General features: G+C 36.9%; 3 protein-coding genes across 3 annotated transcripts; 2 read left to right on the top strand and 1 right to left on the bottom strand.

The window, feature by feature from the left end:
• The first annotated feature begins 15,927 nt into the window (after positions 1–15,927).
• Positions 15,928–17,499, top strand: LOC148879208 (glyoxal oxidase-related protein). Its single transcript, XM_088966899.1, has one exon. It carries the CDS (start codon positions 15,982–15,984, stop codon positions 17,497–17,499), a length of 1,518 nt encoding a protein of 505 aa, XP_088823025.1. The 5' UTR covers positions 15,928–15,981.
• A 10,180-nt stretch (positions 17,500–27,679) lies between these two features.
• On the bottom strand, positions 27,680–51,151 carry LOC148879207 (uncharacterized). Its single transcript, XM_088960647.1, has 6 exons — positions 50,937–51,151; positions 50,315–50,420; positions 46,782–46,826; positions 46,072–46,180; positions 38,560–38,773; positions 27,680–28,223 (listed from the first exon to the last, which is right to left on the bottom strand). The coding sequence occupies exons 1-6, from the start codon at positions 50,982–50,984 to the stop codon at positions 28,014–28,016; spliced, it is 732 nt and encodes a 243-aa protein (XP_088816773.1). The 5' UTR covers positions 50,985–51,151; the 3' UTR covers positions 27,680–28,013.
• A 2,357-nt stretch (positions 51,152–53,508) lies between these two features.
• LOC148879206 (Pentatricopeptide repeat (PPR) superfamily protein) lies at positions 53,509–56,151 on the top strand. Its single transcript, XM_088960646.1, has 2 exons — positions 53,509–54,177; positions 54,432–56,151. Exons 1-2 carry the CDS (start codon positions 53,573–53,575, stop codon positions 56,023–56,025), a joined length of 2,199 nt encoding a protein of 732 aa, XP_088816772.1. The 5' UTR covers positions 53,509–53,572; the 3' UTR covers positions 56,026–56,151.
• Positions 56,152–72,089: the final 15,938 nt, after the last annotated feature.

Raw genomic sequence — 72,089 nt, 5'->3', positions numbered from 1 at the left:
AATATTTTATAGATTATTTAAATATTTAAATACCTAAATAATTATCATAACTATATTTTAAATAGTTAAAATAACGAAATCATCTAATAAATAATTTTATATTCTTACAAAATATATCAAGAAATTATGTACTAACAATTTAAATTATGTTTTTCTGGATCATCAATTTAAATGTTTTCAGACATTTAATAATATGTAATAGCTTTAAATAAATAAAACTCAAATAACAAAAAATTTTAAATATTTTATAAATCATTTAAATATTTAAATAATTGGATATTTATCATAACTAGATTTTGAATAGTTAAAATAACGAAGTTTTGTAATAAATATAAAAAATTTATTTAAAGCAGAAAAATAACTATAGCATCATATTGAAATTAATAATAATTTAATATATTGCAAAATTAATAATGAAATTATGTAATAATAGTATAAATTATAATTTTATTGATAATTAAATTCCATAAATAACTAATATTTTAATATTTATTCAATAAAATAACTTTAAAAAATTAATATTTATTAATAATAATTTTAAACTCTTAATCTGTATTTATTATATAATTATATATACTAAAACTAGTATTTATTGTATTTCAGTAATTATTTATTGTTTTTGTGATAAATATATTTTCAATGATTATGTATAAATTTATTTTGTTTTGTTAGTGAAATTTTTGTAATTATTGTATTAGCGAAATTTTTAAATTTAATTTATTAGTGAAATTTTTAAATTTAATTTATTGTATTTTTGTTATAAATTATTGATTAATATTTATTAGATATTAAACTATTATTTGAGATTATACTATTTATTGACTAAGTTAATATGTTTTTAGTACTTATTGTATTTTTGTAATTATTGTATTTTCATTATCAATATAATTTCAATAATTGTGTATTTTTGCTATAAATTGTCAACAATTATTGGAGATTATACTATTGTTATTTATCAAAGATGAGACTATTAGTTTAGCTAAAATTATGAGTGTTCATGAGTTCATTTGGTTTGGCCATAGGTTATTTGGCCAACCAAATTGACCTGGTTAGGTTGGGGAGTTGGTCAGCTGAAACCGATTGACCTTTTGTGAAAACTGGCCCACTCAAGTTGTATCGATTTGGGTTGATTTTTTGGTTTGGTGAGTTGGTTCAAAAGATTTAAACTTAAAAATTTAATTTAATTTTAAAAATTATAGCACAATTATTAAAAACTAAATTTAAAAATTATATTTATGATATAAAACATTTTAGACTAAGAAATATGGGAAATTTCCCACTTTTTCATATTAAAAATTATATTTAAAATATAGAATATTAATATATATCCATGGTTAGGTCATTTGATTTTGGTTGGTTTGCAAATGGCCAAATTGAAATTGATCCAACTTAGTCAAATTGGGAAATTTTTTAACCAAAGCCAACCTAAAATACTAGAAAATCGATCAACTCGGGTCGAGTTGATCGGGTTGGTTGGTTCCATCAGTTTGGTGAATAAACTTAACTGGAATTAATTATTTTTATTTTTATATAATAAAAAATTATTAAAAGTAGTATATAAAATATGAATAATTATTAATTATTTAAAAGTTGAAAATATAAAACAATTGTATAATTTTATGTGATTCTATTAGGGTTAATTACTAGAACACATCTTATTGTTTTACATATTTACTTAAACCTACCTTATATTTTTCATTTTATTAAAACATCCCATATATTTTACAACTTATTTACTTAATCAACCTTTCATTAAGGAGTGTTTGTTTTGCCATTAGGCCATGATTTTTTATCCAAAAATACTCCTAACACTTTTTTTTGTATAGAAAACAAAATTAACCAAATATAGCCAATAGAGTGGTTGTCTGTGTCTTATAAAGGGAAAAAATGGTATCTTTATTTTTATTTTCTCTTGATTAAATTTATTTAAATGAACATTAGGGTCAACACTATCATTTTCCACTATCATCTAATGGAAGATTGATTAAATCCATTGTAAATTATAAGTGGTGTTTTAGTAAAATTTTAACTATAGGGTAGATTTTAGTAAATCCATAAAACTATAAGGGGTATTTTAGTAAATGACTATTTTTATTATTTAGCTTTTGGTTAGTAATACTTATTGTATTTTTATTGTAATTATTTTATTTTTATTAGTTATTTATTTCATTTTTATTATCAATATATTTTCAATTGTTGTGCATTTTTGCTTTAAATTTTTAATAATTATTAGAGATTAAACTACTTTTATTTATTAGAGATTAAAATATTAATTTAGATGACAGTAGGAGTGTTGATCACAGTCTGGTTTAGTTCGGTTGTAGGCTATTTGGCCAACCAAATTGACAAGGTCAGGTTGGGGAGTTGGTTACCCAAAATCTACTAACCATTAGTGAAAACTAACTAAATTGGGTTATATTGGTTTTCGGTTTGCTCAATTGGTTTAAAAGATTACATTGAAAACTTAATTTTAAATTTTAAAAATTGCATTGACATTATTAAAAAATAAATTTATAATATAAAATATTTGAGACTAAGAAATATGGGAATTTCCCCACTTTCCCCTATTAAACAATTATATTTAAAATATAAAAATATTAATATATATCTATGATTGGGTAATTCAATTTTGGTCAATTTACAAATGGCCACAACGAAATTGATCCCAATTTCAACTGGAAATATTAGAAATTGAGCAATTTGGGTCGAGCTGGTCGGGTTGGTTGGTTTCATCAGTTTGATGAATAAGGTTAGATGAAATAAATTATTGTTATTTTTGTATTATAAAAAGTTATCAAAAGTATTATAAAATACAAATAATTAATCATTTTAAAAAATTAGAAATATAAAACAATTATAATCCGAATTTTATTCAAATCCGCTAAATATCCAACCGATATAATCCCGTTCGAATTCAAATATAAATAAATCAAATTTCGATCTGCCCATAATTCAATCAGATCCATTTGTAACCATATATTTTGTTTGTATTAGGGAACTCCTTCTTTGTTGTGTCCTTCTTTGCTGTGTGGGTAACATCTCGTTGGCAGCAGATTCGACCTCCTACGGTAGTCATCCTTTGGCCTCAAAATTTGAAAAGCTACCACATTTTTACCATTTTTTTGGGCCAATGACCCGTAAACATATTGGGTTTGGATGTAGTAGGCACGTTAGGTAAGCACAATGAGTGAGCACATAATAGCTATGTGACACATGTCCCAGTTAATGCGCCTTTCATCCAAACACTTTTGCTCCGTTAGACAGAAATTATCCATTACTTTATTATCTTTGTCAAAATAATTAAAAATAAAAATAATAAACAAGGAAAATCAAAACGTGTTGGGATTTGGGACTCATTTACTTTTTTCCTTTTTCATTGTTTTTTATTTTTAATTATTTTGACAAAGATAATAAAATAATGGATAATTTCTGTCTAATGGAGCAAAAACATTTGGATGAAAGGCACACTGATTGGGACATGTGTCACACAGCTATTACGTACTTACTCATTGTGCTTACCTAACGTGTCTACTACATCCGAGGGCTTGCAGGCATAGAGTTTGGCATGATCGCATTTCATGGACTTGCCACATGCTAAAATAATACTCATCAAATGCACTTTTGTGACACCTACTTTTGCAAAAAGGGAATGCAACCAATCACCAAAAGGTTCAGATCACAATGTCCCACAGCACATCCCACCTTGTATTGGGAACATCTCCCGATGATGTACCAGAAATGATGATGTCATCATCAGGAGATGTTCCCAATACATAGCGGGGATGTGTAGTGGGGCTTTCCCTTGTGGGGCGCAGATGTGAACTCCTTTGTAGCAGCATCCCCTCCTATGTGTGTGTCGGGATCTACTGGAAAAACTGGTGTGTGAAACAATCTATTATAATCAATCTTGAGTAAATACACCTGTGTTTCATTCACATGGGGCTTATTTGTGTCCTCCAATGTAGCCTCTCACAACATGCAAGTTAGGTGAAATGGGATTTGGTTCTCACAAGACCATGCTTATACCATTCACGCAGTCTCTTGCAGCCTTGTATTGGGAATATTTCCCATGAAAAAATTATACAAGTATGGAGATATTTCCAATGTATGACTGTAAAAGGTTGTGCAAACGGAATTGTGAGCACTGAACCCCACCTCTAGCTAGGTTTATGTTGCTGATGGAGTAAAGCACATATATTTATAACCTATTTGTAAAGAATATAAAAAAAATTAATTATACAGAAGCAAAATATATTATATATGTAAAAACCATAATATATATACCTTTTCTGAACTACTAAAGGTATGTTTGATTCATGGTCAAAATTAGAATTTGAAATTGAAATCTGTCATAATTGGAATTGGAATGGTATATTCCTATAGACCGTTTGGTTCAGATAGGAATCAGAATGGGAATTGGAATCGGTTGGAATGATATTTTATTTCCAAAGGAGGGGGAGGAATGGGAATGGGATTCTGATTTCACCCAACCAAACAGTTGGAATTGGAATTGACCATTCTGATTCCAATTCGAAACCCCTATTCCCGTAAACCAGATGGGCCCTAAATTGTGTTGCTCTCTTTTTCCGTAAATGAAGTAAATCTTAAATAATTGTGTTGTTGTTGTTGTTGTTGTTCTTCTTCTTCTTCTTCTTCTTCTTCTTATTATTATTATTATTATTATTATTATTATTATTTTCTGATTGTTTATCCATACATAACTCTTATTTTTAAGAGTAGAACTGTGCCAATAAAAAAACATGAAATTATAAAACCTTGTTATTTGTTAACTGTAAACAAAAATTTAATTGGTCAGGCAAAATAAAAACATATCTATACTATATAAAGTTCCATACAACTAATCAAAATTAAATCTAAATATCATATACCATATTTAATGGTTAGTACTTACTTGCACTCTTATAAAAAGAAATAAATGATAATATGCCTCATAAGTTCGTATTTTGAAGCCTGTTTGGTAAATATCATTCATAAATGTTCAAATTACAAGGCCATGAAATACAATTAGCAAGAAAACAGACTAAATTTGCTTATACATTCTACCAATGAGATCTAAGGATCCAACTTGGATGGACCCAGACTGGGGTTTTGTTAAAATTTGAATGAACCCGGCCCAGAAGCTCAGGTTCAATACAATGTAAGTTTTACGAATCAGGTAACCCAATATGCACTCCCTAACGAGGGTCACATTTTCTTGTTATGGCTCAATTTGGAAAGAGTACAGATACAAAAATGTAGAGTGCAAATGCATACAAAATAATACAAAATTCAAGGTTTTGTGCTCTACAAATTTGTATTTATACTCCTCCCATACTGAGCCTATGTAAAATTGGGCATCTTCCTTAATATTTTCCACTAGGTAATCCCTATCCTAGTTTCTTTTTGATTTCCTAGGCCCTGTTTATTTTTCGCTAAGTTATTTACCCAGGTAAGTGCATTTACCCATGTTCTTTTATTTCTCGTGTAAATAAGGCAATGACCATTTTAGCCATAAAAATCCATAATTAAAAGGGGCATGTTTATTTCATTCAAGTGTTGGCAACTTTCCCCCTAGGTGGGAAGGTTATTTACCCACCCAGGAGATGGGTATCACTTACCCGGATAAGCGATGCCCAGGAAAATAAACTTTCCTTGGTCCCCACATAAATCTGAAAAAAGAACATGAGATTCTTGGTCAATGGGAATCAAAATCCCATTGACCAACTTTCCCCCCTCTCAAAATCCGAAAAAAGAATGCCTCCTAGTCTTTCCCTAACTAAGTAATCGCTATCCCAGTTTCTTTTTTCTAGTTAATTACTTATTTTTAACATTAAAGAACAATAAAGCATTAGTTAAATAGGAATTACTTTTGTCTTTTGGATTGTTTACCTTTTTTGAGTAGGAAATTTTATACCAAATATAGGGCAGTTCACAAATAACGCCAAACTGACCCTTCATATTTAGGTCGGTTTTGCTTAATGGCAGGTCGGTTTCAATTTGCTCTTGAAGTAATCTGACCAGATCAGATCGGTTGAAAAAAATCTATTAAATCGACCAAATTCAACCCATGAACAGTCCTATCTGTCACTTTTAATTTAGGCCACTCATATTGTTTGTCTTTCCATTTTAATTTTGATAATCAATATGGGATGGAAATCATATTCTTTTGATCTCCTTCCTCCTACCCCTACAACCCACCTTTCTTTGAGCGGTGGTTCTGTTCTTACTGGATTGAATGGCCGGCCGGGAAAAATTAGAGAACCCACCTACATACCTTTTTCAGTGTTAAAAGCTAAGGATGCATCACCACCAAAATCAGAACAATCGAACCTTTTATTACAAACCACTGGACCAGGAAACTTCTTTTCCATAACTTTCATTTACAATCCAAAGGAATAAAGTACGAACATTAGATGGTAGAAATCACATATTCTTGAGTCCCTGCATATTATACATGCGTATTAAGAGGAGAAAGTGGGGTCTTCATTCCCTGTTGAGGTTTATGATGTCCATACATTTCGATCACATAAATAGCAAGTCTTTACTGATATAAACCGACCTTCAGTACGAAAATATTAAAAATTTATTTTGATTAATTTTCCTTCTATAAATAAATAGCTTTTAGCGAGGTAAGGGAACTTATTAATAAATTAGAATAAGGAGCGTTTTGATAACAGCTAAAGTGGTTGAACTGAATGATTTTTTTTTATTCTTTATTAGATATAAGAAAAGAAAAATTTTGGATTAATATCCTCTATTTTGGGCTTAATGCCACTTTAATCCCGAACTTTAAAATGTGATAAAATTTTCAAAATGTGCCAATCCAGTACCTGATGTTAATCAGCTGTTAAGTGACATTTGAAAAGACATAAATGTCCTTTGATGTCATCTAATTTTCTTTATTAATCATTCAAACGTTGACAAAAAATGAACAGTCCTAAATCTTTTTCTCTTCTATTTAAGAAAGTTGGGGTCACGTCTCAATGGGCATTCTGGTGATCCCAACTTTCTTAAATAGAAGAAGCAATGATTTGGGATTGTTCATTTTTTGTCAACGTTTGGATGATTGATAAAGAAAGTTAGATGACACTCAAAGAGCATTTGTGTATTTTCAAATGCCACTTAACGATTGGTTAACGTTGATTAACAATAGGTACTAAATTAGGACATTTTGAAAGGTCGGATACTGAACGGTCGCATTTTAAAATTTGGAGACCAAATTAACACTAAGTCTAAAGTACAGGATACTAATCGGGAATTTTCCTTATATAAAATAATCAAATAATAAAATCCAAAGATATAACAATCAACCCAATTTCAGTTTCAATCATGAAGGGCTGAGCCCAAAGAGCTTAAACCTATTAATAGTTTTTCCATTAAAACTCTCCTTGGAAGGAAATATGTAGAGCAAAAAAACCTTGTATTTTGTATTATTTTACATATATTTGTATTCTATATATCTGTATTTGTACTCCTTCCAAACTGAGCCTCATTCAACTCAGCTATATGCATTTCATTAGTTTTCAAACGGCAGTAACTTATCATAATAATAATCATATTGACAAACCAAACACCACGTGAATAAAGATATATGGTCATTGTAGTCTACATGATACATGTTTTTTTAATTTTAAGAATATATGTTATTCAAAATCTGAGTTCTGAAGCGGTCGCCTGGTCGGTCATCAAAGTGAGAAGATCTACATTAATAGACCTCTCCCCCTCTCATTAATTCTGGGGCACAATTAATATGGACCCATTTTGCTGAACAATGTGGACTTCTGACCATAATCAATTGTTCCTAATCTGCTCACAAGTGAAGTGAAAGAGGGGCGTACCAGGGAAAGAAGGGCCGGGCCACAACTTCCATGGCCCAATTGGAGTTCTTTCATAGTTCCCTATTTTAATTTTTGTGCTTCTATTTGTTTTGTGATTGTTTGCATACTATTGATAATACCATATTATTTCAATAATATAGATTTTTAGTAAGGACATAATTAGTAGATTATGGATCAGAATGTTGAACAGTAAAAAACAATATATCCAAAAAAATGTGTTAATAGATGTGTATATACTGAGATGGATGAGTGAATAAACTAGAAATGATAAAGTCAGAAATCAAGTTATTTGAAAAACCTAGGAATAACTCCAATATGTGATAAGATGAGAAAAAGTAGATTTAGATTATTAAAAGGCTACTTAGAGCAACACCCTTAAATAGAAGCAATGGTGAAAAAGGATTAGGTTCAAAAAGGACATTGTTGTAAGTCATGAAAAAGTCCCCAAGTCTCCATTATAACTAATTAGTCAGAGACGTTACCGAGTCTGTTGGCACCATAAATACCATGAAACATGTTTTTATACTGTAAAGTTGCTGAACAATTACTATATACGGGTAACTTAGTAGGGGTGATCATTTGTAGTCCAGCTCACAACTTCTAAAGCTTAGGCTTAGGTTTTGTGTATGTATATTTATATACATGGATAAAAATAATAAAAAATGATTTAATCACTAATAATTTAACAATGAATATAATTTTATACAGAAACCGATTAGTGAAATAGGATTCATGTAGCTGACCCATATGATTCGATTAAGGCATAGATGATAATGATGATGATGATGATGATGATAATCATATGTTTTATTTTATATTATATGATGATATATTACATATAAATTAATATTATAAAATGATACATACTATTATATTCATATAAATTACAACATATCACACACACACATGCCATATAATATAAATTATTAGATATATTAAATAACATGAGCCGTTTATAGTCCTTACAATACATTCTAAACCCAACCCATGTTTTACCGGGGGTATGTCCCATTCATAAAAAATTGGTCATGCCCGATTAAATGCCAAAAATACTCTTGATCTCATTTTAGCATTGAGCTTTTCAATACTTTGATAAAGTTAATCATGGTTTAAAAAATGACTCGGAAATGAAACCGTTCTGGCCACTGGTTTCTGGGTCGATGAAATGTTTGTTTCAAATAGATGGCCCATTCTGACAAAAATAATAATTAAAAAAATTAAAAATAAAAAGGGTAAAAAACCATTGAATGGGTCAACAGTTCGACTATCTGAACCAATGGATTGTTGACTTTTTCAATGGTTTTTGGCTAAGGACCGGATTTAGGGTAAAACGAAACCGATTGCCTGGATGGTTCCCAGGCTGAATAGTCTGATCGTCTGGGTCAATAGTAGTTAGAACTGTTAGACTGTTTATACCCTTAACTCGAATCAAATTGATGTACTAATACATTTATTATAAATGAGTAAAAGTATATAATTGTTTCATGTTATGATTGGTGTGTTTCTGTGTAATTACCTCTTAATCTGAACACTTATGAGACTCATTTTAGTTTAGAATGTTCTAATCCATTGGATAGACTTGGGGAGTTTATCCTGCAAAGGCTGACACTAATGTGTTGCCAAGAAGGTTGGGGCAGTTTGTCTTAACTGCTAGGGTTGGACCCAAAGCACATGTAGTGTGTGTTTGTTTGAAACACTGAAATTTGACCATTTTCTAGTTATGCCCTGGACCTTGGAGACTGGTGGGAAAAACTGAAAAGTTACACATAACCCCTAGGCTCGATTATGGTATTGGGTGTCAAATTGGGCTGTCTTTGATATGCCAACCAGTGAGATCCTTTGGGGGTCAAAACCTAGGTATGTTGGGGCAGTCTGGGAATTCACTCAAGTGGGTGATCATAATGACAAGATCAGTCCCTTTGTCAGACAAAGTGAATGATCGGGACTGCACTCTCTCTGATGGAAACCAAAACTATCGACAATCGATTTCAACCGTGTTTGAGATTTGTTTTGCAAAACATATTTATATGATTATATATATTGTGTTTTAAGAAAATGTCTGCAAAATGTTTTAATTCCCGAGATCCATCCGAGCAGAGAGTGTAACACTACACCTTGTAGCCAGGGGAGAGGTCATTTCCTATTAGGTAGTGTTTGATCATTATGGACTAAGAGGTTAAGTGTAGGAGACCATTTACGGCTATTTACCTAATGGGCTATATCTTAATTAATTCCATTATCCTCGAGCCTTTATGGGATGGTTGGACTCAATGATCATTTAATTTAAATGTTGGGCCCATTAAGAGCCCATACTGATGGACTCAAGGGTTCACTGTGCTTGATAGTGAATTCATCCAGGCCTTTTCACAAAGGTTGGGTTGAACCTGTATGAGCTTATGTAACGTCATTGTTGGGGTCCCATGCCATACAAAGTGTACCAAATGGGCCACTAACTACCTAGGAACGTGAGCCACTTGCTTAATGGGCCTAAAGCCCATGATTAATTGGATTAATCAAGTAGTCACATGATAGCTTAAGAAGCCTTGCGACTTGGGCAAATATGGGTTTGGATCAGGGTACAGAGCACCCATTAGGAAATGAGGATAAGTCTTATCCAATTAGAGAGTCCAAATCCAAATAAATATTTGGATTAGGAATCTCCTAATTCGGTTAGGAGATGTGCTCCTGAAGGCTTATTAAACCCTAGTTCGTTCTCCACCGTGTGGTTGATTTTCATCAGTCTTGATTTTTTTTTTTGCAAGAAAACATTAGAAAATTGTGCTATTGAACCAACTTCAATTTAAGTTGTGCTATCTTCAGTTGAAACTAGTTTTGGGACTCAGTTTGAGTGTGAACTATCACTTTAGGAGCTACATTTTTGGAAATCGTATCAAGTATTCTTCTCTCTTCCTTTTGGTTTAAAATCTGGTCCAATTTTGGTGCAAAAATGATCCTAGAAAAATGCAGTTTTTTAAAAACTATGAATGCGATTCCCGAAAGGTTGCAAGAAAATTTTGAAATTTTGCACAACCATCTAGCATGGTTCAGCCTTCTATATGATGGATCTAGCCTTCTTCAGTGGTATCAGAGCTAGGTTCAATCTTAGACCAAAATAAATCAGATCTAAAACAGGACTGAAATTAGTAGAACTATTGTGGTTGATTTGTGCAGTTTGCAGTTCTCTAATATGAGAAATCGGTTCTTAGATTTTGGGCGGTTTGATCTGAAATTAATTTTATTATATTATGCTATAATTATTTGGCTCTTGGGTTGTCTGTGTGGTGGAGATCGAATTGTTTATTAGCGCCAAGATTTGTGCACCCAGGAATTATTTATTTGATTATTGGTTTGTAAATATTTTTTTCTTTTTAGAAAAAAATGTATTAGGATTTATTCTAATGTAAGAAATAGAAAATTAGTTTTTTCTATTTTTTTACATTGGAAGACTTGCTGGAGCACGCAGAGAAGAAGGAAGATTTTGTAGAAAATCTGCAATCTACGATTAATAGTTTTTTCAGGTTTGTAGTTTGTTTGGATCAGATTCTGACCATCACACTTGTAGGGCTAGATTAATATTTATTTTGTTGTGATTGATTTTCAATTTCGACTGTTAAAATTTCAGATCAAATTATTGTGAATTGTTGCATGTTTTGGACACCAAACCCTAAGACGATTTGACCTATTTTGGTCCAAATTGATTGAATCAAACCAATAGTTTGATGGGGTCTGATCACAGCCCCATGGGTCACGTTTTTGGTGGCTCAAAATCAGTTATGGCACAAGGGTTTGATGGCCTATCACATGGACCAATTCGGTCCACTCTTGAAAATCCAATTTTTGTTAAGTTAAAGCAACATCAGCCCATTTCATCATAACCGCTATATGGGCCAAACTGCTTTTTGCAGTTTAGCCATATACCAAGATAAAACTATTGGATAATATATGGGCCTTTAATGGGCTGATTATGTGTTAACTTAAATTAATTATGGTTTTACAACCCTTTAGATTGATTGGACCAATTTGTGATTGTGCTTGTGCCTGTGATGTGTTGTATGTGATTTGTTCATGGGCTATAAGTGATTGGCCCATGTTTAGATGTATGTGGCTCTCTCTGAACATCATGGTTGAATGTGCATAATTGCCATGATGCCCATATGTCATTGCATGATATATGTTTTTGATGGGCCCCTTGATCATCTTCCTCCCTAAGAGGAACCTCACGGAACTCTAGCCTGATTTGGGCCCATTTGAATATGACTTTATAAAAGTCAATGGAAGCCACTTTGGTATGACCTAAATCAGACCTAGGAACTATTTTACTTATTCTCTCTGGATTAACATAAGTGCAATGAGATAGGGAATATCATATGATGGATTCTCTAAAGGCCTTCCATCATTACCATGAAAACGGGCTAAATCAGTGGGTGGAGATGCATCATAAAATTGGGTTATCTACTTTGCTGGTCCAACCGGTTGGATTGTTTCATGAGATGATAGGGACATCATAGACCGAGCTGGGAGAGCCCTATCCTAAAATAGAAGACTTTCACGGTACCTTAGCTCCACGATATGACGGGTCAATACTTACCAGACAAAAAGGTTTAACTTAAAATGGCAATGAACCTTGTCTGATGGAGGCCAAAGGGAAAGCTCATTGGATGGATGGATACTTGATCCTTCACAAAAAGTGGTGGGGTTTTGCAGCTGAAACAGTTGGCTCTAGGCACCTATGAGATTTCCCACATTTTCAGGGACAGACACCGTGTCCTTGTCATTAAGATAGGAGGGAAATCTCGAAAATGAATAAATGGAAATAGAACATAAATAAAATATTGTTCTATGTAAGATAACATGAAACAATTTTAGGTCGTGGACTAATATCTATTGCCTTTTATCAAAAATGGTGCATAGACAATTCTCCAAATTGTGGATGACAACAAACTTAAGGGGTCTAACTAGGTTGACTAGTTACGGTAACCTTAATCTAGTCCTTACGTCCGAGAGATTGGACAAGGTTGCCAAAAATCCAGCTTCAGAACGTCCGAGTGACATGTCTTTTGAAGCATTTTGAAGGGAATATCAAGAGTGGGAGGAAAAGAACTCTCTTACCTGATGTTATGCCATAGCATCTTTAGACAACTTTATCTAGAGACAATTTTATAAGATTAAAATCTACAAAGATATTATGGGTAGTCTAAAGACTATGTATGAGGAGCAGAATTGTTCTGGTAGACAGAAGGTCCTCAAGCTATTGATGACCACTAGGATGGCCGAGAGCCAGCAGGTCTATAACCACACCATGCGGATGATGGGGTATATTAACGAACTGAAGGCTCTTGGATCCTAGCTACATGATGACATCAAAATTGATGCCATCCTAAACTCTTTACCTCCATCATTCCATCAGTTTGTCATGAATTACAACATGAAAAAGCTAAATGTTAGCCTTTAAGAACTCAACAATATGTTGCAAAGGGTTGAAGAACTGATAAAAAAGGACAAACCAGTAATCATGCTTTTTGAAAGTGGCAAATTAGGAAAAAAGAAAGAGAAAGTGCACGAAAATACCTCAGAAGAAAGTGAGCAAGCCGAAAAGGCAAAAGAAAGACAAATCATCATACGAGTGTCACTTCTACAAACAGAATGGATATAGGAAGAGGAACTATCCTCAATATTTGGAATCCAAGAACAAAGAAGGTAATTTCGAATCTCTTGTCATAGAGACCAATATGTTGGTCACTTCTGCATCCTAGTGTATTGACTTTTGGGCTTCTACTCGTGCATGTAATACATTGTAGGGGTTCAAAGAAAGCAGAAGGCTGAATGACGACAATGTGGCACTTTACTTGGGGACTTCTGTAACAGTTGCATGTACAACTATAGGAACTGTAGATTTATTTTTCAAAGAAGGAATTATAACTCTTAAAGATTGTTTATATGTGTCGTTACTTAGAAGAAATTTGATTTCAGATTCCAAATTATGTAAGGATGGTTATCCTGTTTTATTCAGTGATACAATTACTATTAAATTGAATAACAAATTCCTTACCTATTGAAATCTTGAGAATGGTCTCTATGTCCTCCGTCCTTTTTTGGAAATGAACATAATCAAAACTACATAAGAAATTATCCCCAAGAAGAGATTACGTGATACGATTAATCCCTCGTGCCTTTGGCATTACCAACTTGAACATATCCATATAGATATCACAAGATTGGTGAATGATGGTCCTTTGGATATTTTCTAACTATAGAAGATCTACCAACTTGTGAATCTTGCCTTCAAGGTAAGATGACAAAACAACTATTTACGGGTAAGCCTGAAAGATCTACTGGCACACTTGACCTGATGCATACTGATGTATATGATCTCCTCTCTCTCTCTCTCTCTCTCTCTCTCTATCTATCTATCTATCTATCTATCTATATATATATATATATATATATATATATATATATATATATATATATATATATATAATGTTTCAAGAAAAAGGATTTGCGAAAGGTTTTAATTCCCGGGATCCATCCGAGCAGAGAGTCTTTCCCTGTCAAGTAGTGGTTAATCATTATGGGCTGAGAGGTTAAGTGTAAGAGACCATTGAGGGATATATACCTGATGGGTTATATCTTACTTAAGTCCATTGTCCTTGGGTCTTCATAGGATGGCTGGACTCAATGATTATTTAATGTAAATGTTGGGCCCATTAAGAACTCATACTGATGGATTCTGGGGTTCACTGTACTTGATAGAGAATTTGGCCAAGCCTTTTCACAGAGGCTGGGCTGAACCTATGTGGGCTTATGTAACGTCATTGTTGGGGTCCCACGCTATACAAAGTGAACTTAAATGGGCCAGCAACTACCTAGGAACGTGAGCCACTTGCTTAATGGGCCTAAAGCCCATAATTAATTGGATAAGGGTATGGAGCACCCATTAGGATAAGAGGATAAGTCTTATCCACGTAGAGAGTCCAAATCCAAATAAAGATTTGGCTTAGGAACCTACTAATTGAATTAGGAGTGGTGCTACTTAAGGTTTATAAAAGGATAGATCGAACTTCTCCAGTTACACATTCTGCTATCAACTCTTTTTCTCTGCTATTGTCGCCCCAGAAACCCTAATTCGTTCTCCATCTTTATGATTGATCTTGATCAGTTCCAGCTTCTGATTTTTGCAAGAAAATATCAAAATTATTTCGTGCTCACCTCCCTTGTACAATCCAATCTGTTGGATTGTAGTTTTGCTTAAAACTGCGTTGTTGAACCAGTTTCATCTCAAGATGCGTCATCTTCAATGGAGGCTAGTTTTGGGATTCACTTTAGGTGTGGACTACCACTTTGGGAGCTACATATGTGGAATCCGTATTAGGTATACTTCTCACTTCCTTTTGGTTTCAGAATTAGTGTGGTTTCGATGCAAGAACGATCCTTAAAAAAATACAGTTTTTCTAATATTGAGAATACGATTCCCAAAAGGTTGCAAGAAAATTTTTTAAATTTTGCCAAACCATCTAGCATGGTTCGGCCATCTATATGATAGATCTAACCTTCGTTCAAAAAAAACCATGAAATTAACTATGAATTACTAACTTCAGCGATGATGAAGGCATTGCCCTCAAAATCTCCTTACATAGACTTGATTTTGCTTGTAATATAGCTGTAAACCCAAGCTACTACCCCCAATAAAATTGGGCTATACTGCTTTTTCTTGGCAGATTTTTTTTTTTTTTTTTGATATTTGGTGATACGCCTGAATCCCTCGTTGAATTGGCATATCTGCTGGAAACTAGCTAACTACCAAATGAGCCACTCCAAAACTCACCCTAATTTCTGGCATACATATATCTCTGACGAAATAAAGGTTATGAGCTCTATTTTAATATATACATGTTAATATATAAGCATCACATGTACTCCATTTCATTACTAAATCCCATTCACCAACAAGATCAACAACCCTCTTCCAAACTCACCCTAATTTCTCTCTTGAACAATGGTGATTAAGAAAGGTATCACCTTCTTTGTTGTCTCTTGCTGGTTTATCGTCTTTCTCAGTCGGGTGAGATGTCGAAATATGTCATCAACAGAATACACCGACCAACAATGGCGTCTGCTGCATACTAACATCGGCTTATCAGCCATGCACATGCAGCTCCTCCATAGCAACAAGGTCGTCATGTTTGACCGAACTGACTTCGGCCCATCCAACCTCCCTCTTCCACCCGGCCGATGCCGCTTTGATCCTAATGACACTGCTCTCAAGATTGACTGCACTGCCCACTCTTTATTGTACGACGTCGCCACTAACACTATCCGACCCTTAATGGTGCAGACCGACACCTGGTGTTCCTCTGGTGCCTTGCTTCCCGACGGTACTCTCTTGCAAACCGGTGGATACAACGATGGTGATCGCGCCATCCGCCAGCTAACTCCATGCAACAACGATGAATGCGATTGGATTGAATCCCCGGGATATCTTTCCGCAAAACGGTGGTATGCAACCAATCAGATACTACCCGATGGTCGTGTGATCATCCTTGGCGGGCGAAGAGAATTTAGTTATGAGTTCTATCCTCGGGGATCTTCATCAAACGCTTTCTGGCTCAATTTTTTGAGAGAAACGAGAGATAACGACGAGAACAACTTATACCCATTCCTGCATTTGTTACCAGATGGGAACTTGTTCATATTTGCTAACACGAGATCTATATCGTTTGATTATGTCCACAATCGCGTAGTTAGAGAGTTCCCACCGATCACCGGCGGCGAGCCTCGGAATTATCCGAGCTCTGGTTCGTCAGTCCTATTACCCTTCCAGCTCTTCGATGAAAATAGCAGTACAGGTACTCCAGCTGAGGTCTTGATCTGTGGCGGTGCACCAGCTGGCTCTTTCTCACAGGCGGGACGCGGTAGATTCATCCGTGCATGTTCGACGTGCGGACGGCTGAAGGTCACCGACCATGACCCGAAATGGATAATGGAGGAGATGCCAATGGCACGCGTGATGGGCGATATGTTGCTTCTACCGACCGGTGATGTGATAATCATTAACGGCGCCTGCTATGGTACCGCCGGTTGGGAAAATGCGAGGGATCCGGTCACTAAACCGGTTATTTACCGGACATATGAGTCGGCTAATAACCAGAGATTCTCAGTTATGCAGCCTTCGCCCACACCAAGACTATACCACTCAACAGCAGTGTTGTTACCGGACGGACGTATTTTAGTCGGAGGAAGCAACCCTCATCCGATCTACAGATTCACTGGCGCAGAGTACCCAACGGACCTTAGCTTAGAATCCTTCTCACCACCATATTTAGCACGAGAACATGCGGAAACCCGGCCGACGATTGTGGCCGCCGGCGAGGTTTTGAAGTATGGCGAGCTCTTAACGGTTGATTTCACAGTGCAGGAGTATCAAAGTGCAACTGCGTTATCTGTGACGATTGTGGCACCATCTTTCACAACGCACTCAGTGGCGATGAACCAGAGACTGGTGGTACTAAGGGTTGCTGATGTTTCACATATCTCAGCCCATAGGTATCAATTGAAAGCCCATGGGCCTCCATCTGCTACCATTGCACCAAGTGGATACTATCTTTTATTCGTTGTGCATGCTGGAATACCAAGTTCTGCTGTGTGGGTGAAAATCCAATAAGGTTTCTATGCTGCTTCTAAGTTACTTTTGTCTAGTCGATTTCAGACTCACAGTTTAGCAATTCCTTTATTTTCTTGTGGTCGGCTTACTTCTGAGTCTTGTTTCTCAATATTGGGACAAGGAATGGACTCAAACCTGAGACGGGCCAAATATGTTTTGAATGTCACCCTGTGCCCAATTGAGAGAAGTGAAAATACTACATTAACCCAGATATTAGACACATCCAAACAATTAACAAGGATATTGTTGTCATTTAATGCCTTTAATTGAGAAAGGGGTGCTAACTTGAGGTAGAGCAAGACCAGCAAGACCAGAAAAGAAGATGCACAAGAGTTCAATAATTGCCATATAAACTACATGGAGAATCGATTCCTTTATGATAAAGATCTTCTCTTATACCACGTCCATAAAATCAATTTGAAGTTGGGTTTTTGAAGTATAAATCTATCAAATATGAGTAGGCGTGCAAATGGAAGTCATCCATGCTGTGTTTTTCGGGTGGGACCGGATCTAGTAGGCACAACATAAGTACATTAAATGAATCATTGATAAATATTTTAACAATTGTAAAATGTGGGTTTTAATATTTTTTAAGGGTGGGTGAGGGTATTTTAAGAGACAGGTGTCAAAATTTTTCAAGTGTTCATTAAACATGCTTACAACATTGTGCCTATCTGATCGGAGATAACAATATACAAGGCATAGGTTCAGTTGGGAAGAGTACAAATGCAAACATATAGAGTGCAAAACCTTGTATTTTGCATGTACTTACACTCTAGATATCTGTATTTGTATTCTTTTCAAAGTCTATTTATATTTGCACTCCTTCCAAATTGAGCCAAATTTGTGCAATAACAAAAAAAAAAAAAAAACCTTATGTTATTGCACAATAACTATTCGACTGTTGTTGCTGTTGAGCGGGACTCTACTATATTGTATGCTAGACAAGTTGACATTCCTAAGGCTCAAAGAAAAGAATATCTCGGGTCTATGATCTGGCAAGTGGCAACCCTCTATTAGAATCCTCTAAAAAGAGTCATAAAAATGTCTAAAATACTCGCATAGTTATTTTTGACAAAATGTTTATTTTCCAATTTTTTTCTTCATATGAATTGCTATCCCAAACCATTTCAATCTCTCTTATAAAATTGTTTTGTTTTCTAAATTTGCCATTCATATCAATCACTCAAGGGTAAAGCTACAACTTTAAATTTTGCTTTTTTTTTTTTGTTCATTAAGTTTGTATTGTTTTTTCTCTTTAGAAATCAGCCTCAGTAGTAATTGATGAGGAGTAATTTGGTCCTCCCATGACATCATGACACGTGGCATCGCAAACAATTGGGTGATACCTTGACACCACGTAACCAGACTACTTTGAATACTTCGCAATTGCATTAATGACCTCGGCACTACCCCGATAGGCCGAACTGCAAACAGCTAGGTAGGACCTCAGGTCAGTGTAAGAGGCGACCTGCTTCCACCGAACTGCTCTGGCCCTAGTTAGCAACTTGCGTGACGTGCCTAGCAACCTCCCCCTTAAGTGGTCAATCGCCTTCAAATTACTTGGGATCACGACGCCACGTTGGAAGAACTGGTTATCACCCTACCCATTTCGGAAGGGATTGGATAGAGATTACCTACTTGTATGGAGTCCATCTCTAGGTGTGAAACCACCTCTGAACTAAATGGGCTAGAGATTCTAGACGCGTTTCATGAGGCTCACAGCAGCCCGCCTGTATAAAGGCCTCACCTCCAACCTCATAAGGTACATGTGATTTATCTCTCAAGCACTCTAGTTCTCTTACATTATTGCAATCACATTCCTAGTTCGCTGACTTAAGCATCAGAGTATCCACAACGGGTAAAGCAATCCGGACTCTCTCCCTCTCTCTCTCTCAACTCGACCAGGCGATCTACTGAGTTCGACATCCGAGCTGTCCACCAATAGGGAGCACCAAATCATGCATCATTAGTAATTGCATGAATATTTTGGACATTTTCATACCTCCTTTAAGAGGATTCTAACAACAGCGGTCTACTTGCAACTATATCAAAAAATTCAGGGAATGTGATTGAAATTACCAAAATTTATGATAAGTTTTAACAATGGTCAAAAATTTCAGGTGATGTTTTGGCAATTTACCGTTATTATTAATTATGTTTTTGTTAATCGACTTGTCAGACCCACAAGGCCTTTCTGAACCACAATCACAGGCAATTTATCTTTGTCTCATTGTGGGACAATCACAGGCAATTCGTCTTTCATTCATCGATCACCAATTAACCCAAACTTATGCCATCCAATTCGTGTTTTGTACAAATGAATTGCACTCCATATGTGCTTTACAGTATGCGTCGGTTATGATTGGTTTTGTGGGCATTTATTAGAAAAACATTATCATTTCAGCAGCACTTTGGTGTTGGCATTTATTGTGCATAAAAGCACTGTTTAGTTTCAATATAATCAAATAAACATTAAAAAAAAAAAAGCACTTGGATTTTTTTACATGAGGCATTAGGTGAAACTTCAAATTCTAATTTCTCCCAACACATCAACGATTTGTTGAAATGAAACGTTTATCTGAACCATTATATGCTGAGGTGAAAGATAGATTTATAGAGTATTACTTGAAATGTCCAACCAAACAATAAAAATAATAAACATTTTTCAATTAAACATTTATCTGAAAAACACCCTATCTTTAACATCCTAACTCTTGTTAAATGTGGCGGATCTTTTTGTAGTAATTTATGCCCCTCTCCTTTTTTTTGATCGACAAATCCAAAAAAAATAAAAAAAACTTTAATGAGAGACAACAAAGCTTCTCTGGAAGAGGATGAGTGCAAAATAATTCTCTCATCCAGTCCGGAGGTACATCATGAAATTCCAATCGACTGTTCTCAGATAATCTAATCCTAGATGCTAACTCATACCATAGTATTCCTATCTCTAGGAACATATGTAAAGATACAGTTAACGAAAAGGGATTTCGGAAAGAGAATCTACCCCTCTCCTTATCAATGCAATGATGTGGTGGATAAAAGGGCTTGGGCTTTAATGGGAGCTCAGCGCCTAAACCGAAAATTATAGCCTTACATGTAATGCAGCGGCCCTATCAAAAGTCACTTCATCTAATTTAGTGTGGCCATATTAAATTATTAAAACATCAAGGTTTTGAACTTTTGATTTAATTATTTCGTTGAGAGTTAGAACAGTTGTATTTTTATTTTTGGAGAGGTGACAGCTGTTGATGGGCTGGGTTAGCAGCGCTAATAGACTATTAGTGCATTTTGTCCTCTCCTTTTTGCTAATGAGGTGGTTAATAAGGCTAATATAGGAATTGTTCCTTTTGGGGATGGTCGTTTGTGATAGTTTGGATTAACAAGATATTTGCTTTTGGACATGTGGGGATCACCTCGGTTTTTTTTCTTACCTTCCTTTGAGCCCAGGGGTGAGCAAATGGGCAGATTTTATTTTGAATAAATATCGAATCATTCTTGAACCGATCCTATTCAATTTAATTTGTTATAGGATGGAATTTGGTTTCAAATTATTAGAACCGATCCTTACCCAGGCTGGTTGGTTCTAGGGCCCGGAGGCTAAATGACCTATATGAAATTCCTACCATTTGCCTCCAAAGTGAGTCAATTCTGTTATTTCTGAAGCAGAGGTTGTGTTATGATAACAAAATCCAGAGGCTGCGTATTAAGCCACTTGATGCATTGATTCGGGGTGGTTTCGATAGTTCTGCCCGCACAGTGGCACAAGTTTTGTTGGCCAATGAAGAGGTGGTAGGGCAATCTGACGGACGTCCTTTGCCGTGTTAAATAAAAGCCCAACGGATCTCAACCACAGAAGAACCTATGTCTTATGTGAATCTAGATCAAGGATCAACCCCTGGGTGCTAGGTGCGATGGATAATGGAAGGTGTAGATGGAGAAGTGGCCATGCCATAAGCATCGCCAATGTTGAAGATGGAATGAAATATACCCACGTCTGCAACCTTGACCCACCCTCCAAAAAACAGGGCAATAATAAAAAGTTGACGACCATTTTGTTGATGGTGATGTCAGATAGCAAACGTTTGAAAGAGGGTTTGAGAGAGAGACTAGTTTTGAAGAGGCAAACGATGAAATGTCCAGAGCTTCGCCTCAAAGGCTTCAATGGACTTTCAAGCAGTTCGCGGAGAGATGGAGTTGCTCCATTTCGGTCCATTAATTTGAAGTTGGGTTTTTGAAGTATAAATCTATCAAATATGAGTAGGGGTGCAAATGGATGGATCCTGTCCTATAAAGATTCCTTTAAGTCCTCTATGCATGGCAACATTCCACTGTCATCCATGCTGTGCTTTTCGGGTGGGATGGGATCTAGTAGGCACAACATAAGTATATTAAATGAACCATTTATAAGTATTTTAAAAATTATAAAAAATGGGTTTTAATATTTTTCAAGAGTGGGTGTCAAAATTTTTCAAGTGTTCATTAAACGTGCTTACAACATTCTGCCTATCTGATCCGAGCTAACAAAATACAAGGCATAGGTTCAGTTTGGGAAGAGTACAAATGCAAACATATAGAGTGCAAAACCTTGTATTTTGCATGTACTTACACTCTAGATATCTGTATTTGTACTCCTTTCAAACCAAGTCTATTTATATTTGCACTCCTAAATTGAGGCAAATTTGTGCAATAACAAAAAGAAAAAAAAAAAAAACTTATGTTATTGCACAATAACTATTCGACTGTTGTTGTTGTTGAGCAAGACTCTACTATATTGTATGCTAAGCAAGTTGACGTTCTTAAGGCTCAAAGAAAAGAATATCCCGGGCCTATGATTTGGCAAGTGGCAACCAGGTTTTGTATGGCAAATGTTTTTTTATTATTAGGGTAAATTACTGAAACCTACCCTTAATTTTTTGTTGCTGAAACGCTCTCCTAAAGTTTGATAATCACCTCTCCAAACCTTTCTGAATAGGTGTAAATAAACCCCTCTATTAGAATCCTCTAAAAAGAGTCATAAAAATGTCTAAAATACTCATATAGTTATTTCTGACCAAAATGTTTATTTTCCAAATTTTTTTCTTCATACGAATTGCTATTCCAAACCATTTCAATCTCTCTTATAAAATTGTTTTGTTTTCTAAATTTTCCATTCATATCAATCACTCAAAGGTAAAGCTACAACTTTAAATTTTGCTTTTTTTTTTTCATAAAGTTTATATTTTTTTTTTTAGAAATCAACCTTAATAATAATTGATGAGGGGTAATTTGGTCCTCCCATGACATCATGACACATGGCATCGCAGACAATTGGGTGATACCTTGACACCACGTAACTAGACTACTTTGAATACTTCCCAATTGCATCAACAACCTTAGCACCACCCCGATAGGCCGAACTGCAAACAACTAGGCAGGACCTCAGGTCAGTGTAAGAGGCGACCTGCTTCCACCAAACTGCTCTAGCCTTGGTTAGCAACTTGATTGACGTGCCTAGCAACCTCCTCCTTAAGTGGTCAATCACCTCCAAATTACTTGGATCACGATGCCACATTGGAATAATTGGTTATCACCCTACCCATTTCGGAAGGAATTGGATAGACATTACATATTTGTACAGAGTCCATCTCTAGGTGTGAAACCACCTCCGAACTAAATGGGCTAGAGATTCTGGACGTGCTTCATGAGGCTCACAGTAGCCCGCCTGTATAAGGGCCTCACCTCCAACCTCATAAGGTACGTGTGATTTATCTCTCAAGCACTCTAGTTCTCTTACATTATTGCAATCATATTCCTAGTTCGCTGAATTAAGCATCAGAGTGTCCACCACGGCTAAAGCAATCCGGACTCTCTCTCTCTCTAACATGAACTGACTTCACTTTTCACTGTCAAAATCTCAGCTCACCGCGAACTCAGCACCGGCAAACACAATCACCAACGATGAGTCCTCTTTGCCATTTTATTGTATTACGAAATTATTGTTTAGTGTTTACATAGCCGAATGCTATTATTTGTCCTAAATCCAAATGCTATTGTTTGTCGGAATGCTATTAGGGATTTGTTAGGGAATCATAAAAACAACCTGATGCATTAGGGATTCACTGCACATATTTATTGGCTTAGTTTATCTTTCAAAAATGTTGAATCTGTTAGATTTGATTATCCTAATTCCCAAAGAAAAAACATTGTATTTAGCTTTGGAAATACTGCAAATCTGCAATTAGTTTTCCTTTTTTTTTTTTTGCAAATTCAGAATTTATATTATTTTTTAATGTAAATAAATTCTAAATTTATATTGAATCCAGATTTATATTTAATTTTTTAATGTAAATAAATTCTGAAATTGATAATGAATCCAGCTTTATATTTAATTTTTTAATGTAAATAAATTCTGAATTTATATTGAATCCAGCTTTATATTTAATTTTTTAATGTAAATAAATTCTGAATTTATATTGAATCCAACTTTATATTTAATTTTTTAATGTAAATAAAATAATTAATTTATCTAATATCTCTTTATAGAAAATTGATCTATATACCATTTGAGTTAATTAACTATTTCATGATTGATATAATACATAAAAATGGATATTTTTTTGCTTTTTCTTTATTTTTCCTTTTTTTTTCACTTTTTCTCATAGATATCTTGTTGACTTGGTTCCATCTATTTCTTAGTAGATAAAAATGACTATATTTTTCTTTTAATTTTTTTTATAAATTATTTTTCTTTTAGTTTTTTATTTAATATATGCTTGTCTTATTGATAAAATTAGAATGCATTATACATGTTATTTCATATTTAATAATTACTAGTATGTCAATGGCAAGTCAAGTGCTATTGTAGGAGTAGATATAATTGATGATGACTATCAAGAGTTTGATCAGACTTCCACTAAGAAAAAATTGACATCTAAGGTGTGGAAAGAAATGAAAAAGATTAATTCAGAGAAGGCATGATGTAAGCACTGCAAGAAAATCTTACAAGGTAAATCAAGTAAGAGAACTACTCATTTGAAACGTCATTTAGAGCATTGCCCTAAACATATGATTCAAGATATTAGACAGTACAAAATAACTACTCAATCAAACACTAATAGCGTACTTATTTCAAAAACTACAAGTTTGATTTACAAGAGTCTCGTAAGACATTATCAGTTTTTCTTATATGTGAAAAACACTCTTTTACTAATGTTTATTCAATCTATAAATCCTGAATTTAAAAATGTAAATAGGCATACTGCTAAAAGAGATATCATGTCTAACTATGTGAAAGAGAGAGGGCGTGAAAAGTTATTTGTCTAATACACTTGGTCAAATTTATTTAACTTCTGATAATTGGAGATCTGAGCACACTGATGATAAATTTGTGTATATTGTTCATTGGGTTGACAATAATTATAAGTTACAAAAAAAAATATTCACTTTAAAGCTTTGTCACCTCTTTTTGATGGACTATCTTTAGCAGATGAGGTGGTTGTGTTTAAACGAATGGAATATTGATCAAAAAACTTTTAGCATCACTTTAGATAATGTTAGTTACAATAATGTGATGGCTAACTCTTGGGAATTGATATTCTCAATAAATAAATCTTTTGTGTGGTGGTGATTTTTTCAAAGTTAATTGTTGTAGCCATATTTTGAATCTTATTGTGCAAACTGATTTGAATATTGTTGATGGTGTTGTTTCTAAGATTCGTGATGGTGTGAAAAAAATAAAAAAATCAGTTGCTCAGAAGCAAAGGTTGTATAAACTTGCTGAAAAAAAAAAAAAAAAAGAACCTAGAAAATTGAAGTTAGATATATGTGTGAAATGAAATTCAACTTGTTTGATGTTTGAACATGTCATTTATTACAAGCAAGTCTTACAACAATGGGGGCAAAGGGATTATACTTTCAAAATGTTTATACTTTCAAAAGAAAAATGGAGAAATGTGGATAAGCTTCACAAATTCTTAAAGGTTTTTTGTGATGTTATTTGCATGTTTTCTGCTACTAAATACCCTACTTTAAGAAAGTGTGGATGATTTCACAAACATTTAATATTAGTGAGTAAGGAATCTTAGAGTTTTATGACTGACATGGTTAAAAACTTGAAGGAGATTTTTGATAATATTGGACTGAATATAGTATGATTTTGTCTCGTACTGCTGTGTTGGATCCTCGTTCCAAGATTAGGTTAGTGGAGTATTGTTTTGATAAACTTTATGGGAATGAAACCAATGAGCATGTTAATGCTATAACTAAAACTCTTCATGATTTGTTTAATGAATATAAAAAATATATTTTTTCCACCTTTGTTGGATCTTCCAGTCAGTTTGACATGAGTGAAAGAAATGATGATGGTGATGGATTTGATGATTATGAACAATTTTTTAATTCAAAAAGAAATTTAAAGTGAAAAAACTCAGTTGGACCTTTACTTAAGGAACAAAACCTTGATATCAAAACAAATATTAATGTTTTGAAGTATTAGAGTAGGAGTTCATTTAGGTATCATGAATTGGCATCAATGACTCAAGATATTTTGATTATTCTTATTTCCACAGTTGCATCCAAATCTGCATTTAGCATTGGAAAAAATGTGATCAATCCTTAGAGAAATTCACTTAAATCCAAAAAAGTTCGAGCTTTGGTTTGTCTTGAAGATTGGCTCCGTGCACAAGGCTTTGTATTAGGTACTTTTTTTTATTTATTGTTTATTAAAATATATGATTCAATACTTCATTGAATTTTTTCTAATAGATTTTCCAATTGTATGCAAAGGGATCAAGCTTGTTAAGGGTTTCTTTAGGATCAAGTTTGTTAGAAGATGATGAAAGATCAAATAGTGATGATGATAATGAAAATGCTAAACTTGATGATATATTTTAAGCATTATAATAACATATCTTTCCGTTATTTATTTGTCATTTGATATGACAACAAATTACATATGTTATATGGGTAATGAATTTATCTCTTATTTTCTTTTATAGGATGGATTGGAACTTGAAAGTTGGAATGTTCAATCTTGTTGGTGAATTCAAGAATGAATGTAGATGGCTAAAACATGTTTTGTTTGATATGAATAATGAAGTGGTCTTTTATTTTATTTTTTAGAATGACTTGGAACTTAGTTGAAATATTCCATCTTGTTGGTGAATTCAAGAATGGATGGAGAACATGTTTTATGGATTTTGTTTGTCTTATTCAAATTTTTTTATGATTTTGGAGGAATATGAAGTCAAATGAATTTAGTTTTAGTGTGCTAGGCTATTTGTAGGAATATGAAGACATATGATTTGGTCTCGTGGTGTTTTATTTTCAGATTTTCCTTGTCTCATATGTTTTATTTTCAGGTTTGCCTTGATTGTATAGAAACAACAGAGAACATATTAAACAACCTTAAAGAAGGTTGTTGATTCACTTAATTGTAAAAAAAAAAATGAAATTAAAATAGATTCTTTGTAGGAGTTAAAATGGATTATCATATGTTTTATTTCAGGTTTGCCTTGGTTGTATAAAAACAACCAAACAATAGGGAATATATTAAACAACCTTAAAGAAGATTGTTGATTCACTTGATTGTAAAAAAAAAAATGAAATTAAAATGGATTCTTTGTAGGAATTAAAATGGATTATGTCCATTCGAATAGATTTTTTTATTTAAGAATGTAAAACAGTGCTTTAAAACGTAAAAGAAAGGGAAAGAAACATCTTGTAGGCCCGTTGGTCATTTGAATAAGGAAAAAAAAATCTGAATTAAAATGGATTATGTCCATTTGAATAGGGAAAAAAAACCTTCTTTATGTTAGGTCAGGCTTTGGGCTCGGGCTTGGACTTCAGGTTTTTTATCAGGGCCAGGCTCGGCCCCAAGTTGTAGACCTGTTGGTCGGGCCGAGCTTGGGCTCGGGCCTAATAAAATCTTGTTTATGAAGGGTAAAAGCCCGGCCCATCCCATGAACAGGTCTAATTCCCTGGTTTATCCATGCTTAATCCTAAAATCCTGAGCATTCCATACATTTCCCATGCGTATATCTCAATAAATACGGAAATGAATTTCAATACTCTGCCAATATTAATACTCTCTACCTTGGTTATAATAAACAAATCCTTTAGAGAAAAGAATGAGTTACCTAGGATTCTCTGCACAGCATATATTTCTATCATGTAGAGAGATGTAGGACCCATTCAAACCTACGAGATGAAGGACGCTTTGCATTGATCATTCATTAATCAGTCTACCAATCCATGCTACAACACGTAAAGCTGCTTGAGTGAGTTTCAGATCACTTGTGTGGAAAAGGCAGTCCAGAGAATTGAAAGTAAAAAGAGTTGACATTAGATGAAGAGTTAATCTTGCACCTGCAGCTGTTTCCAGACTTGTCCATAGATGTCAAGGTTCTTTATAAGAGCAAAAAGGCCAAACTAGCTATAAATGCAATAATTACCAAGGAACGGTCAAACCATCAGAAAATAATGCATTATTTTTGCTTTTTTTTTTCTTTTGCATTTCTGTTGCTTACTTTTAACTAGCATTCTACTTGTTCTTGTGTTCGTTGAGAGACAGAAGATTCCTTTGGCTGGTGCAAGCGATGCCGTCGATGAGCTCTCTTGTGACCGTGTATGTGTCTTCTAGGCAAAACACCAGTAGTATCAGGATGGTGAATCTCTTCACCTGCTTCTGAATGCCCAAAAACATAATCAAGAGGATCCGCAATCACATCCATAGCAGAGTTTACCTATAATGACACAATTTCGGGAAAAAGAAAAGGATAATTAGCAAATAAATCTTGAGTAATAACAGGCTTTTTTATTAATAATGTCTCTTTATTAGGATAATCATGTCAGAAATGTTATTTCAAATATTAAGATGGACGGAATAAATGTCTCAAAAATGAAACTAGAAGAATCCGCCAGCTAAGGAGGTCTCAAGACATGATTTTATTTTTGAAAACAAAAACAATTGCCACATCAGCAAAAACAATATCATTTTGCTGACTTGGAAGTGGCTTTTGGTTTTTAAAAACAAAACCAACCATGTTGTCAAACACCCCATAAGTGTCTGAACTCTCCAGTTAAGCATTCTGATCTCACAAATTAAATCTCTTCCCCATTTCTGCCCCCCCCCCCCTTTCATGCACACTCACCCACCCACCCACGCTAGTTCAATCATTTAGTGGAATCTAAACAACCCTGATATCTAGCATGTGGAAATATTGTTGGAGATTAAAAGGCTCCATTGCCAAATGGCTAATAAAACGTTGTGGGACATTTTTTTAAATTAAAATATTGAGAACCTTGACATTCTAGTATATCTCCAGAAAACTTCATAGGGCGGATGCAGACCTCAGGATTGAGCCTGTGTGGTCAACCAATTTCCTCCATCAATGGGTAAAGGCACATGAATCTTCTACACAAATTGGCAAAACCAGTTTCTTTTTTCTTTTTCTTTTTTTTTTTCAATGCAGAGGCCAATGCAAATTGCATTGCAAAATCTCAGAAAAAGTAATTTTGTATTCAAGACTAATCATGTACGGCATTTCAATTTCTCCTGACCCCCCCCCATCAAAAGCATTTATTGGTAATGCAGTTTATGCTAGCAGATGCATATTGCACACAGTGACAGTCAGATTATCAGACTTAAATGACAATTAAGTCAAATTCATTAGAATATAGCTTGGTATCAATGACCAATAAAAAATCTTAGCAAATTCATAGAAATGAAATTGGTAACTTAGTAAAGAAAAAGATGCACAACAAATCAATGTTTCTTTTGAAATTACACCAATGCCAGCATACTATTGATATCGTCCTGGGCTCCCAACTTCCCAACTTGCTTGCATATTGTATGAACCCAACAGAGCATCCTGAACCCAAAAGGCAATTTGAAGAATTATTGTCGAAAGGATTTACACTTTTATTTGAGAAAGTCTTAGTCTTTGTACAGTTTCTGCACTAATGACACCAAAGAAGGACGGTTCTTAGTGTGTGTGTAGTCAGGCCATTAATAAGATCACTATCAAGTATAGATTCCCCATTCCTAGACTTGATGATATGCTCAACATGACGGTAGGTGTAATAATATTTTCCAAAATAGATCTCAAGAGTGGACGCCACCATATTCAAGTTCGATCCAATGACAAATGAAAGACAGCATTTAACACCAAGGACAGCCTATATGAGTGGTTGATTATGCCATTTGGCCTCTCTAATTTGTCTAACACTTTTATGTGCATTATGAATCAGGTACCTCGTCCCTTTATTGGTTGTTTCCCTGTTGTTTACTTTGATGATATACTAGCATATGGCAAGATAGTGATACACATGTCACCCACCTTCAACAAGTTATAATGGTTCTCCATCAAGAGAAACTTTACGTTAAGTAGAAAACTGGTGTTTTATGGTGCCTAGTGTTGCATTTCTTGGCTTTGTTGTATCAGCTGATGATGGGAAGGCTGATATGGACAAGGTTAAAACCATAGTTCATTGGCCTATACCTACCACCCTACATGAGGTACGAAGCTTTCATGGGTTGGTCACATTTTACAAATGCTTTTTTCAGAATTTTAGCACAACAATAGCACCTATAACTGATCGCATGAAGAAGGGCCAGTTATTATGGTCTAAGGCAGCAACTAAGGCTTTTCAAGGGATCAAGAAGAGGCTAAAAGGCGGAATAGTTTTTTAGGGATGAAAATGGGGTCATCTCTGCTATGTTCTCAGGCCCAATTGGAGTGGGTGACTCCCTTAGAGCTGAGATCATTGCAGTTATGGAAGGAGTCCGGAAAGCTAAGGAATTGAACATCAAAAAACTCATAATTGAAGGGGATCCAGAGGTGGTGATAGGGTGGCTGACTAAAAATCAAAATGATTTATGGAAGTACAATAATGAGAAGAGGAAATCCAAGTGGCTGGTGCAGGAGATGGAAGTTAAGACATGTTGGATTAAAAGATCGGCTAATTCCCTAGCTGACGGTTTAGCTAAACAAGGGGCAGAAAGGGATTCATTGTTTTGGGCTAAGCTGTAATGTTAGTGTCTTTGTCTTTTTCTTTTTTCCTATCTTCAAGCTCTTTGTGACTCTTGGAAGATAAGTGTGTTTGTCTTCCACTTGTAAATTTTCTACTGATGAATTAATGAAAGTGTTATTGATCCAAAAAAAAAAGGCGGAATAGTTTGTCAACTTTGTCATTTGTTTTACACATAATACAAATATGGGTTGAAATCTTTTTTTTTTTTTTTTGATTGATAATATGGGTTGAAATCTACTTGAATTCCCTGTTTTGAGGAACCCAAATGAGTTGGCTTCACTTACAAAAGGAAAAAGAAAATTATTAACATCAATTTACTTTTCCATGGTAAACAGCAAAGACTGGAATTTCAAGTGAAAGGTAATTTCATGAAGTCCCTGAAGTGATGTGATTATCTTGAAATGCATAACAAGTCGACAAGTTTCTCAAGTCATACATGTATAAGGCAACCTAAGACGATCTGATAATGGAAGACATCCCTCATCCCTAGGGTACTAGCTGCTTAAGATGATCATCATAATTATCATGTTCTCAATCTTATCCAATTACCATTGCAGCATTAATCCTTGTACTTCTGTTCTGCTTTATATAAGACATTTTTTGTTAAAGAAAGAGGGATCAAATATTTTCTAACAACATAAACACATGTTATTTTTGGCTCTCCTCTTTTCATTTTGTAGCCTTCAATTGGCAACCAGAAAAACCTTTTTTCTGATAATTTATTGGATTCATTTACATCATAAAGCAAGTACAGGAAGAGGGAAAAAACAAAAACCACAAAGAACAGGGAAAAGGCCAATAGCTACCCACAACCACCTCACAGAAAAAGAAAACAATGGAAAACTGCAATAAAACCTGAGAGATTGGGCCGAATGGGCCTTAGTTTTCTTTTATTTAAGTAGCTTTATTTATGCTGTTATATCTGCTGTAGTGGGCCTTCTTTATGGACCTAATTCTTATTTCTTGCTTATGTTTTAAGTCAGCCGCCCAACTAAGGGCACTCTTGTAACTTTACATATATTTTCTTTCAGCATATATAAATGAAATCAGAGAGATAGAGCGGTGAGATCAAACAACTCTCTTTCTAGTCTCTTTTCTTCCATTCTTCCATCTTCTCCCTAAGCTTCTGCTGAACCCCCTCTTCTCCTTTTTCACTTCTTTTATTTATTATATTTTGAGATTTATTACAGGTGTGTTTTGTGATTAAACCCAAGGTTCAAAATTTTGACACGATGCACCCCATATTGAGTGTGTTGTATCATATCAATGGGGGGTCCAAAATGGGAAATACAGTTCTTTTGGCCTTTTGACCTATTGCAGGGGATAAACAAGCCTAAGACCTACCCCCTGACCTATTTTTGAAAAAAAAAAACCTTTAAAAAAAGCTTCCACTAAGTACAAAGTACTGATACACCCCTTCTAGTGCATCAGGATGTATCAATACTTTGAACCTTGATAAAACCCAAACAGCCCAGAAAACCAACTACCAAACCCTAAACATAACTGCACGTCTGCACCCAAAGGCTTCCTTATGATTATGGATATAGGATTATGAAATATTTTTATAGAAATTTACTTCTTTCCTTAGGGGAGATATTTATTTCACCTAACAAGTACAATAAAATATAGAAAAGGTGCAATTGGGCAGATATTAACAAAATGAATATACAAATAAGAGAACCATCAAGTATGATGCATTCACAAAGTTCCTTTTCTTGACCGCATCCTTGGTGACAAGTGAATTTCAGGTCAGAATTATGGAGTTAAAACGTTATTGACATGTCAACTTGTTATTACAGTTCAGAAAGTTCATTTTAAATCCAATGCAGAAACAATTACCATCATTGCCAAATATACATCGACTAACCACATACAACAACAACAACACATATGCATAGATGGCAAACTAGAATGATTTTTTTTTACTAGTAAACTATCATAATCATCATCAGACTTGTTCCAACCATAGGTCAGCTACATGAATCCTGTTCCATCACTTCGTTCTGTTCAGTGTCAAATCCATTGTTAAATTAGATGTAAATCAATCCTCTAATATCAAGATTAAACTTAGTGATTAGCAGAATAGAACAGATCTGAATAACTGTATAAGAGAGGAAGATGGCGAAGAGAAGAGGTAAGAGAAGAAGAAGTCGAATTAATCACCATTCTCCTCTAACCCTATTTTATTAATCTCTAAAAAATTGATGATGACAAGTATACCCTTAAGTGGGCGGCCAGCTTGGCAGTTACATAAAGAAAATAAAATAAGAACAAATAACAGGCCCATCAACATAAAATAAAAGATAAAATAAAGGATATCACACGAAAGGCTGTCAGGGCTCATTCGGCCCAGCCTCTTTACACTCCCCCTCAAGCTGAGCATAGATGTCAATCATGCCCAGCTTGCTTATATAGTGTGTCGATTTCCCCCTGGGAACTCCCTTGGTCAAGATATCAGCCAGTTGCTTTTCTGATGTGATAAATGGTAAACAAACCTCTCCTGAAGAGACTCTTTCCCTTATGAAATGCCTATCAACCTCAATGTGCTTAGTTCTGTCATGTTGAACAGGATTATGTGCAATGTTGATAGCAGTTTGGTTGTCACAATAGAGCATCATTGGTTTCTCGTAGTCCAACCCCAATTCCTCTAGAAGGGATTTGGCAACCTCAACCACATGCCTGTTCTTTCTTTCTGCCACCTCGTTTTGTTGTGGAGTGTCGGAACAAGAACTTTGATGAATAACCCCAAAAGTTTCAAGATAGGTGGAGAGGGTTCTCTCAAAATACTCCTTAGCATTGTCAGAGCGGAATATTTTGATACGGGTATTAAACTGGGTGAGGATGAGTTCATGAAAATTTTTCACAATAGTTGGTACTTCATCCCTGAATTTCACAAGATAAATCCAAGTGTAACGTGAATAATCATCAATAAAAAGGATAAAGTACCTGTAACCCCCCATGGTTGGCATGTGGCCCCCACACATCAAAGTGAACAATATGGAAAGGAGAAAATGATCTTTTATTGCTAATTGAATAGGAATGTCTACAATGCTTTGCCAGCTCACATGATTCACAATGAAGACTCGATAAAGACACTCCTTTAAATATATCTGGGAACAGATGACTCAAAGCAGAAAAGGACAAGTGACCAAACCGAAAATGACATAATAAAATTTTGTTAACAGACTCTAACACGACTGACTCTAAGACAACTCCATGAGGTGGTCCCAAAGCTTGATCTGGTGTGTCCAGCAAGTATATTTCGTTCGCCTCATGGCCACTCCCAATCATCCTCCGAGACTGCAGGTCCTGAAAAGCACAATGAGTGGGAAAGAAAGTTTTGCTGCAATTCATTGACTTTGTTAAGCTACTAACAGATAAGCTTAGGGACATGAAGAACAAAAGATAAGAACAGGGTGTCAGAGGTCTTTATATCACCTTTACCAGAGATGGGGGCAAGGGACCCATTGGCAAGGGATATTTTCTCTTTCCCAGAAAGGAGGTGATATGAGCAAAATAGGTTAGATAGGCTGGTCATATGGTCTGATGCACTGGAATCAATAATCCAGGGGATTTTATGATTACTTGAAGCTGAAGCATGATTCGTAGAAGCACGAGTACCTGAGTGAGCAAAAGCCGATGAAGATGATGTACTGTTGGAAGGGTGAGTTGAAGAAACTGTAGCCTCCCATACTTCTCAAAATTCATTGCAGCCAACTGCTCAATAGTTGATTTTTCTTCACTTTCCTTACTTCCCCCTTCAGGCACTGTAGCAGCACTAGCAGTCTTGGATTTTCCCACCTGACTGCCCTTCTTAGGGTTATTATTGTTCTTAAACCTATCAGGAAGAAGTTCAGGATGAATCTTCCAGCAGGTGTCCTTTGTATGTCGTGGTTTCTTGCAATATTCACACATCTGCTCTCTTTTCTCAATAGGGCCCATCGGTTTCATTCTCGCATGTGCAAAATGTTCTGTAAATGGACTTTGCAACTACACCTGCCGCCTACTCTCCTCACTACTTATCATAGCATATGCCTGTGAAAGAGTAACCTCATCCCTGGCCAAAATGTTTCGTCTGATAATATCAAACTCAGGGTTGAGTCCAGTGAGAAACTCAAACACCCTATTTCTCTCCACTAGCTTTCTATACATTTCAGCATCCTTTTTACTCTCCCACACCACTATCTCCATAACATCAATTTCCTGCCATAAGGATTTTAGTATAGAGTAGTAGATTGCCACACTCTTCTCCCCCTGTCTCAAGTTCTTCACATCACTTTTCAATTTGTATGCTTTGGCTACATTCAATTTCTGTGAATAGGTCTCAGTTGCACTGTCCCATATCTCCTTAGCCGAAGACATCCAGAGATAGTGTTGGCTTATATGGGGTTGCATAGAGTTGACTAACCATCCTATAACAGTATAGTTCTCTTGCATCCATCTTTCAAATTCAAGGTCTGTCTCTTCGGGTTTCACCTTGCTGCCTATGAGACACTCGAGTTTTCCTCTACTACAAACATAGATTTTTATAGACTGTGCCCAAGCAAGATAGTTTGTCCCATCTAGCTTAATTGTGGTAACACTAGTCAAAACGGAATCTACTGAAGCAGGTCCAGAAACCGGCACCTGCTTGAACTCACTTCCGTATGCCTCCATTAATCAAAGAACAGAAAATTTTGACTATGTAAACTTACTTGAAATCAAACTAGAACTTGGGTGCTTGAAAAACACGGGTTTTGCTCCATCTAGCAGATGGGAGGAAGAGAGAAGACACTGCCACACTCACCAGACTAACCCAAACTCTTCCAAACCTGAACCGCCCTCCTTTAGCAGTCACAAGACACCTTCCAAGCACAGAACGCCACACCTAAGCTTCACCTTTCCTAGTAACTTCAAAAATCTCTAGTCAGCTAGGGTTTTGGGTAGCAGCAAAACAGCATCACTTCTTGGCAAAATCTGGCCAGAACTAAACTCTCCAAACCCTTCTACCAACTAGGCAAGTGATTCTCTATACTATAGAGAACCTATCTCTCCATACACTCTCTTGATTTTAGAGTGTACAGGAACAAAGAAAAAGAAGGAAGATGAACTAAACCTACTCTGATACCAAGATGTAAATCAGTCCTCTAATATCAAGATTAAACTTAGTGATTAGCAGAATAGAACAGATCTGAATAACTGTATAAGAGAGGAAGATGGCGAAGAGAAGAGGTAAGAGAAGAAGAAGTCGAATTAATCACCCTTCTCCTCTAACCCTATTTTATTAATCTCTAAAAAATTGATGATGAAAAGTATACCCTTAAGTGGGCGGCCAGCTTGGCAGTTACATAAAGAAAATAAAATAAGAACAAATAACAGGCCCATCAACATAAAATAAAAGATAAAATAAAGGATATCACACGAAAGGCTGTTAGGGCCCATTCGGCCCAGTCTCATTACAAAATTATGAGCCCTTAAACAATTCCTCGCTACTTCAGCAAGCCATGTCCTTTTAACCAGTAAATAATCTACAAGTAAATAATAAGGATACACAAAAATACCAAGGTATATAAGCTAAACTTGATGGCAATAAGCATATATGATGTAATAGCATGATTAACTTAGATATTAGATTATGTTTAAGTACATTAACATATAAATGGTTCAAACCATATCATAAGTTTATACTTCAAAATTAATGAACTCCAAGCACATGTAGTTCCATATATGATATATATTGATAATCGAGTTGTGGAAGCATACAAGTTGCCATTACCACATCAATAATACATTTATCTGGAGGATAGATTTAGACAGCTGAGAAATAATATGCAGATGGTGATACAAGGACCGTTTCAACATAGCCCCCCCTTTTCTTGATAAATGAATAATGATTTTATTAATAAAAGAATGAAGTATACATTCACCCTAAGAGGAGGCACAAGATGTTACCTCTCCTTAGAGATGAAAACGTAACCATACTCTTAACAGGATAAAATTATAACACAGCCCAAAATAATTTAACCCTTTAGACCCCTTGTTTAGCCAAAGAATCAGCGATAGCATTTGCCAATCAGCTAAACCACAGAAAACCGACTGACATATTCCTTTTGAGCCAATTAACTTTCTAGAGAAGATGCCTGTAGACCCAAAAGACTGTTTCTAGATTCAACAGACAGCCCACTACCACCTTAGAGTCTCCCTCAACTATCAGATTTTCCACTCCTAGTTGGTTGGCAACCTGTATTCCTTTTACCGCAGCCCATAATGTAAGGGCCGTTTTGCACCCAAGGCGTGAGGTGACAACTTTTTGAAGCAAAGCACAAAAAAAAAGTCAAAAAATGATAAAGATTAAAAAATTAAAAATGCAAAATATTAAAGATACTAAACACATTATAAATTAAAAATACTTAAATCATAAAATAAATATTTTAAAAGAACCTATTATCTCAAATTAAAATACATAAATTTAACATGTAAAACGAAAACATATTTAAAATGAAATTTTAAAAATAAAATCAAGTATAACATATAAAACATATTCAATTATGTAAACTCTTAATCTCTTTATTTTTTTCCAATTGCATTAATTCAAATGGCTAATGTGAAGTTAAACATTATGCATTCCATATTCTACAAACCGCCTTTGTACCAAGCCCCTTGAGGCAAGCCTAAACAAGTCCATATCAGGGTCTTAAATTCTTAATCCCTATAAAAAAGGATTTATAACTTTAAGTGTCTTTTAAAATATCTTTTATTAGGATGGATCAATGAGCAACATTAGCAAATATGGGAATGCCCAAAAAAAAACAGAAAAAAAGCACAGATTTTCAGATGGTGCACACCTAGGCTGAAGGGCAAGGTGCACCAGGCACACACCTTTTGAAATCGTTGTGCTTGGGACCTAAGCGATGCGCATACCCTAAAATATGCATCGCCTGTGTGCCTAGGCGCACCTTTAAAGTCATTGTGGCAAGTAAACATATGGTTCTTAAAGTATGACAAAGTTCATTTTATAAGATCAATGATTTAAAAAATGACCCAAAACCGGAACCTTTCTGGCCACCGGTTTCTGGGTTGGTGGTTCAACTGTTCGATTCAAATAGATGGCCCGTCTAAACAAAAAAATTAAAATTAAAAAATAATTAAAATAAAAAAGGCCAAAAACTGTTGAACAGGTCAAACGGGTCGACAGTTCAACAGCCCAGGTCAACGGATTATTAACCAATTCAACATTTTTTGGCCAGGGACCAGGTTTGGGGTAAAATGGAACCAGTTGCCTGGACGGTTCCCAGACCAAACGGTACAACCATCCAGGTCAACAGTGGTTCGAAAACCATGTATAAGATTTTCAATAAGCAAATTCAAGATGGAAAAATCCTCAACCTTTCCAACTCTAACATGTACCTTTCACAGACCATCTTGTAACATTATGATTCCCAGTTTCATTCAACTAATGATATCTTAAAGTATCAGGCATGAGCTACTTATCAAAAAAAAAGGTATCAAGCATGAGTTACTTATTTAAAAAAAAAAAAAAAAAAGGTATCAGGCATGAGTGTCTAACACTAAGTGACACACTAGAATTGTTCAGATGTGTGGCTCAGCCCAGATTCCCCCTAACACCAAAATTCAGGACACATTTTGCTCATCACTTGAGGAGACCACCTCGCTTCCAACATAAATCCCATGTACTTAGGTGGGATCACATGCAGGTAAACGAAGCTTGAGGTATTCCTCTTATGAAAGAAGAAAGTCAACTTTAAAGTTCAAATTTTCTCAAACAACAAATAATCTGATCAAGAGGTCAGAATAAATATATTTATGACAGCAGAATGATTTTTTTTCCATTTATTCTTTAATCTAATAAAATGTAATATTGTAATAAAGCGAAAAGATGAAAGGGTACAAGGAAAAAAATGAAAGAACAGGCTGGATATTAAAACTGGAAACTAATGTGAAAACTATTGCCACAAGACCTAGGAATTTAAAATTCCACTTAACAAACAAATATAGCTTGCCTATACTTTCAGGGTTTAAAACATGTTTGAAGTATTGGGTACTTACAGTAAATTGCTTGGGCTCAAAATCAGTTCTGTCACTGTGTGTCTCAGTATAATGTGCCCTCTGATTACTAGCAACATTATCACCAAAGAAATTGCGATGGCGCCACCTTGATATAGGCTTATCTACATCTGAGTCATCAAAAACTTTCTCTGGGAAGAAATGATTGTTGATAAGCTGCATTCTCCAAGGATTATCTTGATACTTTGTCAATATTCTGCCATATGAAATTTATCATGAAGAGAAATTTCAATAAACATGGGAACATATGTGCATTGTTAGATACATAGAGTACAAGAAAAGATGTCTGTAATTGGATCAAATAAGTTGGCTGGTGGTTTCTAAGAGAGATGACAAAAACAGTTGCGAGCATACGACAGCACAAGCAATGTTTTAAAACGCAGATGCAGATGCAAGGTGTTCCACTACCTGGAGGCATGAAGCATAGTTCAGAATGCAAAAGGCATAAGCTTCCTCAAGAGGAGGAGGGGGAGGAAGAAGAAGAAAGAGGATGCATAATGCTACTATGCTATCTGAAAGAGGGGATCCTGTCAAAGCAGAGGCAAGCGAGCAATTATGATTTTTAATAAAACATAATATAAAAATATGTTATGTTTTATTAATTGAAATTTTCATTTAATGAAATTAATAGGTATTAATATACAAACAAAGCATATAAAAAGGATACCATATACCACACGGTTTCTCCAATTACTCGGAGCATTGTATGAAACAATCAAATTCAGTTCAAAAAAGACCCATTTTGGTCTTCTTCACACAAAAAATACCAAACAGGTTATGGGCAACCTGAGTACATGTAAACTTCTTTTTAACCACATCTTCAATTGCATATTGCCTGTCACTAGTTCTGATGCAATTCCGGACCATATTTACAAAGATCACGGTGTCTTAGGGCAGGGAATAAACCAAAACATCTGTTGCTTTTGGTTCTTGGATATGTTATACAAAAACATAAAGAAGAGGAATCCACAGACCATGAACTGTTGTTCCATGAAGTAGCTAGAATACTTGCATTCTTCTCATTAAACCATCTGGGATGCAATGGTAGTACATTTCATTAAACCAAACTCAAACATCTGTGTTCTTTACCACTATCCTTAGAAAAATTGCAATAAAACGGGAATATAAGAAGAGCATAAAACAGAAATAGCTGAAATTTGCAATCAGTGACAGGACAATCACACAAAGACTGAAACAGCAGAAACGCCTGTTCAATATGGCAGTACCATCTTCCTCAGCTTACATCTCAGAAACTCGTAATCCAGGTTTAACTCCAAGCCTCCTTTCCAGGATTTGAAGCAACCCTTGGTTTGCAACTATGGATTGTTGCATCCCGGTATGTTGCATTCCCTCAACTTATATTGCTGTAGTATGTTAAAGACACAAATAAAGGGAATAGATGGACAAGTGTACAAGAAAAGGCCACGTCAGCCTTTAAGTAATGTAACTGAAAGCGAAAGGTCATCCACGATGGAGAACAGGGTCGACAACATGGAAGAAGAAATGCAAAGGTTATCGGCTGATGTCAAAGAAATAAAAGAAAGCTTCGCGTCCTTGCTTGGGCGACTGGAACAGACACCACCAGTGCTGAATCGGGCAGGAGGAATGCAGTGATACCAGTCATCGAAGCGGATCAAGAACAGCAAGAATCGAGTTTCCCGTCTTCGCAAGGGGGGATCCCACGTCCTGGCTTCTGCGAACCAAAAGGTACTTCGATTACCACGATACGCAGGGACCTGATCGTGTTCCACTAGCTTCCGCACACCTGGAAGGGGAGGCGATCGTCTGGTACCAGTGGTACCGGCAACAGCACCCAAGAGCCACATGGGTGGACTTCACTGATGCATTAACCATGAGATTTGGAGTCTCAGCTTTTGAGAACTATGATGAAAGCCTCGCTAAGCTACGACAGACCGGCTCCATCCAAGATTATCAAATGGCATTCGAAAGGTTAGCTGTGCGCGTGCAAGGGTGGCCAAAAAACGCACTGGTCGGCAGTTTTATTGGTGGACTCAGGGAAGAATTGCAGCTGGAGGTTAAAGCCATGCAATCCACCACCGTTCTGATTCAGCAGCCTTAGCTCGACTCCATGAAGACAAACTGAATCGGGCAAGAAGGATTAATCGACCCTTGGGAGCTGCGATCAGACCAGGTATACTGAATCCAGAACCGGGTATCTTGGGTAAACCGGAGTCCAGACCAGGAGTAGGAATCACAAGCAAGGAAGCCAACTCTGGTTCAAGCCGCGGCTCAGCCAAGAGGTTAACCTGGATTGAGATGCAAGCCCGAAAAGGAAAGGGCCTTTGTTATGCATGTGGAGACAAATTCAGACTGGGCCATCGCTGTAAGATCCCGCAAGTATTCTTCCTTCAGCCCGAAACCGAAAGCGCTGAGCAATCAGCAGACATTGATGGACCAGTGGACAACCAAGAATGAGGGCAATGGACAAAGGAATATCCGGAAGTATCCCTGCAATCGTGACCGGTCTTGCCTCCTCTCAAACTATGAGATTAACCAGACTGGTACAAGGGCGCCATGTGTCAGTTCTTATAGACAGTGGCAGCACTCTCAATTTCATTACCCAAACATTGGTCAGACAACAATAGATTCCAGTCCAACCATGTACAGCATTCTGGGTGCACATAGCTAATGGGAGCAACCTGGTGTGCGACAGTACATTCACAGGATTAAAACTGAAGATACAAGGACACGAGTTCGAGGTAGATTTACATCCCCTAGAAATCAGTGGAGTAGATGTAGTTCTCGGAGTCCAATGGTTAAGGCAACTAGGGTCGGTGATATGTGACTGGGTCCGTCTCACAATGGACTTTCAAGTGGGCAACTCACAGGTGCATATTCAAGGACAGATGAGCAAGGATCCAGGACCTATTAGTCTCGCCACCCTAAGAAAGCAGGCAATAGACCCAGCCCACATCATTTTAATGCAAATAGACTCCCACGGGAACGACCCAATTCTAGCCCAAGAAAGTAACTCCAGCAGATCCGAAGAAGCCCACATACAACTACAGCAGTTACTTCAGAAGTTTTCAGTGATCTTCCAAGAGCCTAAGGAACTACCACTGAGACATGCCCATGATCATTGCACTCCATTGCTGCCCGGAACGGCACCCACAAATGTAAGGCCCTATCGTTACCCCTATTTTCAGAAACTAGAGATTGAGAGACAAGTGCAAGATATGCTTGATAGAAAAATTATACAACCCAGCCATAGGCCATTCTCCTCGCCAGTATTACTTGTAAAAAAGAAGGATGGGACATGGCGGTTTTGTATAGACTATAGGGCCCTGAACAACATTACTGTGAAGGATCGATTCCCCATACCGGCAATCGATGAACTACTAGATGAACTCGGTCGGGCCACAATATTCTCTAAACTAGACCTAAGATCGGGATATAATCAAATTCGGGTCCATGAGGGTGACATCCACAAGACCGTCTTTCGTACACACGAGGGGCATTATGAGTTTTTGGTCATGCCGTTTGGGTTGACCAATGCGCCAACTACATTCCAAGCACTAATGAATGACATATTTCGACCCCATTTGCGCAAATTTATACTCTTTTTTTTATGATATACTTGTATATAGCGCTACATGGGACGAACACCTAGTACATCTACAAATCACCTTGGAACTAATAAGGACTCATAAACTCTTTGCAAAGGAGTCAAAGTGCGCATTTGGACATACTCAAGTACACTACTTAGGGCACATAGTCGAAAACAGCATTGTAATAGCAGACCCGGAAAAAATCTCAAGCATGATAAATTGGCCCCGACCGCAAAATGTTAAGGAGTTACGGGGCTTCTTGGATTTAACAAGGTACTACCGGCGATTCATCAGAGGGTATGGACTAATTGCTGCCCCCTTGACAAGTTTACTTAAGAAGAATAGTTTCTGCTGGACTAGGGAGGCCCAACAGGCCTTCGAGACGCTCAAAACAACTATCTCGTCCCCACTGACGCTCGCACTTCCAGACTTCTCAAAGGACTTCATCATTGAATGTGATGCGTCAAGCCAAGGAGTAGGTGCGGTCCTCATGCAAGAAGAAGGGCCACTAGTGTTTTTCAGCAAAGCATTGATAGCACAAAAATGGGCCAAGTCAGTATACGAACAAAAACTGATAACAATTGTTCTCGCAGTTCAGAGGTGGCGACCCTACCTTCAAGGGAGGAGGTTCATCATACGAACTGACCACCACAGCCTGAAATTTCTGTTGGAGCAGTCCGTATTATCCCCGGAACAGCAGCGATGGATAGACAAATTACTCGGCTACGATTATGTTATTAAATACAAGGTAGGGCACACTAACAAGTTGGCAGATGCGCCGTCATGCCAACCACAACTATTTCCATTACTTCTCACGGGCCCAACATGTTCCATCATGAGTCAATTAAGGGAAGTTGAAAGACACCCACAACTGAACAAGCTGCATTCACAGGTCCAAGATGACCCTACTAGCCACCCAAGGTACACAGTGGAGAATAACTTGTTGTTGTATAAACGTCGAATGGTGATACCACAGGATTCAGCCCATATTAAGCAACTTCTTGAAGTGTTCCACTCATCACTAGAAGGAGGACACTCAGGGATTTTGCGCACTTACAAGAGACTAGCCACCCAATTCCACTAGAAAGGCATGCAGAATTCGGTCCAAAAATTCATAGCCAAATGCATAATTTGCCAGAAAAATAAGGCTGACACCCAGTCTCCAGCAGGTCTGCTACAACCACTCCCAATTCCTACACAAGTGTGGGTGGATATATCCATGGACTTCATAACAGGGCTTCCCCTTTCCTATGGCAAGTCCGTCATTCTCGTAGTTGTTGATAGATTCACCAAATACTGTCATTTTCTCCCTCTTTCCCACCCCTTTACAGCTTCAATGGTGGCTGAATTTTTACTAAGGAGGTGGCACGACTGCATGGTACCCCTAACTCTATTGTCTCAGACCGCAATCCAATTTTTATGAGTCATTTCTGGGCAGAACTTCGACTACAAGGAGTGAAACTCTTCAAATCTACCAGCTACCATCCTCAAACAGATGGGCAAACTGAGGTGGTCAACCAGAGTTTGGAAACCTATCTAAGGTGCTATGCAGGGGATAGGCCACGTCAGTGGCTCAAGTGGCTTCATTGGGCGGAATGGTGGTACAATACCACGTATCACAGTGCAGTAGGAATGACTCCCTTTCGGGCTCTATAATGGACGGGACCCACCTCCCCTACTTCCATATGAGAAAGGGTCTACAGCAGTAGCAGCAGTGGAAGACCAACTCCTCCAACGGGATAGGGTGTTACAAGATCTCAAATCCCACCTCCGTCGAGCCCAACAATGGATGGAAGACTCTTACAACAGAAAGCATAGGCCTGTCCAGCACTAGATTGGGGAGCAAGTCTTCCTTAAACTACAACCATACAAGCAAGTTTCAGTAGCAGGCCACAGGTGGAACAAACTAAGCCCAAGGTATTTCAGCCCATTTCGGATTGTGGAACGCATTGGGTTTGTGGCATACAGGCTTGACCTTCCAGCAACATCAAAATTGCACCCTGTATTTCATGTATCTCTATTAAAGAAATGGCCAAAAACAGGAGCAATAACAACAACCACCCTCCCATCATTCTCAGAAGATGGCCAAGTTCAAACTGAGCCCACCCAGATAACAGATTTCAGGTGGATGCACAAAGGGAATCACATCGAACCAGAGGCATTGGTGGTATGGTCAGGTCTCCCACTTGAAGATGCAACTTGGGAACCTTACTTGGACTTACAGAATAGATTTCCACATCTTGACCTTGAGGGCAAGGTCGCTTTCAAGGGAGGAGGGACTGTTAAGACAAATAAAGGGAATAGAGGGACAAGTGTACAAGAAAAGGCCACGTCATCCTTTAAGTAATGTAACTGACAGCCAACCACTAGAACAAACTAAATAACAAACTGGACAAGTGGAGAGGCTGATATAACAGAATTGTAACGGAAGTGTTATAAATAAGGAAAGGAAGCCAGAAGAGGAGGTATTGATTTTGGGAATTCAATACCTCTCTCTCTCTCTCTCTCTCTCTCTCTCTCTCTCTCTCCATAGTAGATCTCAACAGCAGCCACTAACACAGTAAAGAAGAATAGAAACATTAGAAAGTAAGTCAACAGAGACTCTCGAAAGGAAGCAAATTGAGAGACAAATAGAGAGGGAGAATTTGAGAGAGGGCTTGGAAGATGTAAGAGAGGAAAGAGGTTACAAGGAAAGCACATGAAAAGACCATGTGAGTGAGGATGATAATGTCTAGGTACAGAGAATGAATGCTTGCAGAGGAAAGAATTAGGGTTTGATGAGGATTTCCTAGACTTCTGAGAAGTTGATGAGATGGGCATGTTAGCTATGGAGGAGAGAGGACTAGCATGTTATGTTTTGAGTCTTTTTCTGTGCCCTTCTCTTCTCTACTAAATGGAAGCAAGGATAATCAAAGGTGTGTGTCTTCTTGAATATGTCTCAAAAATTGAAAAGATGCAATTGATTGTCGAATTATATTTATGGAAAAAAAACAAAATAAAATAATTAGAAATTTAGAAGGGGGGAGGCGGGATGGAGGTGCTGAGATGTACATCACTACATCATTGTTTTAGTATATATACAGATTGCATGGACACCTGACCTATGGAGGGGACTATCAAGTCAGTCTGACTCTCCAAATACTGATTGGACTCAGCTACAGTGCGAATCAAGCAGATTTACCAAAATGCCTGTCATGTTCACTCTCCAAAGTTATGAATCCTCACTTTAAATGCCTCTATGTAACAGTGGTCCACAATGGCCCCATGCATTCATCTCATTATCCTCTATTGATGAGACAATTTGAGCCAAAAAAGGAAAGAAAAAAGAAAAAATATATCTGTCACACTTTGGACAAATTTAATATTAAAATATTGATAAAAAAAATTAATATTAAAATATTAGAACTTTCAACGATCAATGTTGTTTGTGGAAACACTAATAATAGGTGGGATACAGTGTGGGTGTGAACTAAAGGATTGAATACACAGCCAATCCAAGGGATCCCCTATTTGGATACATCATGTCTCCACATGGCAAAAATATGAGAGTCATGCAGTGAAGCTCCCTACTTAACCCAATCAGTGACTATGTTTTATTGACCACGTATTTTGACCTGAAACTGTATTAAACTGGTATCTATCTTTCAAAGTATTTTTTTTTTATTTTTATTAACATTTTATTGGCTACAAAATGCTGAATCAAAGTCATTTAAGAGTCAGATTTTTCATACCAAGTTTTTGTGTTATTTTGTGTTTTGGTAACAATTGTCCATATTGATGACTACATGTCCTACTTACATGGTGATAAACTTTAGAGAAAATATAGAAAGAAAAATGAATAAACATATAATGTCAACTACTAAAGCAACACTCCACAGATGGGAATATTTCATGATGAATTAGAACTTTAAGATCAAAAGGTTACATGTTAGCTAACTCCTTCTGCATCCTACTTCCCTGCAGAGCAAGAATATGATCTAAGCATGAATCAAGGGACCTATCAAATCTCCAAAGTCCAGACAGAATAGCAGCTCCTGCAAATTGTTTGAGTTAGCCATGCCAATTGAAGTAGTATCTGTAAAAATAAAAAATAATAATAATCAATAAGCACAATAGTTTTGATAATAAAACATTTTCTCGTCAATACCAAATAGTTTTTATCAAACACCAGGATGATCAATATGGTTTGACCAAGATCTTCCAGCATGGAAAGCAGGACTAGGTTTCTACATTAGCATATGTGTGCCTCCAGTTAGGATGGGATGTTCTCTTAAATCATATAATAATAACAAAGTATTCCATCTCCAGCTATGAAAACAGTTGTAGGAAGAAAGAATATCAAGTCCCCCATTATCCTCCTACACAACAGAAGGGCTACACTTCTCACAGGGTTATGTTAGTAATCCAATTGCCTCACTGAACTAAATCTGGTTTAATCACCAAATGCATGCCATGAGAAAGAATTCCAAATTTCTGAGTACATTTATTAGCGTCATCTGTGTAATACACATGAAAGGTACCTGCTATAAATCTATGTGTGAACTGTAACAGAAAGCAGTTAAAGGTATATTCTAACCTACTTTTCTATCCAGTAAAAGAAGAGGAACAAAGGAAAAATCATTGGTTATTATTTACCTGCTGAAAGGTTGATGCGTAATGCATAACGCAACCTCTGAGTCACTGCCAGGAAGAAATGGAGTAAGAAAAGGTTTTGCAGGAAAAAAATTGAGTAAAAGAGAAACAAAAAATGATACTTGTAAATAATAAATAAGACCACGCATAACAATCAACACATACAAGTCACAACTCCACAGAAACACATGGCACTCGTTATCAAATGGTTTAATGGATCAGTCATGAGCCTTAAAAGTTCTATTTCAAGCAATACTAATAAAGAAAATGTTTTTTTCTTAACAACTCTTCATTTTCCATTTTTTATGGGTACCTCTTCATTTTCCAAGAATTAGGGACATGGATACAATTATTTTTCTATAAATAAGTATATACCATTTTTTCGAGCAATACTTGTATCCAAGTTTCTGAAAATCGATATGTCTGAAATACTAGATGGGACATATCGGATACAGTCTGATATAATGACAAGTATACCCAAAGTAATCCAACATGACAACCAACATGAATTGTCAAATAACTAGCTAAGAATGGAAGTAGGGCTGTCAACGGGTCGGGTCTGGGCTGGAACCAGCTAGAACCAGAACCAATCCCACATGAAATATTGAGGACCCTGAACCAAACCGGACCTGATAGGGTCTGTAAATTTTAGACCCAGAACCAAACAGATCGGTTCTCAAGACAATCGGGTCTAACCCGATGGGCCCGATTATAATAAATAAATAAATACGTTTAATAATTTTAAGTGGAAATTCTTTTTAGTATAATTTCTCACATAACATAATTCACCCAATTATACTAATAACTGGGTTTTTTTGTTATTTGGGTAAGCCCCATTCGGGAAATCACGTAGATATTCCCTTAATTACATCTCTGCTAGGGCATAGAAATTCAAAAGTACCAATGAATAGAGACTAAACTAAGTATCATTTTTCTACAGAATTTTCCTTTGAAATTTCTGGTATATATTCCCTCTTTGTTTGAGAGAAAACCAGAAAATAAATAAACTTTTTATACATAACAAGTAAATACGTATCATAAATAGTCACATTTCAGCAATAAGGCTGCAAATGGCCTTTAAATTGTAATTATGTGCATTTATCATGATGTGAGGAACCATAACCATCCAAGTTTTATGAACAAGGTTGTATATGGTGGTTTTCCCCCTCACACATAGGTTAATAGGTTGTGAAGAACCATAATCAACCATTACAGCCATGTTTCATGAACAAGGTTGTAGATTGTTGTCTCCCTCACATATGATTAAAATGAGACAAGGAGAAGAATAAAAAAAGGAAATAATAACAACAAAGAAGGAAAGTGTGTGAAAGGAGTATAAGGAAAGACATAAGGAATGAAGTGGGGTATTAAGGAATGAAGTCGGGAATGTGATACTTATCTTCTCAGGTCCTATAGGAGTGGGAGACTCTACTAGAGCATAAATGTTTGCTGCCTTGCAAGGTGTACAGTTTACAGCTCAATTAGGGGTGAACCAGCTAATAGTTGAAGGTGACTCAAAGGTTGTAATAAGCTGGTTGCAAGACCCAAAGTCAGTAGTTTGGTGCTTCAAGAATGAAATTAAAAAGTTTAAGGTGCTGACAAGAAACATGGACCTAAGAATACAATGGGTGGGGAGATGAGCAAATGCTATGACAGACTATCTAGCCGAACAAGGGGCAGCTAGGGAAGTTCTGTATTAAGCACAACTGTAACTTATTACTTTTGTTTTCTTCTTTAGTGGAGAGGTTGCAGCTCGCACCTCCCCAAGGGCTGCTTGTATGCTAATATTTTCAAATTAATAAAAAGTTCGTTTATTTATCAAAAAAAAAGTTGATGAGAGACTTCTTGTGGGAACCAAGGGATGAGAGGAAGGATCGTAGGGTGAATTGGGAACTAATCTCTAGGAGTAGAGCTGATGGAGGATTAGGTTTAGGTAACATTCGAAGGAAAAATGAAGCCTTGTTGGGGAAATGGTTGTGGAGGTTGGGAGGTGAGAGAGATAAACTGTGGACGAGGGTAATTTTAAGTATTCATGGTCAAGCAGATGATGGTTGGGACATTGGGACTTTGGCAAGGTTTGTTGGTGCCTCTCCTTAAAAATCTATATATGCCACTCTTCCTTCCTTTTAGAAGCACATCAGGTATGACCTCTACTTTGGGAATCAGGTAAAGTTTTGGGAGCACATTTGGGTGGGTGAGATACCTTTGAAAGACCAATTCCCTTCCTTGTTTTCACTCTCCCGATTTAAGGGTAAGGTTGTGTCCAGTTTTCTAGTTCCTTCTCTGTCTAAATTTGGGTTTGATCAGAATCTAGGGCTTAGAAGAGGTTTAAGGGATGTAGAGGTTGAAAATGTTATGAGTCTAGTTCAAATCTTAGACCGGGTGGTGTTGGATCCCTTTGAGAGGGATAAGAGACTGTGGACCCCAACTCCCTCTGGAACCTTCTCTTGTGCCTCTTTCTTCAAGTCCCTACTACCTTCATCCAATCCATTTGCACAAAACTTTCCAATTAAGGATGTTTGGGGTGAGTTGATTCCTCCAAGGATTCGAGCTTTTTGTTGGGAAGCCTTCCTCGAAAGATGTAATACTTGCGACGTACTCCAAAGAAAGAGGCCTTTTTAGTGTTTGTCTCCGAATTGGTGCATTCTTTGCAAGTCTAATGGTGAAAGCTCCTACCACTTATTAGTTTCTTGCCCCTTTGCTAATGGTGAATGCCTTATTGAAGTAGTAACAATGAGGGTGGTACATTGGTTGAAATCCTTGGACCTGTTTGTTGATATTTCTACAGATATGTTGTTGAATAGTTGGCTAGAGGTGGCAAATTCTACTCCTACTCGCTCTTTAGTTTGTCATGTGTGGTCACCACCAGGAAGTGGAATTATAAAGCTAAACTTTGATGGAAGTAGTGAGGGAAATCCAAGTCCATCAGGTGTAGGGGTGTAGGAGGGGTTTTCAGAGATGTGGATGGGAAGGTGCTCGCTTTGTTTTCAGGTTCCATTGGGTTTGGAGACTTTCTCAAAGCTGAGGTCTATGCAGTACTGGAGGGTATAAGGAAGTCTAAGGAATTGAATGTACAAAAGTTAGTCATTGAAGGGGACTCAAAGCTAGTCTTAAGTTGGTTACAAGAAGGTAGTGGACTTTGGAAATATGCTAATGAGAGGAGGGAGATTAAGTGGCTAACTAGAGGATTGGAAATCAAGTTTCAGTGGGTCAAGAGAACAGCAAATGCATTTGTTGGTGCTTTAGCAAAGCAAGGGGTGGGAAGGGATCAAATGTTTTGGACTGTTCTGTAACTTTTTCTTTTTTTGTTATCTTCATGGAGAGAGTTAAACCTGTTTATCTCTATTTGGAGCGTTGTAAATAAATTATTTTAATCTAATGAATTCCAGTTATTGATCAAAAAATATATTCCAGAACACTGTCCACTTGAGGGTTCGATAATGTTTCATGACAACATTAAGTTGGACGCACACGCACCAGTAAAAGATTGTACATTCTTATTTATGTTGGAAACAATGGTCGGAGAAAAAGATTACCTGTCCATACAACCCCAGATGAAATGCAAGCTGTTATAGTAAAATCTCTAGATGCCTTTCCCCTGCATACTCGAAGAACATTCACTTCTTCGTCTGTTAATTTATGCTGCGGGGCACAAAGAGTCAACATTCCAAGTAACAGTCAAAAGGCAACAACTACCAATGGATTTTCTGATCCTTGACCAACAGAAGTAACTAAAGTGATCAAACCCCAAATAACATTGGGCAAACCGCATACATTTTCACTAACCTAAACACTTGCTGCGACTTAGAAGAAGAAAGCATTGCAAATACGAATTAGAAAACAAATACAGAGAATGTTCAATGTTCGTTTCGACATTTAGCTTCTTATAGAAAACCAAAGTAGGGAGCTAGATAGATGATGTTATGTCTGGAATGTCATGACAAAATATATAAGACAAATTTAACTAATAGCATTCATGAAATTAGGGTTTAACGAAGGCAACTACGGGAAAATCTGAGACAAGGGATAAAAATCAAAAGAATATTGAGAATATGAAAAAGAAACGGATAGACTTCTTCTTCTTTTTTTTTTTTTTTTTGAGGGGGTGATAATGAAGAAATAGATAAGAATTCGCTCTTTGATCGTCGTCAGAAATACCTTGCTTGATCTGAGAACTTGCTCAAGTTCCAACAATGCATCTCCCATCGTTCTTCTGCAGAACCTTAGTGTGCCAGTGCCTGCAAGTTTGTTTTCAGTCTTTTGTAGGAATAGGAGGGAAGAGTGGGAAATCGGGAGTGAGGTGGAAGCTTCGGAGATGGGGATGGACAATGGAACGGATCAATCATTAATGACAGCGTTGTGCAACCCGAGTCAGTTGCGGATTGAAGACTACACCGAACCCGTATATGACTCCGGGTCGTTTCGGGTGAAGAAAATGATTATTGGTATCTGCTCCTCACATAGCCCTCTTCACCCCGACCTCACAGGCACGTCTCCGTGAAGAAAATGCTTTTTTTTTTTCTTAATGGCCTAAACAGTGGAGGGGCCTTTCGTTGCAAGGGCTCGCCCATAAACTATCAAGCTCTAGTTCGATTCGAATTAGAGACTTGAGCTCGAACTCGAGCTCGACTTGAGTAAAAAACTTGGAAGTTCGAACTCGGCTACCTTTGATTGCAGGTCTCTCTAGCAGTTGGGATGTCGAGTCAAGGTCTCCCTAGCAGTTGAGGTATCCCTCAATTGTTGAGGTGCCAAACCAAGGTCTCTCTCAGTAGCTGAAGTGTCGAGCTAAGGTTTCCATGGCAAGTGAGGTGTCGAGCTGAAGTCTCCCTTAGTTGACAAGGTGTCAAGTTAAGGTGTCTTCAGTTGTCGAGGTGCTGAGCCGAGATCTCCCTGCTGAGCCAAGGTGACGCCTTATGTACACACTCGATTAGGCCCATGAGACCTTTGATTGCAGGTCTCCCTAGTAGTTGAGGTGTTGAGCCAAGGTCTCCCTTAGTTGATGAGGTGTCGAACTGAAGTATACCTCAGTTGTCGAGGTGTTGAGCTAAGGTCTCCCTCAATGGCCAAGGTGTCGTCTAGCTCGAGTTTGATTCAAATTAGAGACTTGAACTTGAACTCAGCTCGACTCGACTACCTTTGATTGCAAGTCCCCTAGTAGTCGAGATGCCGAGTTGAGGTCTCCCTCATTTGGAGAGAGTGTGGCATTCATGTAATTTATAAGAAGAGAGAGAGAGAGAGAGAGAGAGAGAGAGAGAGAGAGGCATTCCTGTAATTTGTAAGGAAACAAAGAGAGAGTTGGTAAGAGATAGAGTGGCATTTTTGTAATTTATAAGAGAGAGTTTGTAGGAGAGAGAGTGGCATTATTGTAATTTGTAAGAAAACTAAGCAAAATTTATTGTTAGATTCCATTTATTGCCTTCTTAGGCATTCTTTCATACACATTCCAACTTAATGTATTTAGATTGATAGTGTAGAGTATGGATCTGCTCCTCCCAAAGCCCTCCTCACACCAACCTCCTAGCATGTTCTGGTCACATATCGACATCTTCCATACTTATGTTTATTATTCATGATGAGATATTTTCAATTAAACTTGTTCATGGGCAGGGCTTGGGCTTGGATTTTGTTAAAACTTGAATGAACTTGGCTTGAAACCAAAGCCAACACAATGGAAAGCTAGACTCAAAACCCGACCTGTGAACAAGTCTATTCCCAATACACAGGGACATAACTATAAGGTTGGTGTGAGGAGTAGATCCCAATTCAATAATGTAACGGCTACACATGTGCAATTAAAAGGTAAATAACTTATTATTGTTTGCCCCCATAACCAAAAGATTCCAATTGATCATATTAATTCCATGTGATGTAGTTGGGATTGATGGGAGTTCAGATTGGTACCTCACATGCACATCTCACCATGTATTAGAAACATCTTCTATACTTTTTAGGGGGAGATGTTTCCAATACACGATTGAGATGCCCAATGGGACACATGTGGGGTGAGTTCTATGGGGTGCCAATGCAAATTGGATTGATGGTGGAACCATTGGAGGAGGCGCTCAATTTTGAGATCAGACATTCAGATCTACTCTTCAGACGGGTGCCTCATGCCGATTTCACAGATACATTCTACCATGCATTGGGAACATCTCTCGTACTTATATATTATTATTCACGGAAAATGTTCCCAATGCATGAAATTTCGATGTGAGGCACCCTATGTGAGTAGCAAATCCCATTTCGATTTTGACTCTACTAGTTGTACCGGTGGAGATGGATCACTCTAGACATTTGTCTATTCCATGGATACATCCAAAAAGTTGGTGAATGATAAAAAGTAGGCATCAATTGAGTTGAGTTTGACAATAAGTTGGTGGGTTATACATTATTGAGATTGCATGGGTTTTGATTGATTTTTTATTATGGAAGGCAATAACAATGGTGGTGCTGTTGGACGAAGGGGCCATGGAAAATCCATATTGCTCTAATTTGCTCGGTTGACTCTTCACTTATATACACGAGTGCAAACATAGTTACACGAGATGATATACATTAAAGGATAATATGTAGAAGCTCGTACATTTAATCCAAACCGGATCAACTTATATCTGATCCGATCAGGTAGAGTGGATAAATTCGATCCATTTATTACCGGATCGAATTCGAATTCGGATAAACGGATACTATTAGGAGCCTCAACACAGCGTTGCGGACCCTGAACGTAGCAAAACTCAACCTACTCTAATGCTATTTAACAGTAAATTTCATTCGAAGATATCCACCGGTATGCAATGGCTACGGCAACCATCAATCAAACGCTCCTAACCTTCCCTTCCCGCCAACCACCCAAACTCAACAATCTTCATCACCAACACCATCACCTCTTCTCCGCCCTCACATCTGCCACCACCATCGCTCAACTCAAACAAATCCACGCTCAAATTCTCCGGTCAGGACTCGACCGTTCAACCTCTCTACTCCTCAAGCTCGTTATTTCCTCTTGTGCTCTCTCGCCCAGCCTCGACTACGCTCTCCTCGTCTTTAACCAGATTGCAGATCCTGAGACACACATCTGCAATCGAATTCTGAGAGAATTTTCGAGGAGTTATGAACCTGACAAGACGCTTTTCGTGTATGAGAAGATGAGGAGAGAAGGGATTGGGGTTGACATGTTTAGTTTCCCGCCACTTTTGAAGGCATCAGCTAGAGTGGCTGCATTGAGTGAAGGAATGGAGATTCACGGGCTTGCTTCAAAACTGGGGTTCGATTCGGACCCATTTGTCCAAACGGGTTTGGTTAGGGTTTATTCTGCCTGTGGTCGGATATTCGAAGCGCGGCTCTTGTTCGACAAAATGTTGCACAGGGATATCGTTACTTGGAGCGTGATGATTGACGGGTATGGCCATAACTGTTTTTCTTTTCCTCGTTCATATTATTGTTATACCATTTGAAGTTATATGGTTTTTAATGGTTTAATTCAATGTCTTGTTACAATGGAATGGAGCTCTATACCCCCTTTAGGTTCCGAATCTCATACACTTTTCCTCTGCACTCTCATTCAGTCTGTGACAGGTGTCCCATAACATGTGTATTCTCATATGTATTGGGTATTTACAAAATAAGAATTCTCACCTGTAGTTACATAAACAGTTATTGTCAGAGTGGATTTTATGAAGATGCGTTGCTGCTGTTTGAAGAAATGAAGAACTCTGGTGTAGAGCCAGATGAGATGGTTCTTGCTACAATGCTTTCTGCCTGTGGCCGCGCTGGAAATCTAGATTATGGAAAAGCAATCCATGATTACATATCTGAGAAGAATTTCTCCCTCGATTCTCACTTGCAGAGTGCTCTTATCACCATGTACACAAACTGTGGTTCCATGGACGCAGCAAGATATTTGTTTGATAAGATGTCACCAAAGAACTTGGTTGCATCAACATCCATGGTTTCTGGGTATTCGAAACTTGGCAATATTGAAGCTGCTCGCTCCATTTTCAACCAAATGGTGGAAAAGGACTTGGTTTCTTGGAGTGCAATGATCGCTGGCTATGCTGAGAGCGATTGTCCCCAGGAAGCTCTTAAGCTATTCAAAGAAATGCAAGTCTCAGGTGTAAAACCTGATCAGGTCACTATGTTGAGTGTTATCTCAGCTTGTGCACATCTTGGTATGCTGGATCAAGCAAAATGGATCCATATCTTCATTGACAAGAATGGGTTTGGGGACATTTTGTCTGTAAACAATGCCCTTATTGACATGTATGCCAAATGTGGAAGTTTGGTGGGTGCAAGGAGTGTTTTTGATAAGATGCATAAAAGGAACGTTATATCTTGGACTAGCATCATAACTGCACATGCAATGCATGGGAATGCTAATGGTGCATTATGGCTCTTTGATCAGATGAAAGCCAAAGGAGTTGAGCCCAATGGAGTGACCTTTGTAGGTGTGCTTTTTGCTTGCAGCCATGCAGGGTTGGTTGAGAAGGGCCATCAAATCTTCTCTTCCATGATCAATGAACACAATATCATGCCCAAGCATGAGCACTACGGGTGCATGGTAGACCTCTTTGGTCGTGCCAACCTCCTCGGAGAAGCACTTGAGCTTATAGAGACAATGCCCATTCCTCCTAATGTTGTCGTTTGGGGATCACTCCTAGCTGCTTGTAGATTACATGGTGAGGTTGAGTTAGGGGAATTTGCAGCGAAGAGGCTCCTTGAGCTAGACCCAGATCATGATGGTGCACATGTTCTCCTGTCAAACATCTATGCTAAGGCGAAGAGATGGGATGATGTAGTGGGGGTGAGGAAATTGATGAAGCATAGAGGGGTCAACAAAGAGAGAGGATGTAGTAAGATTGAAGTGAACAACGAGATACATGAATTTGTTATGGCTGATAGGAACCACAAACTAGCTGACGAGATATATGAAAAGTTAGATGAGGTTATTGGTGAGTTGAAGCTGATTGGTTATGCCCCAGATACTGGCAGTGTATTGGTTGATCTAGAAGAGGAAGAGAAAAAGGAGGTTGTTTTATGGCACAGTGAGAAATTGGCCCTTTGCTTTGGGCTGATAAATGCTGGTAAAAGCTCTTGTATTCGCATAGTCAAGAATCTTAGGGTTTGTGAGGATTGCCACACTTTTATGAAGTTGGTTTCTAAGGTGTTTGAGAGGGAGATAGTTGTTAGAGATAGGACTCGTTTTCACCATTATAAAGATGGTATTTGTTCCTGTAAAGATTATTGGTGAGCTCATGTATTTCTATTTTTTCTTGTAAAGGCCAGTTCTGTTGTCTGATATATCTTTCAGAAAAATTATATTGTCTGATATATGTAAGAACAGATGAGCTGAAATTGAAGAGCAGGTTAACAACTAGTGCAGTCTTATACATGGCAATGTTTGAATATGATTTTCCAAGGTATTCACTCTTTTTTCCTTTATTTTATGTGAAGCTAAATGCAGCCATAGTTGATATATTGCAGTGATTTTTTTTTTCTGCTCCCATGTCCATTAACCTATAATAAAGAGAGAGAGAGAGAGAGTTTTACTCTCTTGTTTTTGAGTCTACCACAACAATTTTCAATGCACATGTTTCTTTTCTTCTTAAGAAAAATTTGTTAATGATGGAGAAGAACAATAGCAATTTCCTGTTTTGGAGGTATGTTATATTGTCATCAATTACCATCAAACAAAGAACAAGGTGTTAACTGTTGACTTGGAGGTATGCTTTGTTGATTTTGACTTTCTTGATTGCAAGAGTTTAATATTATTAGGGATTTCTGTTTTATAAGTTCTCTTAGAAATTAGAAATCAAAACCCTGAAACCCCATTCAAAACAACTGCAATTAGAAATTAGAATTTAGAAATTTTCATTTAGGAATTGGCAACTTCGCTGCCTTAGCCGTCTCTTTCTGTGCCCGATTGGAAGCATCATTAGCATTCAGCCCCTTTGTCAGTGCATCAGTCAGGGCAGTCTCAATATCTTGATGTCTTGCTCTCTCAACATGAACCATGGTACCTTAGCATGTGCGGTTAAGCAGGGTGTGAAGCTTCATATTACTAAAACTGGCATATTACTGTTGTCTGTTAGTTGTTATCCACTTTATGCTTCCCTGTATATAAAATTTTAAAATTTTAATTTCTATGACACAATAGAGTTGGATGTTATGTTCTTTAATAAATTGCTTGGAAAAGCTAATTATTGAAGCAACTTATGTGAAGCTTGATGTACTGAAAATAGCCTATTGCTGTTGTCTTTTAGTTGTTATCCACTCTTTCCATTGGAAGAAGGGAATTCCATTTGCCGAAGACCATGGTATCTATGATGGATTGACATGGTGGAAGCAGATAGACAATGGAAAGCAGCTCAGTCGCAATAGAAAATTTATTGCCATTGTAGCTGTGGTTCTATGAGTATGGCTCTATGGCATTGGCCTTTCAATTTGTTTATTCTGAACTGAAAAGTTTATTGCTTTATCTTTTAGTGGATTAAGATTTCATTGTCCATGTGGTGCTATGAGTATACTTCTATGGCATTGGCTTTATTTGGTCATTCTGGACTGAAAAGCTTATTGCTTTGTCTTTGGCTCCTAATCCTTATCAGAACTATTTGGATGAACTATGTAAGTTCCATTTTATAATTTTGTGCCTTCTAGGCATTCTATGTTGACTTATATTTTGTTCCATTAATCAAATACCAAAAGTTCAACATTTTGTTTCAGAAAAGTCAACAGTTTCAAAACCATACCCTCATAGATTTTATATCCTGACCCAAACGGTGCAAAATAGAATGGCTAGTAATTGAGGGGCTTTGTGGAGTTCATGCGGAGGTGGGAGTTGGTAGATTTACCATTTGCTTGGAGGGGGGGGGTATACTTGGACGAATAATTAGGAAGAAGCAACCTTGGTTAAACACTTAAACTAGATAGATTTGTAGTGTCTAAAGAGTGGGAGAAACATTTCCCAGATCTGTCTTTGGAGGCCCTACCAAGACCTGTATCAGATCATGCACCAGTCATGTTGGACTGTAGAGGTATAAGGGGAGGTTGTCCTTTCAGATTTGACAAGCCAGGCTTTCTGGAGTTGGCGGCTGAGTGGTGGGCTAGTTTATCTTTAGAAGGCATGACAAGTCACATTTTCATCAAAAGGCTAAAGGGACTAAAACAAAAAATAAGAGTGGGGTAGAGAGGGGTTAAAGGAGAGTGAGAAAAGAAAGAACAAGTGTTTGGAGGTAATCACTGAAATTGACAGAGAGGAGGAAAATGGAAGCATTGATAGAGAGAAAAGAGCAAGAAGGGATATGGTCATATGGTTAAAAGGGAGTTTGACAAAATAGCTTACAAAGAGGAAATTTAATGGAGGCAGATGTCAAGGTGTTTGTGGCTGCAAGATGGAGATAACAACACGAAATTCTTCCATAAAATGGCTAGTGCAAAAAGGAGAGAAAATACCAAAAAAAAAAAAAAAGGAAATTCAGGGTGTGGAAATAGAGGAAAGATAGATTAAAACACATATAGCGAAGCTGGTAGATTTGTACAAGGAAGCACTATAAAATTTTGTACAAGGAAGAATGGAGATTCAGGCCCATGTTAGATGGATTGCAATTTGAAACCCTCTCAGCAGAGCAAGCCAGAGACTTGGAAAAGCCGTTTACAGAAGAAGTGTGGGAAGTGATAAAGGGTTGCGAGGGAGACAAGGTACCGGGACCTGATGGTTTTACTCTGCTTTTTACAAGAAATGTTGAGAAATTGTGAAACAACAGGAGGCTTAACGGTTAAGATTAGGGAAAACAAACGCTATGTGGTGTTTCTCAACACGGAGGCGACAGTGTGGTTGAAAGGTTTTATCGACGACATTCTCTTTGGAGCTACAGTAACCAGTTGGAAGGGTGAGTTGATCATGCAAGGGAAGAACTTTACGGTGGAGAGAAAATCAAACAGTAGAGGAGCTTTTGTTCAATTGTGTGAAACATCCAGAAGAGGAAAGAAACAAATTGTCTGCATACCAGAAGGAAAGGAAAAAACAAAGTTGGGTGCGATTTGTTGAAGCTTTGGATGACCTTGAACATCGAAGTTGGCTGAAAGAAAAGTCTCTTAAACCAGTCACAGTTTCAGAGAACAAAACAGAGGCCAGAAATGATGCTTCCAAAAGCGATGAGAAAGTTCAGGTTGATGCTCTAAAAGGTCTATGCTGTGTCTCTCTGTGCTCGAAGATGATGATTGAAGGAAATTTGGAGGAATGGCATAGAAAAAAGGTGGTGCGGCTGGGTAAGAAAGTCCAAGACTTGAATATCATGCTCCTAGATATCTTGACCCTGTTTCCAATGGTTGAGGAGGCTTCTCACTTTCCGTTTGAAATTGGAGCAGCTTAACCCATCACTTCTTTTCTTAGATGAACCAACATTAGGTCTGAACTCAACAACAGCACTTGGAATAATTCAAATGCTACAAAGCATTGCAAAGGTAAAGGCATTGTTTAACTTTCTGTAATTTAGAAAGGCATCATAGCTAAAACTCATAATGTGGTGTCATAGGCTGGCAAAACAGTAGTGACTACAATTCGTCAGCCATCAAGCAAACTGTTCAATAAATTCGATAAGTTAATTCTCTTGGGTAGAGGCAATACATTGTACTTTGGAAAAGGATTTATATGCAGTATTTCTCCTCAAATGGTTGCTCTCCTCTCATAGCTATGAAAACCAGCAGAGTTCCTGATTGATATTGCAAATGGGAACATAATGACAAATCGGTTCCATCTTTACTGGAGGACAAAGTGTTAGCCAGCAACCGAAACTCTGAAAACTCTGAAAAACAGCATGGAAGGCTTTCCCCCATTGATGTCCATCAGGTTCTTAGCCAATAATAATGACCTTCATCTTTACTAGAGGACTGTATCCAGTGCACTCCTCCCAAGACCCCAAATAGCTGGGGCCAACATTGGATACTTTATACCTATACATGTCCTGTGTTCTGGTGTCAAACACAATATTTACTTGATAAAACACTGGAGACTGCATGGGGACTTCCTAGAGTATAATTTTTAGAATCTGCAGTTTAAAATATGTAAACTGGCATATTTTGACAAATCATATATATGAAAACTCCATATGCCTTAGAAGTTTGAGTGGATCTGGCAAGATGATGTATCTATTACCAAGTGTAAAAGGGAGGATCTATTATGCAGGACAGTTTAGTTAGTTAGTATGGTTACTCCAATATTGAATGGAGATGTCTACAGGTTTCATCCTTTTACCTCGTTTGTTGACACAGAGGTGCAACAAAAATATGACAATGCCTTGATAAATTGGTTATTCCCATTTGTTCTTTTAGCAGTGAAGTTCCAAAAACCATCCAAAAGTCAGTAGTTTTTCTTTGCCATGTGAAGACAGGGATTTTGCCATGTCCTAATGTTACATCCACATAAATGCTTAACTTGCCTGTTTCTCACAGCAGACGGGATGGAATACCATTTTCACAAAACATAAGGCTGTGTTTGGTTTGAAAGAAAAGGCAGGGAAAGGAAGGTTAAGAGTCAATTGGACCGGATTTGGTCCTATGAGTCCATTACAGATGGACCAGGTCCTATCCAATCCTTTGAATATTTTGGACCATTTTAGACTGGTCCAACTCAATTCAATTTTTGACTGTTCAATCTGTTCAAAATGGTTTTAATTTTAGATTTGTTTCAACCCAAACTGGTCCATTGACACCTATATTCTTATCTTCTATCAATGGACCAGATATTGGTTCAATCATATAAATCCATTATGGATGGACCAGGTCCAATCCAATCCAATAAATACTTTGGACCATTAAGTCCAGACTGGTCCAATTATTGATTTTGATTTGGACAGGGTCCAACCCAAAACCGGTCCATTGACGCCCCTAAGGAAGGGAATGGTAGGGAAACCTGTAAAAGGTTAGTACAGGTTTCCCTTTTCTTTTCAAACCAAACATAGTTAAATGAAAGGTAAGGAAAGGAAAACAAAAACTCGGGGGAACGAGGAAGGGAACATTTATACACGCAGAAATCGGAATAGGTAGGTTTAATGCAGTTTTTAACCATCAATTGTAAGCAAAACAGTTATTGCAGTTTTGTTACGGGTGACGGAATACAATAATTGGAAAGGCATTTGTTAGGGGGATTTCTGGCGGTGAAAGAAAAAGGGTGTCACCAACCAAGTGGTGGCTCGGTTGCCATGTTAGTTGGATAGAGACGCGGATTCAAATCGCACTGTTCCACCTACGTTGAAAAGTTAGTGTGCTGTGTCAAGTATTGGCAATGAAATCCTGCTTAATCTATCACTTCTATTCTTAGATGAATCAACATTAGGTCTGGACTCAACAATAGCACTCGGAATAATTCAAATGCTACAAAGCATTGCAAAGGTAAACATAAAATATGGAACTGTTTAACTTTCTGTAATTCATCAGCCATCAAGCAGACTGTTCAATAAATTCGATAAGTTAATTCTCTTGGGTAGAGGCAATACATTGCAACATTTTCAAACCGTTGTTGACCCAGGCGGTCAGACTGTTTGGACTGGAAACTAGTCATTTGAACGATTCTGGGTTTACCTCTGAAAAAATGTTGAAAAAGTCAAAAAACCGTTGACTCAGCCTTTCGAACCATCGACCCGATCAACGGTTAGCAGTTTGGTAAATATATATATATATATATATATATATTTACCTTCGAAGGTCTTAGCCTCTTAGGGTTTTGTTTTGCCAAACTCAAAACCAAAAGCCTTCAGGCATTCACAGAAGACGATAACGGTGATACACCAGCACCGCCCTTCCCAGAATCTGAGCAAGAACCCGTTGGTGACCAAATTTGCAATGGCAGCCGGCGATTAAAGCTTCGACTTTCGAGTCTTTCACTCTTTCTCAACCGTATCTTGAAAGGAATGGCTCCGGTGACCATCTTCGCTGCGGTTGCGAGGACCAATGTAGACTCCAACCTTTGGCGGCTATCTTCACTATGGTTGTCGGCGACTACTGTGATTTTTCAGGTAACTAAGTGAGCCAGTGACCACTGTTCAGTTCAGAACCACCATTATTCAGTTCAGAACTTTAAATTTCAGTTTTTAACGTCTCTCATTTAGCCATTTCAATGATTTTTAATTAACTCTTTTTTTTTTTACAATACTATGATTTTTTCAAGGAACCAAATCATCATTTGCACTGGTGACCACTCCATTGAAGCCGAAAGCCACTGCAGAATTTTTCAAGCCACTACAATACTAGATCTTTTGACAGTTTCTCATGAAGCTTCGGAGAAGATCTCTATTCCTTGCAATCGAATTTGCTAGCTGCAACTGCTTTCATGGAGCCACTCAAGAAATGGATGTTCATTGACAAGGATGGTGAACAAGTTGGCCCAGTGGAGATGCTATCAGAATGTTTTGGTCATAGAAGACTATTGACCTGAGTGGAAGAGATTGCGTAATATTCTTGAACTCTGTTGGGCATTGGCCATTCGTTTTTTTTTTTTTTGTATTTTCTGTATTTTATTATTTTTATATTTAGATATTTTTATTTTTTTCATATGTTGTTTTTTTCCTATATTTTTCTGTGTATTTTCTATATTTTATTTAATTTTTATGTTATTTTTTATTATATATAAATATTTTTTTGTTTTTTTTAATTTATTTATGGCATCACAGGTCAAACCGTTCAACCCGGATGGTTGAACTGCTGAACCGGAAAACGGTGTCTAAAACGGTTCCATTTCCAGGTCGGTTTTTAAAACATTGATACATTGTAATTTGGAAAAGCATCTTAAGCTATGCAGTATTTCTCCTCAAATGGTTGCTCTCCTCTCGTAGCTATGAAACCAGCAGAGTTCCTGATTGATATTGCAAATGGGAACATAAATGACAAATCGGTTCCATCTTTACAGGAGGACGAAGTGTTAGCCAGCAACCGAAACTCTGAAAACTCTGAAAACAGCATGGAAGGCTTTCCCCCTTTGATGTCCATCAGGTTCTTAGCCAATAATGATTAACTTCATGTTTACTAGAGGACTGTATCCAGTCCACTCTTCCCAACACCCCAAGTTGCTGGGACCAACATTAGATACTTTATACCTATACATGTCCTGTGTTCTGGTGTCAAACACAATATTTACTTGATAAAACACTGGAGACTGCATGGGCACTTCCTAGAGTATAATTTTTAGAATCTGCAGTTTAAAATATGTAAACTGGCATATTTTGACAAATTATATATATATATATGAAAACTCCATATGCCTTAGAAGTTTGAGTGGATCTGGCAAGATGTATCTATTACCAAATCTAAAAGGGAGAGTTCCATTCTCCCCTTTCATCAACTCCCATTCTTTCCTTCCACTTAAAATTCTTATGCTTATGTCCCCCCACACACCATAACATTGGTCTTAAAAAACTAGATAAAGAAACATGGTATAACATGTTAAATAGGATATCCAAACCCATGTCGATGTTCTGGATCTTAGGAAATGGAGAGTCAAATCTTTGTTTCCTGTATTCATGTCATCCATACTATGTCTGGGCATTTGATGCATACATGAAGCATTACAAACAGAAGACATGATAGATTAAAAGACGTCCAGATACATTATGGTTACTTATTCTAGGGGATTTTGCATTATCTAATAATAATAATGTTGCCTAATATGGGACATCTATTAATTGAATGTGTCTCACTATCCAAATAACTTTACTTATTGACTGAATCATTTACTCACTACCCAAATAACTTTACATCTATGAATTGAATGTGTCTCACCATTCAAGGTCAATCCAATTTGTTTTTTGGTTTGGATTTTCAAGTTAGCCTTGAATTGGAACAAATTTTTTTCAACTTTATTTTATAAGGTGTGAGTGAATAATACTTCATTGTAGCCTAATCCAAAGTTTAGTAGGGTTCATATTTTTCAATCCTAATATTAAGAGACTTCAAAATGAATATTTTGTGTTGGGTTTGAAATGAACAATACTTCCCATAGGTGTACTATAATAATATTGCCTAATATGGGACATCTTTGAACTAAACGTGTTTCACTATCCAAATAACATTACTTACTGACTGAATCCATTGACATGGTGCTTAATCCTTCTGTTTCTTTTTTCCTTTTTTTCTGGAAATTCAGATAAGATAAAATATTGTGATCAATGTATTTGCCAATGGCGGGCTTGATCATGAAGTAGAAAGACATTTTCAGGCCATGCAAAGAGATGGCTGCCATCCCAATTCCTTAACCTGCCCCGCACTTCTTCATGCCTATAAAGAGAATGGAAGGATGTAATGTGGAATGGAGGATTGATCATCTTGTTATAACCAATTAATCTCTGATTTTGTGAAATAAGGATTTATTTTGGAGGCTGAAAGGGTTAATGAGAAAATGATTGAATGTGGTTTAGGTTAAATTTGGAAGGAGTACAAATACAAATATGTACGGTACAAATACATACAAAATAATACAAAATACAAGGTAATTGTTCAGGGGTTATGTGGACCATGAACATATTGCAGAAGTAATTTCTTTCAGATTAAAAAGTCGGTGGAAGAAAATAGATTTGTTCTGACCGTAGTTGTTCATCTTTACATATCAGCGGGTGAGGATCTCAAAGCTGGCGGCATTCTGGATTCCATTCCTTTGTAGTTGGATCAAAGACAAAAATCATATGAGTTCTTTCTTGTAAGAATATAAAGATGAGAACCATGAAGCCCCCAGAGATACATCAAGATGTCAATGGGGATATAGCAAATGAATTTCTAAATGGATTAAGGGAAAAGGAAGCTTAATTCTTGATTAGGAAAAATGGGTATTGGTGCGGTGAGAATCTTGATTACACTGTTAGCAGTGGTAATAACAGGAAGTAACGGAAGAAACAATTGAAATATCAACGTAACTTACCTGTTTCCAAAAGTGTCGCACAAAGTTTCAAAGGTATGTATATATATATATAATCTCAACTTCTAACTAGAGTAGATCTCCATTGTTAGTGATCGGGTAAGCTCTGAGTTTCTTATGGACTGTGATTTGGCCTTGTCTTGTTTGTGCAGTATTCATTGGATTTTGTCTCTCTAAGCATTGTTGTAATGTTATCGTCATGGATGGATATGAAATAATGCATGATTTAATTTCTTTGGTTTAAATCCATGCTTGCTTTGGTTAATTTATTAGTTGCAGAATTCATTTATTGATATGCAAATGTTAAATTATGATGTCTCTTCGAATGTCTTGCGTTTATACATTTTTTTTATGGATATCTCATTTACTTTATATTCTCTAACAATTTATTTGTTTTGACTTGCTGGTTCAACCATTATGCTAAGTGGATTTGCCTTGAAAAATGTATTAGAGAAATTTAAGCTGGTGGTTCAGACCACTTCCTAAAGAACCAGAAGATGTTGGGCAAAATCTAAGGTGGCAGCCAACTGTGATCCCAGAACCAGTGAAGCTCATCAATCTGAGCAACTAGAAAATCCCAGAACTAGTGAAGATATGCTACGTATATAAGCTGATAGACCTGGGCAACTTAATTAGTTGATTCTTTAATTTCTATGCTTGCCAAGCATGGAATTAAGCTTTCAGGGTTGGCATGTGGTCCTCAAATGCCATGTTGGAGATGCCCTCGTCGCAGGCTGCTGGTTATCTGGACAAGCAGGGAGTTAGGAGATACAAACCAAGGCTAAAACGGTGGGCGTTGGCCTCAAATTCAGTTAATGACGACTCATCCTTCAAGGATACAATGGAATCCTGAGGAGGATACAGAAACCTTTCTATAAATAAATTAGGGTAAAGGAAACATCCAAAAAACATGTACCAAGGAATTGACTGAGAAATATCCAATGAAGATCCAATCAGAGAATGAGTCTGATTCAAAGATAACAGAATCTAATGTGTCATAGATTCTGAAACCGTTTCGGAGGGCTTCACCTTTGATTGGGCTGTATTGACTGAATTGAGTTGAAAAAGTTACCCGTTTGGGAGGGCTTCACCTTTAAAAACGTATTTATAGGTTATTTGTCATGCAAAAAAGAAAAAAAAACAATTATTTAAAGCTTTTCAAAATTCGACATTTTTAAAATTATCGGGTCTTTCCATGCATGCGTCTTCTCGTTTTATTAGTTTTGATTACCAAACAAAGGAAGACTGGTTTTCGGTATTCCAATCTTACCAAAGCCTATTCGAAAGAATTGCCAAACATCGCCTCTTTTTAAGTTCACCAAAGAAAGAGGTCGGATCTCTTGAGGCACACTAGGTGAGTGCACATGATTATTGGTAGAAGAGCTTCTAATGATTCTAAGTTCAACAAGTCCCATGTAGTTAACGAAAATTTAAGAAATTTTGTAGTTCTCTTATTTGCAATTTTTCTTTTTAAAATTAGAAACAGAAACCAAACTAGATAATATCAAAACAATCATCCTCATTCCAAGAAACTTCATTCAAATCTCCAATCAACCCAATTGGCAAATCAAAGTTAGCAATCTAGAATTTAAAAGCAGACAACGGATTTGCCAACTACCCCATAATTCTAACTTTCGGTTAATATAGGTTCTTGTTGAGGGTCTATTACTACTACTACTTCTATAATAGGAAAAATTTAGGCAGAATAAAACAATCCTAGTCTCTACGAGTTCCTCTTATTCACTTATTAGCATGGTTTTTAAAACCGGATTAGACCGGAAAAATCAGGAACTGGTCAAAGTGACCGATTCTGTTTTACCCCAGAACTGTTATCTCACCGAAAAATATTGATTTGATCAGTAAACCGCTGATTCAGCCGAGTGGTCAAACCGTTCAATAGTTTGGCCTTTTTCATTTTATTTATTTTTTTGTCAGAACGGGCCATCCGTTCAGTTCGAATAGTCAAGCTGTTCGGCCCAGGAACTGGACCGGACCCCTAATCAGTTTTCTATCCAGTTCAATTTTAAAAACCTTGCTTATAAGAATATCACAATTCACAGAAAACCATTATTGAAGAAAGTACATTAAAAAGATTCCAAATGACCTTTATACAACTATCCTACATAAATATGCAACTTGGATTGAAGTTTAGATTAGGGTTAAGGCTGAATGATATGAATCCAATTTAGAGTTGGTTTAGATTTGAGGTCTTGGGCAATCTGGCCCAACCCAAACCTGGAATTTCTTGTTGTATTTATCAATATCTTCTAAATACATGTCTTGAAGTGGGATATATCTCCATAAAAATCTCACAAACCTATTAAGGCAAGACTACATGGGAATTGCGCAAAGTACCAACCAATGGGTTGGTAAGGTCTCTGCTGGTCACCTGCACCTGGGATGGGGGGTTATGGGTTCAGGGATGGGCTACCCCCTTTGTGTAGCCCTTCAAAATATATATATATATATATATATATATATATATATATAAAACTACATGGGAATTCTTTATATTTTGATTGAGTTTTCATTGTTCTCTTCTAAGCTTTTGTTATATTTGCGTGGGTTGAATTTATAATATCAGGTTTTAGGGCAAGATAGCCTTTGTCCTTCTTTGTCATTATTTACTCTTCATTTGATAATCGTTAAAAAAAATTTAAGGTGGCCACCTTTCAACCTAGAGTAAAGATTATGGCTAAGAAAATGTATGTAGCTATATCTAACACCCACAATTTTAATTTTAAAAGAAATATTAATCAAGTATAATGTTTAAAACACAAGAAGGGAGGTATAATTAATGTTTCTAAACCACCATAAATATGTTGTTATACATATAATAATGCTGAGTTCAGTCAACCTTGTTCTGCCAATCTCAAGAATAAGAAATAAGAAGATTTTGGCAAAACAATTGATGAAATTGGTTTTTAAAGATGCAACTAAAAAAGGGGTAAAAGAGTCTCATAAGTATGTAGCAGAAGTTTGAGGACTTCTTTTGTAAATAGAAGTTTAAGAACCCAAGTATAACTACCCCAAAGTACGGGATAGTTACTTCTATAGTTTTTCGTCTTTTGAGTTCAATACAATGTTCAAAATATTGATTTGTATCGTGTTGGTGGCTTCCTGATACGACCATACAGGAGTTGTATCGGGTCAGCCACTGGTTCAGAGGGTAGTCGGGTCTTTAACCGGTCCCTCTGAACTGATTTCAAAAAAAAAAAGAAAAAGAAAAACTAAAAAAAGCACCGACACAGGCTGATACACCCTACCGGTGCACCTGTAGTCACTGCACCTGTACATTGGGAGCATCTTCCAATTAATGAAAAAAGAGATGACCCAATAGGGGTGGACTCAAGCTGAGCTGAGCCAAATATTTGGCTAATTGAGCTCAGCTCGTTAATAAACTATGAGGCTTGAGATTGATCCTAGGTAGAGATTGGAGGTCAAATTCAACTTGAATCAAAAGCTTACAAAATTATAGATATAAACAATTATTTTTTATTTAATATATAAAAATTTAAGAATTACAAAAATTAATTATTATAGAGTGAAAATATTATATATAATATTTTTATATTTATTATTTAGTTATATATATGTATGTATGTATGTATGTAAAAATTCTATTAGGCTTATAAATCTCACAAATCGAATTTTATTGGATTCAAACTCAACTCAAAGCTTGATTTAAACAGAACTGAGATTGAATAATTCATAAAAAAAATGCCACCCCTAATCCCCAATATGCTGCAGTAGCTTGTCAAGACAGTATTGGGGCATTTTGTTGGGAATAGATCAGTACCCTATGTTTTACTCAAAAAAACAAGAAAAAAGATGTGATTGTAAAAGCGAGACATCTGCGCTAACAACTATCTCCAATGAACCAACTTGATTACCCGGTTCAAATAGGGTTACGCGTGATTCAGGTTAAGCCCAACAAATTGGCATCCCTACTTATACAATAAATGGGCCACAAAATTATGTCCATGCCCTGCCCATATGCTCAATGATTCATGTTAGAAAATTCTATAAGGCCCATTCTTTTATCAGTTTTGAGCTGCTTTTATCTCTTAGGCAAGTAAATGCCTCATAGTGATATGTTAGAAATGAACTAGTTCATAGTTATATAACTTTTCGTCATTTTTCACCCTGTAGACATGGTCCTTTCACGGGGTCCCACCATGTCTTTAGGGCGAAGGATCCAAGAGTTGCATAATTCATTGCTTGCTAGCATTTTTTTTTTACAAAATATTATCACTATACCTTGTTTTACACTTGATAAAGTATAATATGTAAAGTTGTAAACACATTTGGATTGAATTGTGACGTGGGAATTGTATTAATCAAAACAATGTTGGGCTTACATTGGCTATTGGGCCTAACAAGCTAGATCTTGGCCTTGATAATGGGATGAAATTGTAGTTGTCTGTGGTCAGGTGTTTGTTTTACTTGCTTCACCCATTTTACTTGATAATGGGATGAAATTGTAGTTGTCAATATATTTGGTGATCCCATCTTGCTTTTAAACAATGACTCTAGCCATGTCCCAATCTCTAACGATGTCTATACCACAAGTTAGTATAGGGAAAACTTCAGTTCCATATGACATGTTGTCCTAACCAAGTTTCACATTGTTGACAATTACCACGAGAAATTTGGGAGGGTTAGGTTCGTAAACAAGTTAGTATATTAGGTAATCCCATCATTATTTTGGATTGTATAGGATCATGGCCGGATCTCTAATAATGCCTGCCAAAGAGTTAGAAGAAAAATTGCTCTGCCAGATAAATCTAGCATAGTTCGTACGAGAACCGATATATTGGGCAAATCGCATACCAATTTTTAATGATAACTGAGGTCTTGTCCAATCTCTAATGGTGCCCATCCCATGAATCCAATTAGAAAACATATTTGAGTGGAGATGTTGTTTTGAGTTTAAATGACTATGGCATTGATAGAAAAAAGATGTTCACGGATGGTCGGATTAAGGTTTGGTAAGAAGTTTTCTTGGAGATTTTAATGATGAGGTCAAGCTTGAAACTAGCGAATTTCTCTTTGAGAAGATTTGTTGGAAGCGAGGCATGCCTGAGGCAAGTTGGTAGAAAAGTGGGCCATCCATATACTCATTTCGAAAGGAGTCGGTATATTCAGTCATCCCATCCTGATTGAAATGATAAGATTGGCCTTGACCCGAACAATAATAATCCCAACCCATGCGTTTGTAGAAAACGTGTCATCGTGATAAGACCAAAGATCATTCCCTAAGGGGACGATATATTGGGGAATGCTTAACTGATCATTCCCAAAGATCATTACCCATCGTGACAAGACCAAAGATCATTCCCAAATGCTAACTCAGCTCCTTCCCAATTTGTGATGATGCCCATGCCAAGATGCCTATGAAAACACTTGTTTCAGGTGAGATTTAGTCTTCATTTCAATGTATTGTGGCATCCTTAACTGAGCCTAGTTAGTCGAAAAATGAGTTGTCCATATTATACCAACATCGTTCCAAAATGGATCAATGAAGCCCTGGCCTAATCTCTAATTATGCGTAGCCCACAATTCATACAAAAAATTATCTCAAACGAGAAACGAGTCATTCATATGATACCAACACCGTTCCTAAATGGATCAATATGATCGGTGATCCCATCTCCATCTTAAATGATAGCTTGGACGCTGTCCCGATATATAATGATGTCCATCACACGAGATGGTAGAAAAACACATCAGTGCATAGGACCATCCTGATTTTAAATGATAAATGAAGCCCTGGCCTGATCTCTAATTATGCATAGCCCACAATTCATACTAAAAACTTATCTCAAACGAGAAGTAGTCCTACCGCAAAAATTTTACTTTGGTAATAATTGCCTTGAGAAATTTGGGTGGGGTAGGTTTCTAAACATGCATGCATATTGGGTAATCCATTATGATTTTGGACGATCTAAGATCATGGGCCGATATCTAATAATGCCCAACGAAGGACTTAGTAGCAAAATGGCTTGGCCTTATAAGTCTGATAGAGTTCATAAGGGAGCTGACATACTATACAACTACTTCCTGACGTTTACAAATATTTTAGGCCCGGTTGGATCTCTTATGTTACCCATCCCTTTAATCCAATTAGAAAACATATTTGAGCGGAGATGTTCTGATTTTAAATTATTGTGTCACTGATTACTATGGGGTAAGATGTCTTCTTGGAGGTTTTTATGACAAGATTATGCTAGAGACTATGGAATTTCTCTTATATAAGAGTTTAGGGAGCCAAGCATTCCAACTGAGGCATTTTAGTACAGAAATGGGTTAGCCATATCACCGTTTCTAAAGGAGTCATTATATTCGGTAATCACATCCGATTTAACCGATCTGTCTAGCATTGACCCAATGTATAATAATGCCCAACCCCTGAGATAGTAGAAAACGGGTCAGTGATATAACACCAAAGATCGGTCCTAAAGGAGTGAGAATATAGGGTAATCCAAGCGCGATTTTAAAGGCCAACTGAAGCCCTTCCTGATCTGTGAAAATTTCCCAGCCCACGATTCCTATCAAAACACCTATCTGAATACTAGTGTCCACACTCTCTCTTATGGATTCCTAAGACTGTCGGTAGCAGATTTGCTCAGCCTTTGGAATAGAATTTACAAACTGTATTTATATGTATAGTATGCTATTTTTGGAAAAAGGTTTTAAAAAGATTTTAATCTCGGGATCAATTTGACGAGGTGTGGCACTGCATTCAGTAATCAAGGAAGAGGTACTTCCTTTTGAGTAGTGTTTCGATACTTAAGGGCTGAGAGGTTATGGGCAAGAGACCAAGAGACGGCCGATTATCCATTGGGTTTTATGTCACGTCAGCCAATTTTTCTTGGGTTTTGGAGGGTGGCCAACCCAATGGATTATCAAGTTTTGGGCCCATACTGATTTTTAATGACAACTAAGGCATGGTCTGATCTGTAATGATGCCCATCCAATGATTCCAGTTACAAAAAACATATTTGAGCGGAGATGTTTGATTTTAAATGACTGTGGGATTGATTAGTGGGGTGAGTTAGTAGAAGAACGTGTCGACAGACTGTCGAATTATGGTTTGCTAAGATGTTTTCTTGGAGGTTTTAAAGAAGAGATGATGCTAGAGACTAGACAATTTCTGTTTGAGACAACTCTTTAGGTGCGATGGATTCCTAACTGACGCTAGTTGGTAGAGAAATAGGTCACCCATGAGTTTGTAGAAATTGTGTCGACGCTATAAGACCAATTATCGTTGAATATGTTGGGGAATCCAATTGTGGTTTTAAATGTTAATTATGACTGCCCGATTTGTAATTATGCCCAAGCCATGGTGGCTATTAAAACACTTGATTGGGCCGATATGTCGTCTCGACTTCAGCCTACTTTGGTGTTCATAA

The sequence above is a fragment of the Nelumbo lutea genome, chromosome 1 (assembly GCF_056320005.1).
Source record: "Nelumbo lutea isolate HS-2025 chromosome 1, American lotus-T2T, whole genome shotgun sequence".
Lineage (NCBI taxonomy): Eukaryota > Viridiplantae > Streptophyta > Magnoliopsida > Proteales > Nelumbonaceae > Nelumbo > Nelumbo lutea.
The sequence above is the reverse complement of the archived record's forward strand: the minus strand, read 5'-3'. Positions and strand labels throughout refer to the sequence as shown.

Excerpts from the sequence above, each read along its gene's own strand:
- LOC148879208 (XM_088966899.1), top strand. The coding sequence starts at position 15,982 with ATGCACATGCAGCTCCTCCATAGCAACAAGGTCGTCATGTTTGACCGA.
- LOC148879207 (XM_088960647.1), bottom strand. The coding sequence starts at position 50,984 with ATGGGAGATGCATTGTTGGAACTTGAGCAAGTTCTCAGATCAAGCAAG. Across the intron at positions 50,421-50,936 it reads AAGTTCTCAGATCAAGCAAG|CATAAATTAACAGACGAAGA; the intron begins GTATTTCTGACG and ends TGTGCCCCGCAG. Across the intron at positions 28,224-38,559 it reads TTGAGCCCAAGCAATTTACT|GTAAACTCTGCTATGGATGT; the intron begins GTAAGTACCCAA and ends GTGTCATTATAG.
- LOC148879206 (XM_088960646.1), top strand. The coding sequence starts at position 53,573 with ATGGCTACGGCAACCATCAATCAAACGCTCCTAACCTTCCCTTCCCGC. Across the intron at positions 54,178-54,431 it reads TGGAGCGTGATGATTGACGG|TTATTGTCAGAGTGGATTTT; the intron begins GTATGGCCATAA and ends TTACATAAACAG.